Source organism: Vicia villosa, linkage group LG4 (genome assembly GCF_029867415.1).
Source record: "Vicia villosa cultivar HV-30 ecotype Madison, WI linkage group LG4, Vvil1.0, whole genome shotgun sequence".
NCBI classification, from domain to species: Eukaryota; Viridiplantae; Streptophyta; class Magnoliopsida; order Fabales; family Fabaceae; genus Vicia; species Vicia villosa.
Window position 1 is genome coordinate 3970745 of NC_081183.1, and position 72089 is coordinate 4042833.

Sequence of the window (72089 nt, forward strand, 5' to 3'; positions counted from 1 at the left end):
TTAGTACGAAAATGAAACTAAAAAATACTACTATTTATGGGTTTTTTATAAAAGAAAGATTTCTAATTAATCAAAAAGAATTAAAAAGGACCTAGCCTAAACTAATATTTTTATTGGTTTTATTGATCAAGTAATGTAAAAAATTACCTAACAAATCTAACAAATTTTAATGGTGATTAAATTCTAAAGTCTAACAAAAAGCGTGGGTTTTTTTACTATATTTTTATTAACTAAAGATGCTCGGAAAAAAAACTAGTTAAAAACGAAATCTAATGTCTAAAATCAAGCACACAGGGGGGTGAGAATTATAAGAAATGATGCAGGGAGTAGTGAGGGCGCAGGCCCACACGGTTGGCCCAAAGCAAATTTTTCCTGGCCCTTTTTTATGATTCATCAGAAATGACGGGCCTCGGGGTGTGTATTCAGAAATTCTCTTTGGCCCAAGCATTTGATGATCCACATCCAGATTTTGTTTTGAATTAAAAATTAAAAAAAAACTAAAAATAATAAAAATGAAAAGGGGATTAGGGTTGTTACACTATGGCGCATCAGCTTCTTTGAACTCGTTCCCTTTCTCTCGCGATGAAGCATACGACGGCGCCGGAGATCTTCCTCTCCAATTGCTGACTCCACCTCACTTTCTCGATCCCTTTCGGCTCAATCTCTCCCTCCCTCGTCTCTTTTCACTTTCCGATTGAATGATCGTCGTTGTTGATTGCGACACCGAAAGGATTGAAGAAACACAATAAAGCTTGTTGAAGATGAATCGTGCAATGAATACTGGACATTGAAGCCCACTAGCGTGGTGATTGAAGAGGATTATAGAGATCAAAATTGTTGTGTTGCAGAGCGTGCGCTTCAGAGAAGATGATGATTGAAGATCGATTGGAGGTTGGGATGACGATGATGATTGAAGAGAAGCTTGTTGAGATTTTCTTTTTCTTCTGTAATTGTTGAAGAATCTTCGAAGGAGGTTGAATGTTGATGAAGAACGATTGGAGAATTTATTGATGAAGATGAAGATGTTGCAGAGGCGTTTGTTGAGAGCTGAACAACGGCTCTGAGATGATGAAGATTGAGTGCAAATTGATGGAGAAAATTCAGAGAGTTTGTTGCATCTTTTCCGGTGAGTTTCTTTTCCAATTTTCTCTTTTGTTTTCTGTTCCGAGAATTCTTCCTCTCTTTTTGATTTTCTGCTTCTTTTCTGTTGTTAATGATGATGATGAGATTGAAGAGTGGTGATGAGGAAATGGAGATTATGGCGTGGAGAATGGTTCTGTGAATGGTGGAGAGAGTGAGAATTGGTGGTGGCTGATTGAAGGATGAAGATGAAGAAGTGTGAAGGTTGAAAGTTGCAGAGAGAGTTGAAGGGAGAAGATGAAGAAGATGGTGATGGATATGAGGTTATGAAGATGGTGAAGGTGAGAATGAGCGTGTGAACAATGGTGAGAGCCGGATCTGTTTTATAGCATTTGAAGATGAAGAGAAGCTCAGGTTCTAAGGTGAGTTTGTTATTGATTTCTCTTCTGAATTTTCTGTTAGATGGTTTGTAGAAGTTAGTTACAAGCTGTTGTAGGGTGGTTAATTCTGTTATCAGTGGAAAAGTTAGTTATGGGTGTTGTTATGCATTCTGAATCGGTTAGGGGTTAGGAATGTTAACTGCTAGTTGACGGTTTCTGTTAGGGAATTAGTTGAGAGTTTAGAAGTGAGGTTAGTTATAATTCAGAATTCTGTTATATGTTAGTTAGGAGGTGGTTTGGAATCTGTTATGTTAGTTGGTGAGTCAGTTAGAAATTGGTAGTTATAAAGGTGAGCTGTCTATTTTGAGTTAACAGCATCTAGTAATTGGTTTTTTATCTTGGAACAGGTCTGCACTTTTGTTTTTTGTTTTTTTTTTTATCAGGATTTTGACTTGGTGGCTCGACGAAAACTGGGGCGGATTGTGCCGATATTGACCAAAGAATGATCAGCTTTGCATTGGGCTATTGCTTCAAGGCAGTCTGAAGTGGTTACCGAGTACGGAACCATTCCGAAATTGTTTCTTTTTTTCCTTGAATTGTTATGCACTGATTGTTGGTTTGAATTGTATTTTTGGTTTGAGTTTTGTGTGGTGCTGTTTGAAATGAAGATAGTTGTGTGATATGGTTTGAATGTGTTGGTGCATAGGCTGAACTGGTTTTATTTAGTGAGATATGCAGGTAGTTTACTTTGGCAAGAGCAATTTGGCATAGCATGAAGGTGGTATTGAACTATTAGTTAGAGGTTTGTAATTGGTTTAGTTTGCAACTGTTAAATGCTGTTATAGGTTAGGATTGGTTTAAAGGAAGGAAAGTGAAGGTTAGTGAAGATTGGAAATTGTTAGGATTGTATGAGTTTAGAAATTCTGGTATGTGTGTATCTTTCCATGCTTGTGTTGATGGATGTATTTGCAGTGGCTGTACATGGATATAGATGTGAACATGTGTGCATTTGGTGTTATTTTGAAATAGCTTCTTTTCTTTGAACTTGCAGGGTATGGTGTGATTAAACAGGCTGTCTTTTTTGGGAAGTTACAGTTGGGGCAGCGATGCTTGGCGGCTTAATTGTGAACAAGGCTTTGATAACAACATGGGCACATGAGTTATGAATGTGAAGTTCCAATTTTGATTCTTGTATAGATGTAGGATTCTTCATAATATTGAATGTAATGGCCTTTGAGCTTGGAATTGTAAATGATGTGGACTTTTTGTAATAGATTCTTGTGATGTAAACTTATATGTGAATTGACATCTTTGAAATCAATGAAGAACATCACGTGTTTAGAACAATTTTCTCTTTAATTGCATTTCTTTTTCTCTTGGAGAATGATGATGAAATGATATAGCTTTGAATTGGAGTTTGATATTGAACGAAACTTGTAATGAAGCTTGTAATTCATATTGATCTTGAATTCCTAGTGATGTTTCTTCCTTTCTCAAATTTTGATGTAACTTTCACTTCCTCCAATTTGCATTCAATCCTCCAAAATTACTTGATCTAGTGTACGTCAGCCAATTGGGCAATCATGTATTCCAAGCATGGAGACCCATCATAGAGATCCAAGATATCACCCAGTGCTTGAGGAAACAAACCATAGGCCCAACAATTCATGTAGATAAGAACCATCTGATCAAATCCCCTTTCAAGGGACCTGAGCCAGTCACAACCATTTGAATAGGTGTCAAACGCCTTTTGTTCTTGATGAGGAGATAAATAAGCCTTTATGCCAAGATTTGTGAAACTCCGGCTTGCTTCATGACCTTTAATCCCATGCTTTCAGGTGTTTTATTTAATGAATGAATGCAAAGCCATGCAAATGCCCTAATGGAGGTATGCGGGTGAAATGGGAAGTATAAGTCAGTTAGAAGTAAAGGGGTAGGACAAATTTGGGGTATGACAGCTGCCCCTATTTAATCGTCTTAAACCTGAATGTGAGATTGGCGCTAGCCTTTCGAACATTCGAGGTAGAAGAAGATTAAATATCAAGACCAGAAATTTGTCCTGAAATGATGGTGTAAGTGTTATCTTTATTTTTTATTTTGATATCTGCTGGGGAAAGAGAATTTTTCCTGTTTCTGGTGGAAATATTTACAGTGAGTAATGGATTTGAATGGTGGTGATATGTAACATAGCCAAGGTGCCAATACAGGTTCTCAATGGAAATGATTGTTGTATGAAACTGTGATTGGAAAATACGGGTTTGATGGAAAGGTAGGACCTACGATCCATGACTCGAAACTAGGGTAAGGTCACCGGACCTACGACCCACAAGAATTGGAAAAGATGAGGATAAGGTCAACGGACCTACGATCCACAGGAATGAAAAAGATGAGGATAAGGTCAACGGACCTACGATCCACAAGAATTGGAAAAGATGAGGATAAGGTCAACGGACCTACGATCCACAAGAAATGAAAAAGATGAGGATAAGGTCAACGGACCTACGATCCACAAGAAAAGAAAAAGATGAGGATAAGGTCAACGGACCTACGATCCACAAGAAATGAAAAAGGTGAGGATAAGGTCAACGGACCTACGATCCATAATAATTGGAAAAGATGAGGATAAGGTCAACGGACCTACGATCCGCAAGAAATGAAAAAGATGAGGATAAGGTCAACGGACCTACGATCCACAGGAATGAAAAAGATGAGGATAAGGTCAACGGACCTACGATCCACAAGAATGAAAAAGATGAGGATAAGGTCAACGGACCTACGATCCACAAGAATTGGAAAAGATGAGGATAAGGTCAACGGACCTACGATCCACAGGAATGAAAAAGATGAGGATAAGGTCAACGGACCTACGATCCACAAGAACTGAAAAAGATGAGGATAAGGTCAACGGACCTACGATCCACATGAAATGAAAGAGATGAGGATAAGGTCAACGGACCTACGATCCACAAGAACTGAAAAATATGAGGATAAGGTCAACGGACCTACGATCCACAAGAAATGAAAGAGATGAGGATAAGGTCAACGGACCTACGATCCACAGGAATGAAAAAGATGAGGATAAGGTCAACGGACCTACGATCCACAAGAACTGAAAAAGATGAGGATAAGGTCAACGGACCTACGATCCACATGAAATGAAAGAGATGAGGATAAGGTCAACGGACCTACGATCCACAAGAACTGAAAAATATGAGGATAAGGTCAACGGACCTACGATCCACAAGAAATGAAAGAGATGAGGATAAGGTCAACGGACCTACGATCCACAAGAAAATTATTGAAAGCACTTAGACTGGGGATTGGGGATTGGTAAAACCAAGTATCGGCACCGTGGATGGAGGAGATTTGTAATGGAGTAGCAGATATCAATTGGAGTTTGTAAGGACATTTTATGTGGGGATGTATCATTGTCTTGATTGAGGGATGATTTGCATTATCTGGCTTATGCTTTGTATGCATGTTTGAATTTTTCTATGGCGTAATGATCCGCTTTGACGGATATGCTACGCTTTTGAGGATGCAATGTTATATGCAGTGAACGCTATATGCAGAATGCCAAATAAAGGCATTAATGAGGTAAACACCAAGGAGAATCCCCTTAGTGTTAAGGACCATGTGGAGGTGCCAATAGATATTGGACTTTGATTTGTAAGATGCACCTTCTTTGACTTGAAGAATACTTTCTGACTTCTCACCATGTGCCACTGCTCGGAGGATTTTCAAGTTGAGGAGATCCCCTCGATTCATCATGTCGGGGATGAGAAATCCAAGTAATGAGCCTTGGTTAGGGAAGTAGGACAACTCCTAGGAGAAATAAACTCCTATGCTTGAGGAATGGAACAAACTTTCGGGGGAAATAAACTCCGTACTTGGGGAGAGACCAAGGTTCTAGGAGAAATAAACTCCTATGATTAGGGAGAGGATACTAAAACTCAGAAGATCGTGCCCCAAGTTTCATGATCCATGAAGGAAATTGCCCCAGTGGATCCTTGGAGAGATTCGTCGAATCTCGACGTAACTGCCCCAGATTGGTTGAGCTCAAGAGAGAATCCTTGACATGATTGCCCCAGATTGATCAAAGCTTGAAGAGATTTATCGATACGATTGCCCCAGATATGCTGAATTTGAGAGGTCAGACCTCGATTTAATTGCCCCTGATTAGGTACATCTGACTAGAATCCTCAAGCTTTCCTTGTTTTGAAGTCAAACAAACGTGGAAACAACTTTACCACGCTCAACGGAGTCTTCAAACTCTTCCCCTCAAGGTAATCGAAGAAGGCATTAACTGTTCATGCCCAACGGAGTTTTTAGAGGATCTTCCCCTTGATGGTCAACATTTGAAATGATTGGCTTTTACTCCTCGGAGTTCTCAAGTCTCTGGTGCTTTGACATGATCAAGTTGCTCACAGATTCTCATCCTAAAATTTCTTTGATGTTTAAGCAGATGTTTGTATGCAAAAGAATGTTAATTCTAGGAATGATAATTCTAATGCAAAGTGTACGTTAGTCTTGAAGTTTAAAGAAACTTTTTTATTGAAATGAGGTTGTGACCTCTTGTGAATGGATCACTAGTTGACACAACCTCGATTTTTGCATGTGGAAGATAAAGCAAACATACAATACCAACATGGATATGAGTCTCGCTTCATTGGGAGTCAGTTAAACGCTATCTCTTGGGAGTGTGCTTTCGAAATAACCCTACTTCAATTAGGACTTTTGAGGGTTGTAACTTGGCCAGGTTCACGGTTTTTAAAAACAAAGGATTTTTAGGCTCAAAGTTATTTGTACCCACCCCCTTCATGATGTTCTCCAGTCCTATGTTCAGTTAACTCGACACGAGTGTTCATCTCTCACAAGGAATTTGGAATGGTTGAGGAATCAATGAGGTTTTTTGGACATGGCAGTCACTTCATCTTGCATTTTTGGTGTCTGATCACACGACTTTGTTCTTTTGATAAAGATTTTTATTTTGTAATCCTTATTTTTCGCTTCTGCTTTCCCTAACTTTTGCCTGGACAAATTCTCTTGAATTTTATTTTGGAGTCCAGCGGGATGCCCTAACTTTTGCCTAAGTCACTTATTTCAAGTTTTTGACTTAGCGGGCTTTCTTTTTTTTTTTATTCACTTTTGAACAAGTCGTGTGATCTTGCATTGCTCTCGATTTGTTTGAAATATTGTGACTGCCTCATTCTCTGATTGATGAGGGATAACCATTGTGGAATCGTCCTCTTTTAACCTCTTGATGGAATAAGGATAATCATTGCGGTTTTAACATTCCTCAGTCCTTTGAAGGATAACCATTGTTGTACCCTTGGATGCATATCCCTTTTGGTGAGTTTTGAACACTCGATCAAGTTAAATGAACACTACCCTGCCCCAAGGTTAGAATTAAGGGTTTTTTATGATTAGAAAAGAAACTCCTACTTCAAGGCTCAAAGGGGTTATCGAGGGTCTATCTCCCTTATAACTCCAGTGTTCGGGGATTTGAAACAATGCCTGTACATCCTCAGTAGGGTTTTATTCAAAAACACACGATTTGAGATTTTGCGTTTTTATTTTTCATCATTCTCCCTCAGCTTTTTGCCTAAACAAGCAATTAGTAAAGTTGGTATCGTATTGCCAAAAGCATTTTATGAGTGAAAACGAATGGATTACTTCAAGACAAACATACACAATGTATTATGATTTTCATTCAGAAATTAACAAGTTTTTACATGCTATTGATACTTAAACACACAAAGGAAGAATTACAATGAGAATGCAATAAGAAACTAAATGAATGCCATTGTTGAGGAGACTTGACTCCGTCTGGACTTATTGATCTTGAATACCGCTTGCAGTTTTGAGACCTCATAGGGACTTCAACTTATGCATGAACCTCTTGGAATGAACGACACACAATCCTCAGTTGAATGACTTTGTGCTCCAGCCGGGTAGTCAATTAGTATCATCATGTGTTCCTTCCAAACACTTCAGATTACTTAAGAGGAAAACTCCAACGAAGTCGCCCAAAAGTTGTCAATTTTGCCTTACTTTAGGGATTCGAGCAATGCGGGTGGCGCAATGCTCAAGATAAGAGTACGTCTTGCTTATCCCTCGTGCGGGAGCCCCAAGCATAGTTGCTAGAGTAGTTATCGCCATCCTAAATGGAAAGAATCTTGTATGATCATCAACTCAAGAGAGATACTTGTGGTGAAGAAAACCCAATATTGGAATCTTAACCGATTGTGATTCCAACAAACAAGGAAACGAATGAGTACAAGGCAATAGAATCACGTCAATTTGTTTCTCATATTCTTCTTGGCTCTGTTAACTAGCAAGGCCACTGAGAAGGAGATCCTGAGAAAAGGCAACTGATATATGAAGTAGAACCTTGAGAATGAGAAGCATTGTGAAGAACACTCTTGATTATCACACGGAAGAAGATTCTGACGAAGTCACCCAAGAATTTGTAATGCTTTAGGGATTCGAACAAGGCAAATGATGCAATGCTCAAGATAAGAGTGCGTCTTGCTTATCCCTCGTGCGGGAGCCCCAAGCAACTTCCACATATGTACAAGATATGATTACCATTTTAGCTTCAATATCCATCATTAGGAGTGAGAGTGGATGATCCTTGCATTTCTTGATATCAGGCATTAGGCACAAACCAACAACATTTGAATCGGTGGAGTCACGACCTTTTTTTTATGGCTTCCAAACTTATCTCCAAGAGGTGAAACCTTTTGTCAAATTCAATACTTGGAAACTTGAAGACTTCAATGATGTGAATTCTCTTTACCAAGAATAGGAATCTCAACATTATTTCAAACATTATGATACATAAGACCTTCTCATGGGTGAGATCAACATTTGCATTTGGCCTTTGAGGAATTTGTCTCAATTCTTCTTGTCAAAGAGAAAAGGCTTGAATAACCTCCACACACAGATTCATGTCAGCTCCCATTTTCGTTCTCATCTCATTCAAAACCTCACGGAGTTGTTCCATTGTTAATTTTCAAGCACATAACGGTGAGAAGTCAAATCTGTTGTTGATGTCAAAGTCTGAATAGGAAGGGCTCCATAAGCTTCTGATTGAACCATGAAATGCATGATAGTATGAATGCATGTTTCATTTATGAGAGATCCTAAAGTCTTTTCATACACTTTCATTTTTTCTTTTTTTGGAATCAAAGCTTCTCTTTTTTTGTATAGAATATCTTTTCTTTCTTTTTTTTTTATTTTTCTATTTCCTTTTTCTTTTTCTCTTTTTTGGAAATAGACTTTAGGATCCCCCATAAATGAAGTGGATAAAGAAATGATGTTATGATGCAACAGCATGGGGTCAATGGTCCACATAATCTTAGTAACCACTGTACAATCCTCTGAATAACTGGTATAGATCAGATGTCATGAGATCAAAGGTTCGGCCTTGTATCATGGAACCATAGGAACAATAGTCACCATCATAACAGAATAGTCACCAACGGTACCTGTCATGTATATCCCTCCCCACTCACAGGTGTAGTCTAGGTCAGGGTAGGTCAAAATGGCAACCAGCGTTATCAGTCCTCCTGAGGCACCAATGTTGTTGCATCTACATGCCAACAATGATACCCCATTTGGACCTCGACTGGGCGTGGGTCTCATGATCGCACTAGACAAGACCTGACATCTCATCGGCGTCATGACTATCCACTCTATCCTAGGTATCCTATGTGTCAACTCTGGCCTGGGTATTGGGCCTTTTACCTCATAGAAACAATCCCACCCAACCTGCAAACAGTAAAAATATGTGGCCTCCACGGAGACCCATAATATAGTCCAGATGCATGCGGAAAGTAAACATGATATGCAAGCAAGAAATAAACATGATATGCAAGCATATATACAAGATGTAAACATAAACAAACAAATAAACACCCAATAAACGAAACAAACAAAGGCTAGGATCGACTTGCTTAGGCTATCCCCAGCAGAGTCGCCAGCTGTCGCACGCTCGCGAAAAAATGAACAGAGTCGCCACCAATATATTTATCCCATAAGGGAAAGGAATATCAGGAAACCTAACAAAGGAAGGAACAGGGTCTTGCGACCAGAGAATCTAGGTACGGGAGTCGGTTACGCGAGGGGAAGGTACTAGCACCCCTCACGCCCATCGTACTCGATGGTATCCACCTATGTTTGTTTCTATCTAATGGGTGTCTAACTATGTCTATGTCTAAATGCGAAATGAATGCAGAATGTAGGGAAAATAAAGAAATGTACTCGCACGGGCCCTACCCCGCTGCCTACGTATCCTTTTCAGGAATCAGAGTTACCGTAGCTCGGCTCACGATTTTCTGTTTGTTTTTGTGTTTTTTAGGTGGGCGGCGTTAACGTTCGCGCTCTTGCATAAGGGATCGCCTACGATGCGTACGAGCGGAAATAACGGTGCCCTTAGGTGCCAACAAGGCAAAAGAAAAAGAAATGATTGGTTTGTGTCTTTTAGGGTAATTCCATGATGACGAGAACCTACTACAAGGTCTCGCATCACTTCCTTACTTTGTTTTAAATCTGAACATTTATTAGGTTTTTTGAAGTGTTTTTGGTTGGTGTTTTTTATGGGATTTAATTTGTGACTTAGATCATACCAAAAGGGTTTTGTTTTGTATATTTAGAGAAAGCACATCGAGGCCTACGCCACAATCGTTTCTCTAAATAGCGGTTAAGAAATACATCGAGGCCTCACACCTCAATCATTTCTTTTCCGCTAAGTAAAGGAAATACAAAAAAGGAGTTCTTTTGTGAATATTTAGAGAATGCACATCGAGGTCTACGCCACAATCGTTTCTCTAAATAGCGGTTAAGAAATACACTGAGGCCTCACGCCTCAATCATTTCTTCTCCGCTAAGTAGAAAAGAACATACATCGGGGCCTACGCCCCAATCATTTCTTTCCTACTATGAAATATAATAACGGTATGATCCTTCGTCGGTATTTATTAAGTACTTTAAAAGTTGAAAAAGAAAAGAGAATGCAAGAAGGGAACTAATTCTATGTTCTAATCTAAGTTGTCTATACAAGTCTAAATCCTAATGTTAACATGGGATAGATTCTAAAAGGAGCAATAAAATGGTACCAACAAAGTAGGCCTAAAATAAGGCCAAAAATACAAACAATAACATCATACAAGAGTCATACAAAAATAACATGGAAATAGCGCCGAAAAACAATTCAAGCATTAGTACGAAAATGAAACTAAAAAATACTACTATTTATGGGTTTTTTATAAAAGAAAGATTTCTAATTAATCAAAAAGAATTAAAAAGGACCTAGCCTAAACTAATATTTTTATTGGTTTTATTGATCAAGTAATGTAAAAAATTACCTAACAAATCTAACAAATTTTAATGGTGATTAAATTCTAAAGTCTAACAAAAAGCGTGGGTTTTTTTACTATATTTTTATTAACTAAAGATGCTCGGAAAAAAAACTAGTTAAAAACGAAATCTAATGTCTAAAATCAAGCACACAGGGGGGTGAGAATTATAAGAAATGATGCAGGGAGTAGTGAGGGCGCAGGCCCACACGGTTGGCCCAAAGCAAATTTTTCCTGGCCCTTTTTTATGATTCATCAGAAATGACGGGCCTCGGGGTGTGTATTCAGAAATTCTCTTTGGCCCAAGCATTTGATGATCCACATCCAGATTTTGTTTTGAATTAAAAATTAAAAAAAAACTAAAAATAATAAAAATGAAAAGGGGATTAGGGTTGTTACACTATGGCGCATCAGCTTCTTTGAACTCGTTCCCTTTCTCTCGCGATGAAGCATACGACGGCGCCGGAGATCTTCCTCTCCAATTGCTGACTCCACCTCACTTTCTCGATCCCTTTCGGCTCAATCTCTCCCTCCCTCGTCTCTTTTCACTTTCCGATTGAATGATCGTCGTTGTTGATTGCGACACCGAAAGGATTGAAGAAACACAATAAAGCTTGTTGAAGATGAATCGTGCAATGAATACTGGACATTGAAGCCCACTAGCGTGGTGATTGAAGAGGATTATAGAGATCAAAATTGTTGTGTTGCAGAGCGTGCGCTTCAGAGAAGATGATGATTGAAGATCGATTGGAGGTTGGGATGACGATGATGATTGAAGAGAAGCTTGTTGAGATTTTCTTTTTCTTCTGTAATTGTTGAAGAATCTTCGAAGGAGGTTGAATGTTGATGAAGAACGATTGGAGAATTTATTGATGAAGATGAAGATGTTGCAGAGGCGTTTGTTGAGAGCTGAACAACGGCTCTGAGATGATGAAGATTGAGTGCAAATTGATGGAGAAAATTCAGAGAGTTTGTTGCATCTTTTCCGGTGAGTTTCTTTTCCAATTTTCTCTTTTGTTTTCTGTTCCGAGAATTCTTCCTCTCTTTTTGATTTTCTGCTTCTTTTCTGTTGTTAATGATGATGATGAGATTGAAGAGTGGTGATGAGGAAATGGAGATTATGGCGTGGAGAATGGTTCTGTGAATGGTGGAGAGAGTGAGAATTGGTGGTGGCTGATTGAAGGATGAAGATGAAGAAGTGTGAAGGTTGAAAGTTGCAGAGAGAGTTGAAGGGAGAAGATGAAGAAGATGGTGATGGATATGAGGTTATGAAGATGGTGAAGGTGAGAATGAGCGTGTGAACAATGGTGAGAGCCGGATCTGTTTTATAGCATTTGAAGATGAAGAGAAGCTCAGGTTCTAAGGTGAGTTTGTTATTGATTTCTCTTCTGAATTTTCTGTTAGATGGTTTGTAGAAGTTAGTTACAAGCTGTTGTAGGGTGGTTAATTCTGTTATCAGTGGAAAAGTTAGTTATGGGTGTTGTTATGCATTCTGAATCGGTTAGGGGTTAGGAATGTTAACTGCTAGTTGACGGTTTCTGTTAGGGAATTAGTTGAGAGTTTAGAAGTGAGGTTAGTTATAATTCAGAATTCTGTTATATGTTAGTTAGGAGGTGGTTTGGAATCTGTTATGTTAGTTGGTGAGTCAGTTAGAAATTGGTAGTTATAAAGGTGAGCTGTCTATTTTGAGTTAACAGCATCTAGTAATTGGTTTTTTATCTTGGAACAGGTCTGCACTTTTGTTTTTTGTTTTTTTTTTTATCAGGATTTTGACTTGGTGGCTCGACGAAAACTGGGGCGGATTGTGCCGATATTGACCAAAGAATGATCAGCTTTGCATTGGGCTATTGCTTCAAGGCAGTCTGAAGTGGTTACCGAGTACGGAACCATTCCGAAATTGTTTCTTTTTTTCCTTGAATTGTTATGCACTGATTGTTGGTTTGAATTGTATTTTTGGTTTGAGTTTTGTGTGGTGCTGTTTGAAATGAAGATAGTTGTGTGATATGGTTTGAATGTGTTGGTGCATAGGCTGAACTGGTTTTATTTAGTGAGATATGCAGGTAGTTTACTTTGGCAAGAGCAATTTGGCATAGCATGAAGGTGGTATTGAACTATTAGTTAGAGGTTTGTAATTGGTTTAGTTTGCAACTGTTAAATGCTGTTATAGGTTAGGATTGGTTTAAAGGAAGGAAAGTGAAGGTTAGTGAAGATTGGAAATTGTTAGGATTGTATGAGTTTAGAAATTCTGGTATGTGTGTATCTTTCCATGCTTGTGTTGATGGATGTATTTGCAGTGGCTGTACATGGATATAGATGTGAACATGTGTGCATTTGGTGTTATTTTGAAATAGCTTCTTTTCTTTGAACTTGCAGGGTATGGTGTGATTAAACAGGCTGTCTTTTTTGGGAAGTTACAGTTGGGGCAGCGATGCTTGGCGGCTTAATTGTGAACAAGGCTTTGATAACAACATGGGCACATGAGTTATGAATGTGAAGTTCCAATTTTGATTCTTGTATAGATGTAGGATTCTTCATAATATTGAATGTAATGGCCTTTGAGCTTGGAATTGTAAATGATGTGGACTTTTTGTAATAGATTCTTGTGATGTAAACTTATATGTGAATTGACATCTTTGAAATCAATGAAGAACATCACGTGTTTAGAACAATTTTCTCTTTAATTGCATTTCTTTTTCTCTTGGAGAATGATGATGAAATGATATAGCTTTGAATTGGAGTTTGATATTGAACGAAACTTGTAATGAAGCTTGTAATTCATATTGATCTTGAATTCCTAGTGATGTTTCTTCCTTTCTCAAATTTTGATGTAACTTTCACTTCCTCCAATTTGCATTCAATCCTCCAAAATTACTTGATCTAGTGTACGTCAGCCAATTGGGCAATCATGTATTCCAAGCATGGAGACCCATCATAGAGATCCAAGATATCACCCAGTGCTTGAGGAAACAAACCATAGGCCCAACAATTCATGTAGATAAGAACCATCTGATCAAATCCCCTTTCAAGGGACCTGAGCCAGTCACAACCATTTGAATAGGTGTCAAACGCCTTTTGTTCTTGATGAGGAGATAAATAAGCCTTTATGCCAAGATTTGTGAAACTCCGGCTTGCTTCATGACCTTTAATCCCATGCTTTCAGGTGTTTTATTTAATGAATGAATGCAAAGCCATGCAAATGCCCTAATGGAGGTATGCGGGTGAAATGGGAAGTATAAGTCAGTTAGAAGTAAAGGGGTAGGACAAATTTGGGGTATGACAGCTGCCCCTATTTAATCGTCTTAAACCTGAATGTGAGATTGGCGCTAGCCTTTCGAACATTCGAGGTAGAAGAAGATTAAATATCAAGACCAGAAATTTGTCCTGAAATGATGGTGTAAGTGTTATCTTTATTTTTTATTTTGATATCTGCTGGGGAAAGAGAATTTTTCCTGTTTCTGGTGGAAATATTTACAGTGAGTAATGGATTTGAATGGTGGTGATATGTAACATAGCCAAGGTGCCAATACAGGTTCTCAATGGAAATGATTGTTGTATGAAACTGTGATTGGAAAATACGGGTTTGATGGAAAGGTAGGACCTACGATCCATGACTCGAAACTAGGGTAAGGTCACCGGACCTACGACCCACAAGAATTGGAAAAGATGAGGATAAGGTCAACGGACCTACGATCCACAGGAATGAAAAAGATGAGGATAAGGTCAACGGACCTACGATCCACAAGAATTGGAAAAGATGAGGATAAGGTCAACGGACCTACGATCCACAAGAAATGAAAAAGATGAGGATAAGGTCAACGGACCTACGATCCACAAGAAAAGAAAAAGATGAGGATAAGGTCAACGGACCTACGATCCACAAGAAATGAAAAAGGTGAGGATAAGGTCAACGGACCTACGATCCATAATAATTGGAAAAGATGAGGATAAGGTCAACGGACCTACGATCCGCAAGAAATGAAAAAGATGAGGATAAGGTCAACGGACCTACGATCCACAGGAATGAAAAAGATGAGGATAAGGTCAACGGACCTACGATCCACAAGAATGAAAAAGATGAGGATAAGGTCAACGGACCTACGATCCACAAGAATTGGAAAAGATGAGGATAAGGTCAACGGACCTACGATCCACAGGAATGAAAAAGATGAGGATAAGGTCAACGGACCTACGATCCACAAGAACTGAAAAAGATGAGGATAAGGTCAACGGACCTACGATCCACATGAAATGAAAGAGATGAGGATAAGGTCAACGGACCTACGATCCACAAGAACTGAAAAATATGAGGATAAGGTCAACGGACCTACGATCCACAAGAAATGAAAGAGATGAGGATAAGGTCAACGGACCTACGATCCACAGGAATGAAAAAGATGAGGATAAGGTCAACGGACCTACGATCCACAAGAACTGAAAAAGATGAGGATAAGGTCAACGGACCTACGATCCACATGAAATGAAAGAGATGAGGATAAGGTCAACGGACCTACGATCCACAAGAACTGAAAAATATGAGGATAAGGTCAACGGACCTACGATCCACAAGAAATGAAAGAGATGAGGATAAGGTCAACGGACCTACGATCCACAAGAAAATTATTGAAAGCACTTAGACTGGGGATTGGGGATTGGTAAAACCAAGTATCGGCACCGTGGATGGAGGAGATTTGTAATGGAGTAGCAGATATCAATTGGAGTTTGTAAGGACATTTTATGTGGGGATGTATCATTGTCTTGATTGAGGGATGATTTGCATTATCTGGCTTATGCTTTGTATGCATGTTTGAATTTTTCTATGGCGTAATGATCCGCTTTGACGGATATGCTACGCTTTTGAGGATGCAATGTTATATGCAGTGAACGCTATATGCAGAATGCCAAATAAAGGCATTAATGAGGTAAACACCAAGGAGAATCCCCTTAGTGTTAAGGACCATGTGGAGGTGCCAATAGATATTGGACTTTGATTTGTAAGATGCACCTTCTTTGACTTGAAGAATACTTTCTGACTTCTCACCATGTGCCACTGCTCGGAGGATTTTCAAGTTGAGGAGATCCCCTCGATTCATCATGTCGGGGATGAGAAATCCAAGTAATGAGCCTTGGTTAGGGAAGTAGGACAACTCCTAGGAGAAATAAACTCCTATGCTTGAGGAATGGAACAAACTTTCGGGGGAAATAAACTCCGTACTTGGGGAGAGACCAAGGTTCTAGGAGAAATAAACTCCTATGATTAGGGAGAGGATACTAAAACTCAGAAGATCGTGCCCCAAGTTTCATGATCCATGAAGGAAATTGCCCCAGTGGATCCTTGGAGAGATTCGTCGAATCTCGACGTAACTGCCCCAGATTGGTTGAGCTCAAGAGAGAATCCTTGACATGATTGCCCCAGATTGATCAAAGCTTGAAGAGATTTATCGATACGATTGCCCCAGATATGCTGAATTTGAGAGGTCAGACCTCGATTTAATTGCCCCTGATTAGGTACATCTGACTAGAATCCTCAAGCTTTCCTTGTTTTGAAGTCAAACAAACGTGGAAACAACTTTACCACGCTCAACGGAGTCTTCAAACTCTTCCCCTCAAGGTAATCGAAGAAGGCATTAACTGTTCATGCCCAACGGAGTTTTTAGAGGATCTTCCCCTTGATGGTCAACATTTGAAATGATTGGCTTTTACTCCTCGGAGTTCTCAAGTCTCTGGTGCTTTGACATGATCAAGTTGCTCACAGATTCTCATCCTAAAATTTCTTTGATGTTTAAGCAGATGTTTGTATGCAAAAGAATGTTAATTCTAGGAATGATAATTCTAATGCAAAGTGTACGTTAGTCTTGAAGTTTAAAGAAACTTTTTTATTGAAATGAGGTTGTGACCTCTTGTGAATGGATCACTAGTTGACACAACCTCGATTTTTGCATGTGGAAGATAAAGCAAACATACAATACCAACATGGATATGAGTCTCGCTTCATTGGGAGTCAGTTAAACGCTATCTCTTGGGAGTGTGCTTTCGAAATAACCCTACTTCAATTAGGACTTTTGAGGGTTGTAACTTGGCCAGGTTCACGGTTTTTAAAAACAAAGGATTTTTAGGCTCAAAGTTATTTGTACCCACCCCCTTCATGATGTTCTCCAGTCCTATGTTCAGTTAACTCGACACGAGTGTTCATCTCTCACAAGGAATTTGGAATGGTTGAGGAATCAATGAGGTTTTTTGGACATGGCAGTCACTTCATCTTGCATTTTTGGTGTCTGATCACACGACTTTGTTCTTTTGATAAAGATTTTTATTTTGTAATCCTTATTTTTCGCTTCTGCTTTCCCTAACTTTTGCCTGGACAAATTCTCTTGAATTTTATTTTGGAGTCCAGCGGGATGCCCTAACTTTTGCCTAAGTCACTTATTTCAAGTTTTTGACTTAGCGGGCTTTCTTTTTTTTTTTATTCACTTTTGAACAAGTCGTGTGATCTTGCATTGCTCTCGATTTGTTTGAAATATTGTGACTGCCTCATTCTCTGATTGATGAGGGATAACCATTGTGGAATCGTCCTCTTTTAACCTCTTGATGGAATAAGGATAATCATTGCGGTTTTAACATTCCTCAGTCCTTTGAAGGATAACCATTGTTGTACCCTTGGATGCATATCCCTTTTGGTGAGTTTTGAACACTCGATCAAGTTAAATGAACACTACCCTGCCCCAAGGTTAGAATTAAGGGTTTTTTATGATTAGAAAAGAAACTCCTACTTCAAGGCTCAAAGGGGTTATCGAGGGTCTATCTCCCTTATAACTCCAGTGTTCGGGGATTTGAAACAATGCCTGTACATCCTCAGTAGGGTTTTATTCAAAAACACACGATTTGAGATTTTGCGTTTTTATTTTTCATCATTCTCCCTCAGCTTTTTGCCTAAACAAGCAATTAGTAAAGTTGGTATCGTATTGCCAAAAGCATTTTATGAGTGAAAACGAATGGATTACTTCAAGACAAACATACACAATGTATTATGATTTTCATTCAGAAATTAACAAGTTTTTACATGCTATTGATACTTAAACACACAAAGGAAGAATTACAATGAGAATGCAATAAGAAACTAAATGAATGCCATTGTTGAGGAGACTTGACTCCGTCTGGACTTATTGATCTTGAATACCGCTTGCAGTTTTGAGATCTCATAGGGACTTCAACTTATGCATGAACCTCTTGGAATGAACGACACACAATCCTCAGTTGAATGACTTTGTGCTCCAGCCGGGTAGTCAATTAGTATCATCATGTGTTCCTTCCAAACACTTCAGATTACTTAAGAGGAAAACTCCAACGAAGTCGCCCAAAAGTTGTCAATTTTGCCTTACTTTAGGGATTCGAGCAATGCGGGTGGCGCAATGCTCAAGATAAGAGTACGTCTTGCTTATCCCTCGTGCGGGAGCCCCAAGCATAGTTGCTAGAGTAGTTATCGCCATCCTAAATGGAAAGAATCTTGTATGATCATCAACTCAAGAGAGATACTTGTGGTGAAGAAAACCCAATATTGGAATCTTAACCGATTGTGATTCCAACAAACAAGGAAACGAATGAGTACAAGGCAATAGAATCACGTCAATTTGTTTCTCATATTCTTCTTGGCTCTGTTAACTAGCAAGGCCACTGAGAAGGAGATCCTGAGAAAAGGCAACTGATATATGAAGTAGAACCTTGAGAATGAGAAGCATTGTGAAGAACACTCTTGATTATCACACGGAAGAAGATTCTGACGAAGTCACCCAAGAATTTGTAATGCTTTAGGGATTCGAACAAGGCAAATGATGCAATGCTCAAGATAAGAGTGCGTCTTGCTTATCCCTCGTGCGGGAGCCCCAAGCAACTTCCACATATGTACAAGATATGATTACCATTTTAGCTTCAATATCCATCATTAGGAGTGAGAGTGGATGATCCTTGCATTTCTTGATATCAGGCATTAGGCACAAACCAACAACATTTGAATCGGTGGAGTCACGACCTTTTTTTTATGGCTTCCAAACTTATCTCCAAGAGGTGAAACCTTTTGTCAAATTCAATACTTGGAAACTTGAAGACTTCAATGATGTGAATTCTCTTTACCAAGAATAGGAATCTCAACATTATTTCAAACATTATGATACATAAGACCTTCTCATGGGTGAGATCAACATTTGCATTTGGCCTTTGAGGAATTTGTCTCAATTCTTCTTGTCAAAGAGAAAAGGCTTGAATAACCTCCACACACAGATTCATGTCAGCTCCCATTTTCGTTCTCATCTCATTCAAAACCTCACGGAGTTGTTCCATTGTTAATTTTCAAGCACATAACGGTGAGAAGTCAAATCTGTTGTTGATGTCAAAGTCTGAATAGGAAGGGCTCCATAAGCTTCTGATTGAACCATGAAATGCATGATAGTATGAATGCATGTTTCATTTATGAGAGATCCTAAAGTCTTTTCATACACTTTCATTTTTTCTTTTTTTGGAATCAAAGCTTCTCTTTTTTTGTATAGAATATCTTTTCTTTCTTTTTTTTTTATTTTTCTATTTCCTTTTTCTTTTTCTCTTTTTTGGAAATAGACTTTAGGATCCCCCATAAATGAAGTGGATAAAGAAATGATGTTATGATGCAACAGCATGGGGTCAATGGTCCACATAATCTTAGTAACCACTGTACAATCCTCTGAATAACTGGTATAGATCAGATGTCATGAGATCAAAGGTTCGGCCTTGTATCATGGAACCATAGGAACAATAGTCACCATCATAACAGAATAGTCACCAACGGTACCTGTCATGTATATCCCTCCCCACTCACAGGTGTAGTCTAGGTCAGGGTAGGTCAAAATGGCAACCAGCGTTATCAGTCCTCCTGAGGCACCAATGTTGTTGCATCTACATGCCAACAATGATACCCCATTTGGACCTCGACTGGGCGTGGGTCTCATGATCGCACTAGACAAGACCTGACATCTCATCGGCGTCATGACTATCCACTCTATCCTAGGTATCCTATGTGTCAACTCTGGCCTGGGTATTGGGCCTTTTACCTCATAGAAACAATCCCACCCAACCTGCAAACAGTAAAAATATGTGGCCTCCACGGAGACCCATAATATAGTCCAGATGCATGCGGAAAGTAAACATGATATGCAAGCAAGAAATAAACATGATATGCAAGCATATATACAAGATGTAAACATAAACAAACAAATAAACACCCAATAAACGAAACAAACAAAGGCTAGGATCGACTTGCTTAGGCTATCCCCAGCAGAGTCGCCAGCTGTCGCACGCTCGCGAAAAAATGAACAGAGTCGCCACCAATATATTTATCCCATAAGGGAAAGGAATATCAGGAAACCTAACAAAGGAAGGAACAGGGTCTTGCGACCAGAGAATCTAGGTACGGGAGTCGGTTACGCGAGGGGAAGGTACTAGCACCCCTCACGCCCATCGTACTCGATGGTATCCACCTATGTTTGTTTCTATCTAATGGGTGTCTAACTATGTCTATGTCTAAATGCGAAATGAATGCAGAATGTAGGGAAAATAAAGAAATGTACTCGCACGGGCCCTACCCCGCTGCCTACGTATCCTTTTCAGGAATCAGAGTTACCGTAGCTCGGCTCACGATTTTCTGTTTGTTTTTGTGTTTTTTAGGTGGGCGGCGTTAACGTTCGCGCTCTTGCATAAGGGATCGCCTACGATGCGTACGAGCGGAAATAACGGTGCCCTTAGGTGCCAACAAGGCAAAAGAAAAAGAAATGATTGGTTTGTGTCTTTTAGGGTAATTCCATGATGACGAGAACCTACTACAAGGTCTCGCATCACTTCCTTACTTTGTTTTAAATCTGAACATTTATTAGGTTTTTTGAAGTGTTTTTGGTTGGTGTTTTTTATGGGATTTAATTTGTGACTTAGATCATACCAAAAGGGTTTTGTTTTGTATATTTAGAGAAAGCACATCGAGGCCTACGCCACAATCGTTTCTCTAAATAGCGGTTAAGAAATACATCGAGGCCTCACACCTCAATCATTTCTTTTCCGCTAAGTAAAGGAAATACAAAAAAGGAGTTCTTTTGTGAATATTTAGAGAATGCACATCGAGGCCTACGCCACAATCGTTTCTCTAAATAGCGGTTAAGAAATACACTGAGGCCTCACGCCTCAATCATTTCTTCTCCGCTAAGTAGAAAAGAACATACATCGGGGCCTACGCCCCAATCATTTCTTTCCTACTATGAAATATAATAACGGTATGATCCTTCGTCGGTATTTATTAAGTACTTTAAAAGTTGAAAAAGAAAAGAGAATGCAAGAAGGGAACTAATTCTATGTTCTAATCTAAGTTGTCTATACAAGTCTAAATCCTAATGTTAACATGGGATAGATTCTAAAAGGAGCAATAAAATGGTACCAACAAAGTAGGCCTAAAATAAGGCCAAAAATACAAACAATAACATCATACAAGAGTCATACAAAAATAACATGGAAATAGCGCCGAAAAACAATTCAAGCATTAGTACGAAAATGAAACTAAAAAATACTACTATTTATGGGTTTTTTATAAAAGAAAGATTTCTAATTAATCAAAAAGAATTAAAAAGGACCTAGCCTAAACTAATATTTTTATTGGTTTTATTGATCAAGTAATGTAAAAAATTACCTAACAAATCTAACAAATTTTAATGGTGATTAAATTCTAAAGTCTAACAAAAAGCGTGGGTTTTTTTACTATATTTTTATTAACTAAAGATGCTCGGAAAAAAAACTAGTTAAAAACGAAATCTAATGTCTAAAATCAAGCACACAGGGGGGTGAGAATTATAAGAAATGATGCAGGGAGTAGTGAGGGCGCAGGCCCACACGGTTGGCCCAAAGCAAATTTTTCCTGGCCCTTTTTTATGATTCATCAGAAATGACGGGCCTCGGGGTGTGTATTCAGAAATTCTCTTTGGCCCAAGCATTTGATGATCCACATCCAGATTTTGTTTTGAATTAAAAATTAAAAAAAAACTAAAAATAATAAAAATGAAAAGGGGATTAGGGTTGTTACACTATGGCGCATCAGCTTCTTTGAACTCGTTCCCTTTCTCTCGCGATGAAGCATACGACGGCGCCGGAGATCTTCCTCTCCAATTGCTGACTCCACCTCACTTTCTCGATCCCTTTCGGCTCAATCTCTCCCTCCCTCGTCTCTTTTCACTTTCCGATTGAATGATCGTCGTTGTTGATTGCGACACCGAAAGGATTGAAGAAACACAATAAAGCTTGTTGAAGATGAATCGTGCGATGAATACTGGACATTGAAGCCCACTAGCGTGGTGATTGAAGAGGATTATAGAGATCAAAATTGTTGTGTTGCAGAGCGTGCGCTTCAGAGAAGATGATGATTGAAGATCGATTGGAGGTTGGGATGACGATGATGATTGAAGAGAAGCTTGTTGAGATTTTCTTTTTCTTCTGTAATTGTTGAAGAATCTTCGAAGGAGGTTAAATGTTGATGAAGAACGATTGGAGAATTTATTGATGAAGATGAAGATGTTGCAGAGGCGTTTGTTGAGAGCTGAACAACGGCTCTGAGATGATGAAGATTGAGTGCAAATTGATGGAGAAAATTCAGAGAGTTTGTTGCATCTTTTCCGGTGAGTTTCTTTTCCAATTTTCTCTTTTGTTTTCTGTTCCGAGAATTCTTCCTCTCTTTTTGATTTTCTGCTTCTTTTCTGTTGTTAATGATGATGATGAGATTGAAGAGTGGTGATGAGGAAATGGAGATTATGGCGTGGAGAATGGTTCTGTGAATGGTGGAGAGAGTGAGAATTGGTGGTGGCTGATTGAAGGATGAAGATGAAGAAGTGTGAAGGTTGAAAGTTGCAGAGAGAGTTGAAGGGAGAAGATGAAGAAGATGGTGATGGATATGAGGTTATGAAGATGGTGAAGGTGAGAATGAGCGTGTGAACAATGGTGAGAGTCGGATCTGTTTTATAGCATTTGAAGATGAAGAGAAGCTCAGGTTCTAAGGTGAGTTTGTTATTGATTTCTCTTCTGAATTTTCTGTTAGATGGTTTGTAGAAGTTAGTTACAAGCTGTTGTAGGGTGGTTAATTCTGTTATCAGTGGAAAAGTTAGTTATGGGTGTTGTTATGCATTCTGAATCGGTTAGGGGTTAGGAATGTTAACTGCTAGTTGACGGTTTCTGTTAGGGAATTAGTTGAGAGTTTAGAAGTGAGGTTAGTTATAATTCAGAATTCTGTTATATGTTAGTTAGGAGGTGGTTTGGAATCTGTTATGTTAGTTGGTGAGTCAGTTAGAAATTGGTAGTTATAAAGGTGAGCTGTCTATTTTGAGTTAACAGCATCTAGTAATTGGTTTTTTATCTTGGAACAGGTCTGCACTTTTGTTTTTTGTTTTTTTTTTATCAGGATTTTGACTTGGTGGCTCGACGAGAACTGGGGCGGATTGTGCCGATATTGACCAAAGAATGATCAGCTTTGCATTGGGCTATTGCTTCAAGGCAGTCTGAAGTGGTTACCGAGTACGGAACCATTCCGAAATTGTTTCTTTTTTTCCTTGAATTGTTATGCACTGATTGTTGGTTTGAATTGTATTTTTGGTTTGAGTTTTGTGTGGTGCTGTTTGAAATGAAGATAGTTGTGTGATATGGTTTGAATGTGTTGGTGCATAGGCTGAACTGGTTTTATTTAGTGAGATATGCAGGTAGTTTACTTTGGCAAGAGCAATTTGGCATAGCATGAAGGTGGTATTGAACTATTAGTTAGAGGTTTGTAATTGGTTTAGTTTGCAACTGTTAAATGCTGTTATAGGTTAGGATTGGTTTAAAGGAAGGAAAGTGAAGGTTAGTGAAGATTGGAAATTGTTAGGATTGTATGAGTTTAGAAATTCTGGTATGTGTGTATCTTTCCATGCTTGTGTTGATGGATGTATTTGCAGTGGCTGTACATGGATATAGATGTGAACATGTGTGCATTTGGTGTTATTTTGAAATAGCTTCTTTTCTTTGAACTTGCAGGGTATGGTGTGAATAAACAGGCTGTCTTTTTTGGGAAGTTACAGTTGGGGCAGCGATGCTTGGCGGCTTAATTGTGAACAAGGCTTTGATAACAACATGGGCACATGAGTTATGAATGTGAAGTTCCAATTTTGATTCTTGTATAGATGTAGGATTCTTCATAATATTGAATGTAATGGCCTTTGAGCTTGGAATTGTAAATGATGTGGACTTTTTGTAATAGATTCTTGTGATGTAAACTTATATGTGAATTGACATCTTTGAAATCAATGAAGAACATCACGTGTTTAGAACAATTTTCTCTTTAATTGCATTTCTTTTTCTCTTGGAGAATGATGATGAAATGATATAGCTTTGAATTGGAGTTTGATATTGAACGAAACTTGTAATGAAGCTTGTAATTCATATTGATCTTGAATTCCTAGTGATGTTTCTTCCTTTCTCAAATTTTGATGTAACTTTCACTTCCTCCAATTTGCATTCAATCCTCCAAAATTACTTGATCTAGTGTACGTCAGCCAATTGGGCAATCATGTATTCCAAGCATGGAGACCCATCATAGAGATCCAAGATATCACCCAGTGCTTGAGGAAACAAACCATAGGCCCAACAATTCATGTAGATAAGAACCATCTGATCAAATCCCCTTTCAAGGGACCTGAGCCAGTCACAACCATTTGAATAGGTGTCAAACGCCTTTTGTTCTTGATGAGGAGATAAATAAGCCTTTATGCCAAGATTTGTGAAACTCCGGCTTGCTTCATGACCTTTAATCCCATGCTTTCAGGTGTTTTATTTAATGAATGAATGCAAAGCCATGCAAATGCCCTAATGGAGGTATGCGGGTGAAATGGGAAGTATAAGCCAGTTAGAAGTAAAGGGGTAGGACAAATTTGGGGTATGACAGTACAGAACACCAAAAAAACTCCTTAGTTTAAATTTTCCCCAGTAGAGTTATCATTTCAATAAGTTAATAAATCAATCAAAAAGCCTCAAGCTTGGGCCTCATGCAAGCCAGCTAAAGTCAAATCTTTTATACAATAGATAGACATAGCTTATCTCTATAGAGAGATATTTTTACTACTCTACCACATTCAAACAAACAAACATTTCAACATTTCAATTTCAATTTCAATTTTAATCAAGTCTCCCATTTAGGATTTTGAAAGGCATGTGGTAACTTTCCCTAATTTGGATGAGCATTTTCTTTCATTTAAGAGGCATTTGACTGGTATACTTGCACATACACAAGTAAGGTCCCCCTCTTGAATGAAATGAATTCAGTTATTCTGTCACTCTTTTAAATGTTTGTAGGTGAAATAGTATAAATACCTCTCTTTAAAGATGATTTCATGTCTCTTTATTGTAAACAGAGATTTAATTCAAGCTTCAACCTTGAGCTTCAAGCAAGGCACCAAAAATCAAGTAATTTCCCTAGTTAGTTCCCCGAACTACATTAAGCTCTGACTTCCACTAGGGATATGTAGGAGCAAGAAGGTCAGAATCTCCATTCTCAAGTGCTTGAAGAATGGCAGCAAGATTCCTAGGAGCAGTAGGAGCATCAACTTCTAGAGGATCAACAACTTCTGGAATGACCATATTGGGGGCCTTCGTAGAAGGAGTCTCCCTCAGAAAGTCAAACAGCCACTTGAAGTCTCTAGTCAGAACTGGGTACTTAGGTCTCCAAACCACAATCTCCCTACAAGGGTTATCTTCCATCTCCTCAGAGACTTGTGCTTCTGGAAGTTCATCAATGAATTCCTTTTCTTCAAAGCAATATCTCCCTCCTAGACGACTGAACCAGAAATCTTCATAGTGCCTCAGAATTCCACATGGTCGTGGAGCAAGTTCTACACAAATTTCCTGAAGTTCTTGAAAATAAGCATCTGCTTTTCTTCTGAAGATTCTCCAAAATTTTCGCATATCAACATCATTTAATCTAGCATGATGAACTATTTTGAGAGTATCAAAGACTCTTCTGACATTCCTCTTTACCATTTCATAAATTACACCAATAGGGTATGCTCGACGGGATTTTATTTTGGTTATGGTAGAATCTGGTTTCAGAACAAAATAGGGTTGAGGTTCTCTATCAAAACGGAAAGATGATTCTGCTTCATTCTCAGAATCTAACACTGCCAGCTCAGGTTCAAGACGAGGCTTGGGTGTGTAATTGCAGTCACGGAGCAATTGCTCATGTGATGCGGAATCTGGAAGGTCAGATACAGAAGGATTATTTTGTGAGGTGGAAGGAATGGATTCAAAGTTTGCATGAGGTGGAGGTTGAGAAGTGGATATATTTGTGTGAGGTGGAAAACGAGTTTGAAGGGGTTGGATATCAAGAACAAGGGTTTCAAGGGCCTGGTCAGAAGCAATGTTGGTTGTGGATGGAGAGGGAGGAATGGGAACGTTTATGATAGGTGAATGAGTAGGGGTAAGAGCATTGGTTAGAGGAGAAGAAGGAGGTGCGAGAACATGGATGTTTATAAGTGATTCTGATGGGGTTGTTTCTGGTCAATTTTCTGGTTCAGGGTGTCATACCCCAATTTTTGACCTAAGATACCACCTCATATCATAGCATATGCATCATTTGCATCTCTAACAAATTGCATAGCTTGTGTTTGCTACTTGTGACTCAGCAGGGTTTAAACAGGAAATCACTCATCATTACAAGTAACAATCAATTAGGGTTTTGTTCTCCCTTCATCTCAAAGGAACTATCTTCATCAACAATCAACATTTGATCCTCAAAGATTCATTTCAACCAGCTCAAAAGCTCTGAATCAACCAGATTAGGGTTTTGACTGAAGACAGCATACTCCTGACTTTTGCTCAGGATTTGACCTAATGACCTGGGACATGATCTCAAGACCCCAATTACATCATTTTGACCTAATCTTTTGGCTCAAGACATCTCCTACACAAGGATTGATCAACAATGAAATTTCAAATCATCAGACTAGGGTTTTGAACTATCAGGGACTGAAATCAGGGATCACATTTGGGATACCCTAAAAAGCTCCAGAGAATCATTCAAAGTTTTCAATCATCTCCAAATAATCCCTATGAAAATATCAAATGTAAATTATATCTCAATTCAAGATCAGCAGTCATCTTTTTCATCAGGTCGACAATTAGGGTTTTTGACCTAATTCACCTGAACAACTGACTTTTTAATCAGAACATGGTGCCATAACTTAAACCATGGTTAAAGTTCCTCCAATAACTCAATGTGATCCATTCATACCATTCATTTGGTGAGGATAGCTTGGTTCATTTGAAATCTCCAGAAACGCGATTCGTCTAAAAAAGTCAACTATACAAGATCACCATTGACTTTTTGGAAATTTTGATCAACCATGACTTTTGAAGTTTTAAATCATCAATATATGATATATGAAGTCATTTGATCAAGGAAAATCAATCAAGAATAAAAAATTCAAAAGTTTGACTTTCCATACTTAGAAATATTTCTAAGTGTGTTCAATGGTTTTTTCCAAACTTTAGAAGGGAATAACTCAAAATTTCACCTACAAACTGAAAAAAACTTCCAACATGAAAGTTGTATATTTTGATCCAATGAACAACTTTGTCACATAATTTTTTTTCCATAAGATCAACCATTTAAGAGATATGGAGCTTCAAAGTTGGTATCTTTTGAAAAATTCACTTAAAATCTTACTTTCTTCAAAGTTCATGGATCTTTTTCACCCATTTCCTTAAAGGTCTTGAAGAAATTTTCAACTAGGGTTTTGAAGTACATAACATGAGCTTTCCAAAATGTCCAAGAGTATGAAAAAATATGGAGCATAGATATGGTTTTGAATTTTGCCATTAGTGATCATTTCACTTGAAATTTCAAGCCATTTTTACCAAAGTTATGAACTATTCTACCAAATGATGCAAGCAATGATACACATATGCAATAATTGGAAGATATTTCTGGTTTGAGATCAGATTGGAAAGAGATAAGAAGCATTGGAAGATTAACCATGGTTAAGTCATTTTAACCATTTGCATTTAATGTGAAAGATTCCATTTTATCTCTTAAAGCCAAGTCACCAAAGAGAGATCAACTTGCAAAGCTTGGAGTTCAGAATCCTTGGCCTATAAATAGAGGTTCAAATCACTTTCAAAATCACACCAAAACCTCACAAATCATAGGTTTTCTCTTTCTTTCTTAGAATGCAAGTTTCTTAAGTTTCAAAGAGGTAGAATTTCCAACAACTCATAAACATCATATGGGATGTGTTTGGTCCCCTCATACAGCCCAAAAACATCTAAAACTCAGAATCACTTTTCAACCTCCATGTTAGCCTAAAATGAGCCTTATCATGCCAAAATCCACACCAAGCCATATCTGTCCAAACTATCACTTCTAACACCTTATACATATCACATATGAACTATCCAAACACTCACCAACAATCTGAAACACCTCCATCATCAAATTCGATCCTCACTCCAAGCAACTGCATATCGGGCTCCATGACTTTGCTCAAGTGAATTCAAATTGTTCCAAGCATCCAGACACCTTCCCTAAGGTCCATTGAAGCTATCCAGATCATCAAACAACATCTGTAACACCTATTTTGCAGAATTCAATTCTCAGTTTTGCCGTTTTTGAAGGTAAGTGCTATGAACTTCAAACTCTATCATACATGCATCATAAGTGAAAAACTGGTTTACCATCTTGTTTCTGCACATATGAGGATCATTAACCCTCAATCAATTACATCATAACTTGGACATACATCATTTCACGATCAAATTCAGTTTTAGGGTTCTTCATGTTCATGCGAAAATTGATCACCTTAGAGCAAAAATAAATGAATTATGAGGGTACCATCATGATCCTTGTGAAAAACCGAGTGAGATAGACCCTTCACTAGATCAAAATAATCCAGTTTCAAAGATTTTCAAAAATCAGTTAGGGTTGTGTTCTTGGCGCCAGATTTGGTTTGGAAAATTCAAATTCTTGATTTTAAATATAATTAATCCAACACGTGTATATTACAAGCCACAAGCGTGGCTCAGTTGGCTTTTGTTTTGAGTAGTGACCTCAAGGTCACGAGTTCAAGTCCCTTAGGGACCAAAACCTCTTTTTTACCACTTGTTTTCTTTGATTTTTTACACAACTTCTTCAATTATTTTAACCTATCAAATTAATTCATTTTCACTTCATTTTTTGTACACTCTTTATTTAATATATATATTTTATGAATTTAAAAAAAAAATCACAAAAATATTTATTATTTGGTATATTTTTATTAGGTTTAAAATGACTTGCTTTTAAGTGTTTTAATACTTTAAATATTATTTTTCATTTGATTTTTAACCTAATCACTTGTAAATATTTTTTGTGATCAAAACCTAATCATTTAGGTCTTAGTTAAATATAAGATTTGTCTTTGTTTAAATTAAGTTAATTTCTTTCAAGAAAATTCAAACTGTTTAAAACAAACGATCACAGTTTTTCAAAACAAATAAACCTTTTCTTTTTGGTTTTCTTTTCAAAGAAACTCTTGATCAAATATTTTTGGATTGATCAATTGATTTTCAAAACAATTGGGCCTCTTGAATATTAGAGAGTGTAAGTCCCAAAACCCTTTTTGTACATATTTTTTGTATAAAAATAGTTAATAAAAAAAATAAGTTTTTAAAACTATTTTCTTTGGTTTTCTTTTCAAACTTTTGATTAACTCTTTTCTTGATCAATAATCAACCATATTTTCAAAACAATTGGGCCTCTCCTTATGAGTTGTAAGTCCCATCCCTTTCTCTTTGTACAGTTTTTCTTTAAAAAGAAAACCTCTTTCAAAACTTTCAAACAGTTTTTCAAAACAACGAATCGCATCTTTTAACAATAAAACAATCAACCATGTTTTATAAAATAAAACATGGGCCTCCACATAGGTATAAGTCCCATTCCCTTACATAAAATTAGGTATTTCATTGTACATACACCTTTTTGTACATATCTCGATCAGTTTGATTTTTAACCTCGAATAACGAATCAAAAATGAAGGTTTTCTTTAAAGCTTCCCAAAAATACCATGGGCCTCCATGTAGGTATAAGTCCCAACCTCCCTTGTAAATACTTGTTTACATAGCTATGAATAGACTCAATGGGCCTCTCCCCGAGTATAAGTCCCGAGCCCCCGTGTATACAAACGGATCATCCTTACAAGTATATTTCCTTCATAAACTCCATTGTATACACACACTATATCATATATATGTGCTTGTGCATATACTTGTTCATGTTTGTTCATACTTGTTCATGTGTTTTTTTGTGTTATATATACTTGTTCAACTTAGTACCACACTAGGTCATAGCCTCCTATTGGGCTTCGTGCAAAGAATCTCCCTTAGTTTAGGTTAGGACATATAGTATGGTTTCCTGGTGAAATCGCTCTAAGAGCTCAAACCAACTATACCATGCCTCCTCTTGGGCTTTGTACAAACGACTTGTCCCTCCCATAGCCTCCTCTTGGGCTTACAATGCAAGGACCCTCGATTGTCCCTCCCATAGCCTCCTCTTGGGCTTACAATGCAAGGACCCTCGGATAGCCTCCTCTTGGGCTTCGTACAAGGACCCACGGGCTTCTTATAAGCATCCCCAATATCCAAATCAAATACCCTAGGAGATTAGACATTTATCATCTCTATGATAGGAGTATGTCATCTATATCATCACAATCAATCAATCAAACTTTTTTGCCACAAGGCTGGCTAATCAATCAAACCTTTTGCCACCAGGCTGGCTGATTAATCAAAGTTTTTGCCACAAGGCTGGCTTCGTCGAAACTTTTTCCACAAGGCTGGCTGATTAATCAAAACTTTTTGTCACAAGGCTGACTTATCAAAAGTTTTTGCCACAAGGCTGGCTAATCAAACTTGTTTTTGCCACAAGGCTGGCTAAACAAAAAAACATCTTTATCATTCTAAGAACCATAAGTGGCACAGCCCAGGTCTTATAATGAAAAGATTTTCAAACAAAAATCAAACAGATGTATGTGATGATATAGATTAGATACATCGAGCATTAAGATGACATTTGTCTCTTATCCTTTGCTTCCACTAGCATAAGTGGGAACTACGATTGCTCTGACTTTCTCAACATCCCTTTGAGAATACGTAGGCACAAGGTCGTATCCTTGGCAAGCAAAAATTCTCCCTCAAACCACTCAAACCTTAGCACCCGTAGACCCCGAGCTACAGATGCTGTGATTCCCTCCAAGGGATATGTATGCAGAGGATTGTGATGATCTTTGCGAGCATAATCAAAGAAACACCTTAGGTCCCACCTATCTCACAACAGAAAACCTCCACAATAACATATAATGAAATAAACATAATAAAGAAACCTATAGAGTACTATAGATACGTTGGGTGCTAATACCTTCCCTTCGTATAACCAACCCTCTTACCCGGAATCTCTCCCCCACTTTTGCATTGCTTTTAATTTTGTGTTATTTGCTTTGCATTCCTTTTAAGGTTATTGCAAATTTTTTCCTTTTCCTGTTTTGGAAACGATAAAAAGTTTGGTCGTGACAAAAAAGAAAAATCATTTCCTTGAGCATCGAGCCCAAAGAAGGCATCAGGTGTCTCATCCCGACGATCAATTTCCCCGCGACACAGGGGTTTGAGCAACATTTATTGGTGTAACTTCTGAACGTAAAGCAGGAACATAAACAGGTTCAGAAAGATGTATACCTTTAGACACATTCTGAATTGCTTCAAACACAGCCTTAAGTTTTCTCTGCTTCTTGTTCTTCTTCTCTTCCACAATCTTTGCCTTCCTAAGAGAAATTTCTCTTCTTCCGGCAGATTCCAGTCTCTCCTTCTCATTATCAACAGCCTTTTGACCTTCAACTTCTTGAGTTATTGGTTCTTGATAAATTTCTTCTTGCTGATTCACAGCTTCTGCTTGCTGATTCACAGCTTCTTGAACTTCTTCTTCATCCTCGGAGACTTCTATGATGAGTTTTCTTTTTCTTTTCTTCTTCTTTTCACTATCCTTTCCATCTTCCACATTCTTATTATTCATATTTCTCTTCTTCTTCTTCTTCTTCTTCTCAGCAGTCTCCTTTTCACTATTTTTATTTTCAACTAAAACTTCCTGAACTTCTTCACCAACAACTTCTTCCTCAACAGCTTTCTCAACAACAACAGTAGCAGCAGCTACACGTTGGACTTCCTTCATCCTGGTTAACAGAAGGATGATCAAATTTTCGCTTTGTCCTTCTTTCCTTCTTGACAATAGCTTCTGGTGCAGCTTCTGAAACATCTTCCGAAGCTGCAGGTCTGGAAGTAGAAGCTTTCTTGCAACCACCTTTTGCAGGAGCATCTTTGTCTTTTTCTTCCTTGAGAGAGTTCAGATATTTAGACCTGACTTCTGGCAGCTCACTTCTGAAGAAGGATTCAAAGTCAGCAAGAACAGGATCTCTTCTGTTTCTTGCTCCTGGGAGAGGTTGAGGAGTGTCTATAACCTCTTGAATGAGGTTCATCTTTCTCAAAGTGTGAGCATTCAAACAGCTTCCTGTGTCAGTGACAAGATCCTTGATGACTCCTTGAGTTTCCAAGTCTTCAACAATCTTGGTATGAATCAGAAGATTAGTAATTATTCTTCCAAAAGGAATAATATTACCCTTCTTTATTCTGAAGGCGTTTCTGGAATCCCTTACAGCATTCCACATATGATTGAATATTATGAAGATAATATCAACCTTCTTCTGAGTGGCGATGCAATACAGAATATACTTCTGCTCATTGTTGACAAAATCTACAAAATGGGTTGATTTCCTGTGATAGAAACACCCCAGAAGAATCTTGGTCCAGATTTTGTAGAGATCCTTCATGTCCTTGACACGCTTTGTTTTCTTCACGTTTGTATAAAGAGTAGCCAAAACCTCTTCCCAATCAGCCCTTTGATCAATTTCATGGACACCTTCAGGGTTTCTTAGGTCAAACATCATTCTCAGGATGTTCTCAGTAACAACAACAAATTTTCCATGAACAAACGACAGTATTGATTTAGGGGCAACCACAGCGTGCACCCAAAATTCCTTTACTAGTTCTGGGTAAACAGGTCCACAGAACTCAGAGAACAGAGAAGTCCATCCTTGAAATAAGATATCCTCTTTCAGATGAAACTCATGTTTTTCCAGACTATCAAAGTCCACCGTTAACTCACAGATAACTTCCAACTCCTTTTTGGGAATAGAGCAAGAGATAACAGGAACAATTTGTTGTTCTTCTTCTTGAAGATGAAGAGGAACAAAGGAACCGGCGTTAAGAGACGATGAAGCAGCCATTGAAACAGTACTGAGATTACTTGAAACTTTTCTGGGTTTGCGTTTAGGGTTTGCGAAAAGGCCAAAGAGGTTGCAAAAATGCATGCAAGAAGAGAGAGAATGGGAGCGAAAAAGATAAACGTTATGATTTGAAATATATTTATAGAGGAGGATTTGAAAAAGAATGCAATTAGTTTATGAGAGTGAACAGTTATATAATCAATTGAAATCAAATGCATTAAATGATGAGTGACGTTAGGTGAGAGAACTTGGTAATTGAAATGATTTAACACAGTTACCTAGGTCGGCGTCCCATCAGTTTCACTCACGCTTTTACCAACCGTGCAAACACGTGTTCACCATCAGAAAACACTTGATGACAACTTTGTTGCATTGTATTTGCTTCTATTAACGAGTAGAACCCTTCATCTTCAGATTCTGATCAATGATTTTTACAACCATTCTTTATAAATGATCTTGTTCTAATAGGATCATCTTTCTTTCCAAGAATCACATCTTCTGAGTGAGCTGAGGTGAGTCTAGAAGATCTTCTGACTGTTGGCTCTTCAGAAATTCTGAGATTCTCTAAAGATGCAGCAACTTGATCTTCTGATCCTTTGCTTCTGAGACTTTCAGCTTTTGAAACTTTGCTTCTTGGTTCTTCAGCTTCTGATATGTCAATATCTATATCTACAAAATTCTCAAACTGCTTTGGCTTTTCAAGACCAAGCTTATCATCAAATCTGATATTGATTGATTCTTCTACAACCAATGTTTCAGTATTGTATACTCTGTAGCCTTTAGAGCGTTCAGAATATCCAAGAAGGAAACATTTTTGTGCCTTAGAATCAAACTTACCAAGATGATTTTTAGTATTCAGAATAAAACAAACACATCCAAAAGGATGAAAATATGAAATGTTGGGCTTTCTGTTCTTCCACAATTCATAAGGAGTCTTATTTAGAATAGGTCTTATAGAGATTCTATTCTGAATATAACATGCAGTATTAATTGCTTCTGCCCAGAAGTGCCTAGCCATATTGGTTTCATTGATCATGGTTCTGGCCATTTCTAGTAGAGTCATATTCTTTCGCTCTACAACTCCATTTTGCTGTGGAGTTCTAGGGCAAGAGAAATCATGGGCAATACCATTTTCTTTGAAGAACTCCTCAAAGAATCTGTTCTCAAATTCACCACCATGATCACTTCTGACCTTTATGATTTTGCACTCCTTCTCAGATTGAATCTGAGTGCAGAATTCAAAGAACACTGAATGAGACTCATCCTTGTGTTTTAAGAACTTTACCCATGTCCAGCGGCTATAATCATCTATGATGACTAATCCATATTTCTTCCCTCTGACAGATGCTGTTTTGACTAGGCCAAACAGATCAATGTGCAGAAGTTCTAACGGCCTAGAGGAAGAGACAACATTCTTAGACTTGAATGCAGGTTTGGAGAACTTGCCCTTTTGACATGCTTCACAAAGAGCATCTGATTTGTATTTCAGATTTGGGAGTCCTCTGACCAGATTTAGTTTGTTAATCTGAGAAATCTTTCTCAAACTAGCATGTCCTTATATGTTGTGCCAGACCCATTGCTCTTCAGAAACAGACATAAGGCAAGTCACCTTCTGCTTCTCAAGATCAGAAAGATCAATCTTATAAATGTTGTTCTTTCTCTTGCCTGTAAATAGGATTGATCCATCCTTCTAACTTACAGCCTTGCAAGACTTTTGATTGAATATTATGTCATAACCATTGTCACTTAATTGATTTAGGGACAGTAAGTTATACGCTAATCCTTCTACAAGAAGTACATTAGTTATGGAAGGAGAGTTACCAATACTTATGGTTCCAGAGCCAATTATCTTGCCCTTCTGATCACCTCCAAACTTGACTTCTCCACCAGACTTAAGCACCAGGTCTTGGAACATAGATCTTCTTCCCGTCATATGTCGCGAGCACCCAGAGTCCAGGTACCATGACATTTTGTGCTTTGTCTTCTTTGCTGCCAAGGATATCTGCAACAGAAATTATCTTCTCCTTAGGTACCCACAATTTCTTGGGTCCTTTCTTGTTAGTTTTCCTCAAGTTCTGATTGAACTTGGGTTTAGCATAATAAAAAAAAGGAGGAACAACATGATATTCTTTAGGTTTGGCAGCATGATATTTTCTAGATTGTGTCACATGCTTCTTAGTGTGTGTAGCATGAAAGCTTTTGGCATGTGAAATGAGCCTAATATCATGTGAGTGGCCATATTTGAACTGCTCATACAATGGCTTGTATGTGATTTTCATATCATCTACAGGTTCAAATTTGTGTGGGGTATCACCCTCATAGCCAACACCAATCCTTTTGTTTCCAGAAACTCCATATATCATAGAAGCAAGATGACTTCTGCCAATACTTCTAGATAAAAACTTTCTGAAGCTCGAGTCATATTCTTTCAGAATATGATTGAGACTAGGAATGGATTTTTCTGATTCAGAAGGAGATCCAATATCTTTGGATAATTTTAAAACTTTTTCCTTCAGTTTAGAATTTTCCACTTCCAGCTTCTTAGTTTCAGATTTAAATAGCTTTTTCAGCTTTTTGTATTTGATGCTAAGATGAGCCTTGAGTTCCAGAAGTTCAGTTAAACTGGAAACTAACTCTTCTCTAGATAGTTCAGAAAACACCTCTTCAGAATCTGATTCTGATGTAGATTCTGATCCATCATCCACTGTGGCCATCAGTGCAAGGTTTGCCTGCTCACATTCAGAGTCTGATTCTGAATCATCCCATGTTGCCATAAGACCTTTCTTCTTATGAAACTTCTTCTTGGGATTCTCCTTCTGAAGTTTTGGACATTCATTCTTGAAGTGTCCAGGCTCATTGCACTCATAATAGATGACCTTCTTCTTGTCAGATCTTCTGCCTCTAGAAGATTCTCCTCTTTCGGGCTTCTTTGAACTTTTGAAGTTCTTGAACTTCCTTTGCTTGCTCTTCCAGAGTTGGTTTACCCTTCTGGAGATCATGGACATTTCATCTTCTTCTTCTGATTCTGATTCTTTAGAATCTTCTTCTTCAGCCTAAAAAGCGTTAGTGCATTTTTTATAATTAGATTTTAATGCAATAGACTTACCTTTCTTCTGAGGTTCATTTGCATCCAGTTCTATCTTATGGCTTCTTAAGGCACTGATTAGCTCTTCCAAAGAGACTTCATTCAGATTCTTTGCTATCTTGAATGCAGTCATCATTGGACCCCATCTTCTAGGCAAGCTTCTGATGATCTTCTTTACATGATCAGCCTTGGTGTAGCCTTTGTCCAGAACTCTTAAACCAGCAGTTAGCGTTTGAAATCTTGAGAACATCTTCTCAATATTTTCATCATCCTCCATTTTGAAGGCTTCATATTTCTGGATTAAGGCAAGAACTTTGGTATCCTTGACTTGAGCATTCCCTTCATGAGTCATTTTCAATGACTCATATATATCATAGGCATTTTCCATGTTAGATATCTTCTCATACTTAGCATGAGAGATAGCATTCAGCAAAATAGTCCTACATTTATGATGATTTTTGAATAGCTTCTTTTGATCATCATTCATCTTTTGTCTTGTGAGCTTTACACCACTAGCTTTCACTGGATGTTTGTAACCATCCATCAGAAGATCCCATAAGTCACCATCTAGACCAAGGAAGTAACTTTCAAGTTTATCTTTCTAGTATTCAAATTTTCACCATCAAATACTGGTGGTCTAGTATAACCATTGTTACCATTTCCTTTATGTTGCTCAGCAGAGCCAGATGTAGATGTATGAGTTGGATCTTCACCAGCCATCTTGATTTAAGCATTTTCCTCTTCCTGAATCTTTTCTAAACACGGTTAAGTGATTGCACCTTAGAACCGGCGCTCTGATGCCAATTGAAGGATAGAAAAACACTTAGAAAGGGGGGGTTTAAATAAGTGTAGCTTTAAAACTTTTAAGATAAAAACAATTTGCACAATGATTTTTATCCTGGTTCATTGTTAACTAAACTACTCCAGTCCACCCCCTTGGAGTGATTTCCCTCACCTGAGGATTTAATCCACTAATCACACAAGATTACAATGGTTTTCCACTTAGATAACTTCTAAGTCTTCTAGAGTATTATGATCACAACCTGATCACTCTAGGAACAAACTGCTTAGATACCCTCTAAAACTTTCTAGAGTATTTTGATCATAACTTGATCAATCCAGTTCTTACAAATTAATGTAAACAAATTCTTTTAAGAGTTACAATGCTTCTTAATAAGCTATTATCACAACTTTGATTTTCTCTTACGTTTAAGCTTAATCTCACTAAGATATTACAACAGCAATGTAGTAAGGTTGAAGATGAAGTTTGAGAGATTTTTGAATTTGACAGCGTTTCTGTAAGTTTGCGCAAAGTGTTGTATTCAGCTTCTCATCAGAACTTCTATTTATAGGCGTTTGAGAAGATAACCGTTGGGAGCATTTAATGAGTTGCGTGATCCATACAACATTGCATTTAATGTTTCACTCTTTTGTCAACTACCTCGAGCCTTGCTTTCGCTGTGTCTACTGACGTTGCCTTTAATAGCTTCTAACATTCCTTTTGTCAGTCAGCGTAGCCTGCCATCTTGTACTTGCTTCTGATCTGATGTTTGTGTAAACAACGTTTGAATATCATCAGAGTCAAACAGCTTGGTGTAGAGCATCTTCTTGTCTTCTGACCTTGAAGTGCTTCTTAGCCTGATACCATGAGAACTTCAGTGCTTCTGCTTCTGATCTTAAGTTCTTCTGATGCTTCCATAGACCATGTTCTGATTCTGCTTGACCATCTTCTGATGTCTTGCCAGAGCATGTTCTGATGTTGCATGCTGAACCTTCTGAGTCAGTGCTTCTTGCGTTGATTTTGTGCATACTCTTTATGTAATTCCTAAAATGGAAATTGCATAGTATTAGAGTACCACATTATCTCAAACAAAATTCATATACATTGTTATTATCAAAACTAAGAATATTGATCAGAACAAATCTTGTTCTAACACAATCTTCTTAAACCTGAAGATGTAGATTGGCTCGTCAACCTATCAGAATCTGAAGGTGGAAGAGGATTGAACACTAGAATACCTAGAAATTTGCCCTTGATGATGCAGGGACTTTTTCGGAGATGGGCTTAAAGATGTCATCCAAGAAAAGTATTGTCGGAGATGGGCTTGCAGATTCCATCAGTTGATGTATTGACGTGTGTCAAAATGATTCGCACGTTAGACTGTATCTGTGGTGTCAGAATTAAATTGTTGGCTCGATTTCCCTGAGCTTATGGATCATATAAGTGAATTGATTGTAGTGACTCTATTGTCATGACTCCATTGTCGTGAATTCATTGCCGTGACTCCATTTTCGTGACTCAATTGTCGAGACCCCATTATTGTGACTCTATTGTCATGATCGTTTTTGCACTGAATACCGGGATTGGATATGTGACTTCATTGTCGTGACTCCATTGTTGTGACTTTATTGTGATGACTTCATTGTCGTTACTCCATTGTCGTGACTTTATTGTCGTGACTCCATTGTCGTGACTCCATTATCGCGAATTCATTTTCGTGACTCCATAATCGTGACTCCCTTGTCGTGAATCCATTGTCCAGACTTCATTGTCGTGACTTCATTATCGTGACTTCATCGTCGTGACTCCATTGTCGTGACTCCATTGTCGTGACTTCATTGTCGTGACTTCATTGTGGTAACTCCCTTGTCGTGAACTTTTTTGTCGTGACTCCCTTGTCGTGACTTCGTTGTCGTGACTTCATTTTCATGAATCCATTGTCGTGACTCCCTTGTCGTGACTCCATTGTCGTGACTTCATTGTCGTGAATTCATTGCCGTGACTTCATTGTCGTAACTCCATTGTTGTGACTCCCTTTGCGTGATCTTTTCTGAATTGAGTGTCATGATTAAGTATGTCTCTTTCTTTGATCGTGTCAGCACTGTTCGTAGTGATATAATTAGATCTTTGAATGTTGATCGTGTCAGCACCGTTCGTAGTAACTGAATTAGACCTTGGAAGGATGATCGTGTCTACACCGTTCGTGATGATAGAATTAGATCTTTGAATGTTGATTGTGTGAGAACCATTCGTAGTAACTGAATTAGATCTTGGAAGGATGATCGTGTCTACACTGTTCGTAGTGATAGAATTAGATCTTTGAATGTTGATCGTGTCAGCACCGTTCGTAGTAACTGAATTAGACCTTGGAAGGATGATCGTGTCTACACCGTTCGTGATGATAGAATTAGATCTTTGAATGTTGATCGTGTGAGAACCATTCGTAGTAACTGAATTAGATCTTGGAAGGATGATTGTGTCTACACCGTTCGTGATAATAGAATTAGATCTTGGAATGTTGACCGTGTCAGCACCGTTCGTAGTAACTGAATTAGATCTTGGAATGATTGTCTCCACCATTTGTATTGATGAATTTAGATCTTGGATTATTGATCGTCTCGGCACCTTGTCGGGTAACCAATTTAGATCTTGTAATGTTGATCGTCCCAGTACTTGGTGTTGTAACTGATTTAGATCTTTGAATGATCGTCTCCACCGTTTGTATTGATGAATTTAGATCTTGGATTGTTGATCGTCTCGGAACTTGTGGGGTAACCAATTTAGATCTCTGAAAATTGGAGATATTGTTTATCTGCTTGTACCTGTATCCTAAAAAAGGTAAAGTTAGTTTTTATGCAATGTCATGATGCATGTATTTTGTGATGAGTCTCTCAAAATAAATGAGAAACTTGCATGTTGTGTATGAATTTGTATATGATATATGATGTATGAACATGATTTAGTGATTTTTTCTTGATTGAAAAAATAAATCTTCGTGTCATTGTGATTTTGTTGTTTGATCTTATTTTGAAGATGCTCAGCTGGGGATTTATGATTTCGGCTTGGGGATGAGAGCCATTTGAATGATTGATATTGATGTGCCCTGAATGGGGATAAGAGATATGAATAACCTTGTTTGGAGAACATAGAAGCATCGGCGAATCGGCAGTGTCGAAGATGTAAACTTTGTTGGGGAGCTGAGTTTCTGTTGGAAAGAGAACTTTTAGTGATTACTCTGTGGGGATATGATCCTGTGAAACCGACTTTGTGGGAAGGCATGGATGATTTGAACATTTCCCCCAGTGGTTATAGTAATTGCCATTCCTGTACTTGTATTGATTGGGACACACCAATGAGCATTGATCGAAGTGTCGAACATGCTTTGCATAGCTTTGCCCCAGCTAATAGGGAACTTGAAGAGAGTCGCCTCGTGAGGACCTTATGAGATGTGTACTACGGGTGACATGCCCTAGTAGCCATAAACTTAGTATGATGCCCCTGATTGACCGGGAAGTAGCTTCAGACCCGCTTAGGTGTATGCCCCTGATTGTTTGGCATTCTTGAGAGATTCTTTGAATCTTGACCTGATTGCCCCAGATTGATTGGACAAAGAGTATCACCCCCTTGTATTCATTGACTTCAAATTAAATGAGTCAAATGTTAGAGATATTGCTGTTGAAGCGGTTTCGTCCGTTAGGATAGCTTTTAGTCATTAGTCGTACCCTGTGCAGATTCTTCCTGATGCTAACATTTGAAATTATGTAGAAAAATATGTTTAATAATGAATCATGAGATGCAATGCATATGTCTGTCTTGAGTTTTTTAAAAACATTAAAATAGGAGATGTAAAAGCATGTTGTTTGTAAAAACGTGATGTTTGTAAAAACGAAATATCAACTCAACATTAGTGGTAAATATAAAGGGGTAAGAATACCTTTTTGGCGACAATATGCTTTCGAACTAACCATGCTTCATTTAGGACTTTCAAGGGTTGTAACGTGTCTTGGTTCACGATTTAAGAAACAAAGGATAATGGCTCAAAGTTTATTTGTACCCATCCCGATCTTCGTGATGTTCTTCGATCCTATGCTCAGTTAACCTTTTGTTTAAGTCCTAGCAGAGCTTAAAGTCGTAATATTGACATTTGACTATGGTTAAAGCACCGAAAGTTTATTTTGGATAGACAATCATCCCTTTTTTGTAATATTCATTTTTTGTCGAGGATTTATAACAACCTCTTTTGGTTTTTTTTATATCATCCCAAACGTTTGCCTGAACTGTTTATTTTGAGATTACAGTCAGCGGGATGTTTCAATTTTCGATAAGTCTCCTTCATAGGTTTTGACTTAACAGTTTTTTTCTTCTTTTTGATGGATATTGACTGCTTGACTTAATGGTCACAGAAACCCATCATTATTTGCGTAAACAACGACTAGTATAATTGAGTTTAGTAAGTAACTACCCTGCCCCGGGTTATGATTAAGGGTTTTAAATTGCATATGAAAGAAAACTTGTACTCCTTAGGCTCAAAAGGGTTTACGAGGGATTAACATCCTTATATCTCCACTGTTTAGGAATTGAAACAATGTCTGTACATCGTCAGCATAGTCCATTCAAAAGTATACTGTATGAGGTTGCGGTATCGTTTTCGTCATCCTCCTTCAAAAGGCTTATAACTTAGCAGGAGTTGAATATCACAAAACATATGCAAAGTAAAGACACAATTTTAAATGAGTGATAGCGAAATGATTTATTTTAGACTAACATATGCAATGCACTTGTAACACCCCTTGTTAACCCCGCGGCATTTTAAATAAATATTCAGAGTACATGAAATAAGGGTGTCACAATTCATAGAAAAATAAAACATTCATTCAGTCATGTCATGCATTCACTGAGGCAACTCTCATTAATTAAAACAATTCATGTAAACACAGCGGATTTAAATCAAACAGATTAAGTTTAACATCTTTCAAACTAATCCTTCAACCATCAAAACATGAGGAGAGTTATAAAACATAAACTCTTAACATCGCGTCCCCAGTGTTACAACTATCAGAGCATGACACCTGACGCTAACTAAAAACACTGACTCATGAGCTAATCCTCATCGAGTCGAACATCCGCTATCCTCAATCTGAAAACGACAACATGTAAGGGTGAGTCTCGTCATAATTAACAAATGTTATAAGGTTATAAAGCAATAACACGTCACAATTGCATCATTCACCCAATTGTTTCATAAACAGACATTCAAAACAAGTCAAACAACAATCAACGCATCATCAACATTTACAACACTGAATACATCCAATCATGTTATAAATTATGCATATGAATGAACTAACACTATGCATGTGGTACCAACATCATCCAATGGGAATAACCCATGACCGATCCAACATCATCCACATACGGCCCTGCCAGCACAGATTCCACACAATGGGAATCATGCCCTTTACTGATCCAACACACCCTTATGGATACAGTATCGTCAATGAATATGAATGAATGCAACATATATAACATACTTTTACCACCATCATCATCATCATCAATATCATCATCATCATCAAGTATGTTCATATATATTAACATCATTCAATCACAATTCTATCATCATCATATAGAAAACATACACGTATTTGCACCAATCATCATCATCAATAAGAAATAGCATACATGTATTCTCATCATTCTAAACCCAATCAATCATCATCATATAGATTATTCTATAAGGTTCGTTTAGCTCAAAAAGGCACATTAAACGGACCAACGGTTAAAAAGTTATGCATCTTTGAAGTTTTCAAATATCTCAAAACAATCAACAGCACGCGGCGCCATCTCAGATTGCGGCGTGAACTGAGCGTCCCAAAAATCCTTGGCTCTCTGCCAAGCTATTCGCGGCGCAAACATCTGCACGCGATGCGAAACGAGAAAAAGTGACGCCTTCGCAGCGCCAACACAGGTACCCGGCGCGACCTGTGCGTACCACAACATCCTGGCATTCTGCCCACCTGTTCGCGGCGCCAACCCTGTGCACGCGGCGCGAACCGGCGATTTCAGAAACCCCAACCTGCAGAAAATAGCATTCTACACATTCCAAACTCACCCAATTCATACCAGTACGAACCTAGGGAAAATAGAATGCACAAACAACATGAAAAACACCTCATAATACATCAATTACACATCAATTGAGATCATAACAACATAGATATCATGGATTCAAACATAGGGATCAAACATCATACAATTCGACTCAATCCCTAAATCTTTCATATGATTCAATTGACCCGAATGCTACATCTATTCAGAATTATCAACCCCTAACCCGATAATAGATGATAATCAGACAAGTCCCCCATTACCTTAGACAAATTTCTTGATTCTTGGTCTCTCCCTCTACCGTTCTCCTTCACGTTCCTCGTTCTCAAGGCTTCCGTTCTTTCACGTTCTTTCTTTGTTTTCCCCAAACCAAATGTTTTATGAAAACAATAATAAAATTAGTAAAAAGGATTATTAAATCACCCCCCTTCTTTTACTATTTCCTCATATGGCCCAAATGCCAAAACCATTATTTATTCATTATTTTCACAAAATCCTTAATAATTCTAATTATTAATTCAATATTCCGATTAAATTAATATTAAAATTATACGGGCGTTACAACTCTCCCCCACTAAAAGAGTTTTCTTCCTTGAAAACATACCTCAAGCAAAGAGTTCCGAATAAGAATCTTTCATCTGGCTTTCTAATTCCCAGGTGACGTTTCCATCAGCTGGTCCTCCCCAAGCTACTTTAACTAAAGCTATTTCTTTACCCCGCAATTGCTTTAGTCTTCTATCTTCAATCCTCACAGGCAACGTTTCAACTGTTAAGTTTTCTTTAACCTGTACATCATCCACTTGGATCACATGGGACGGATCTGAAATGTATTTCCTCAACTGAGACACATGAAACACATCGTGCAAGTTTGCAAGCATCGGTGGTAAAGCGACACGATATGCCACTTCTCCCACTTTTTCAGAAATTTGGAATGGTCCAATAAAACGCGGAGTCAACTTCTTTGACTTCAATGCCCGACCAATACCCGTCATAGGAGTAACCTTCATAAACACATGATCTCCCTCTTGGAACTCAAGTGTCTTCCTTCTTTTATCATAATAACTCTTCTGACGACTCTGAGAAGCTTTCATCTTCTCTTGGATCATCTTAATCTTCTCTGTAGTCTGTTGTACAATTTCTGGTCCAATTACAGCACTCTCACCAGCTTCGTACCATCACAATGGAGTTCTACATCTCCTACCATACAATGCCTCAAACGGAGCCATACCTATACTCGAATGAAAACTGTTGTTGTAGGTAAATTCAATCAAAGGCAGATAACTATCCCAAGTACCTCCTTTTTCTAGCACACAAGCTCTCAACAAATCCTCTAATGACTGAATCGTCCTCTCAGTCTGTCCATCAGTCTGCGGATGATAAGTAGAACTTAGTCTTAGCTTAGTACCTAAAGCCTTCTGCAAACCTTCCCAGAACTTAGACATAAACTTCGGATCTCTGTCTGACACGATACTTGAAGGAATACCATGTAGACTAACTATCTTCTCGATATACAACTGAGCTAGCTTCTCCATCGGATAATCCATACTCACCGGTATAAAATGTGCAGACTTCGTCAACCTATCTACCACGACCCAGATAGCTTCACAATTTCTGACCGTTCTCGGTAAACCCGACACAAAATCCATTGATATGCTATCCCACTTCCACTCAGGAATAAACATCGGTTGCATTAACCCAGACGGTTTCTGATGCTCAATCTTCGACTTCTGGCAAATCAAACAAGAGTACACAAACTCGGCAATTTCCTTCTTCATTCCCGGCCACCAAAACAACTTTTTCAAGTCATGATACATCTTGGTAGCACCAGGATGAATACTCAATCCACTACGATGTCCTTCCTCTAAAATACGTTTTCGGAGTTCAGCAATATCAGGGACACAAACTCGGTCACCAAACCTCAGCATACCATTCTCGTCAATTATGAATTCACCATTCTTGCCTTGATTAATCAAAGTCAATTTATCAATCAATCCAACATCGACTTTCTGACCTTCTCTGATTTCTTCAAGAATACCACTAGTCAGCTTCAGCATACCCAATTTAACACTAGTAGGAGTACCTTCACACACTAAACTCAAGTCTCTGAATTGTTCAATCAAATCCAATTCCTTCACCATCAACATAGACATATGCAAAGTCTTCCTACTCAATGCATCAGCAACTACGTTTGCTTTACCCGGATGGTAATTCAAACCAAAATCATAATCTTTCAAAAATTCTAACCACCTTCTCTGCCTCATACTCAACTCTTTCTGATCAAAGAGATACTTCAGGCTCTTATGATCACTGAATACCTCAAATCTTGAACCATACAAATAGTGCCGCCACAACTTCAAAACAAAAACTACAGCTGCCAACTCCAAATCATGAGTCGGATAATTCTTTTCATGTACTTTGAGTTGTCTCGACGCATAAGCGACTACTTATTGATTTTGCATCAATACGCCACCTAAACCCATCAGTGATGCATCACAATAAACCACAAATGATTCTGCCAGATTCGGCAAAATCAAGATAGGAGCACTAGTCAACCTCCTCTCCAGCTCTTGGAATCCTTCTTCACACCTTGCATCCCAAATAAAAGCTTGTCCCTTCCTGTTTAGTTTAGTTAACGACAATGCTAACTTTGAAAATCCTTCAATAAACTTTCTGTAGTAACCTGCAAGACCGAGAAAACTACGAATCTCTGACACTGACTTCGGAGCTTCCCACTGTGACACAGCTTCTATCTTTGTAGGATCAACAACAATACCATTCTTAGAAATCACATGCCCAAGAAAACTGACTTCCTCTAACCAGAATTCACACTTCGACAATTTGGCAAAAAGTTGCTTCTCTATTAACAGTTCCAATACCGTTCTGAGATGTTCAGCATGTTCTTCCTCATTCTTAGAGTATATTAGGATGTCATCTATAAACACCACCACGAACTTATCGAGGTAAGGATGAAAGATCCTGTTCATATACTCCATAAAAACACCAGGTGCATTAGTAACTCCAAACGGCATTACAAAATACTCATAATGTCCATACCTTATTCTAAAAGCCGTCTTCTGAATGTCATCATCTTTCACACGTATCTGATGATACCCAGACCTCAGATCAATTTTGCTAAACACATTCGCTCCAACCAACTGATCCATCAAATCATCAATCCTCGTCAAAGGATACCGATTCTTGATAGTAACCTTGCTCAATTGTCAGTAATCTACACACAGCCTCATCGAACCCTCTTTCTTCTTTACTAGTAACATAGGCGCACCCCACGGAGAAACACTAGGACGAATGAATTTCTTCTCAAGCAATTCTTCTAACTGCTTCTTCAGCTCAGCCAATTCAGACGGCGACATGCGATACGGTGCCATCGATACTGGACTAGTTCTCGGAACCAAATCAATAGTAAACTCTACTTCTCTTTCCGGTGGTAATTCATTCACATCTTCTGGAAAAACTTCTGGAAATTCACACACCACAGGTAATTCGCTACTCGCCACCTTCTCCTTCACATTCATCAATGCGAACAACATAAACACTGTTGTACCATCCCTAATAGCTTCATCCACTTGTCTAGCTGTCATTTCCAGATCACCTGTACTAACCTCTTCAGGAAAAATTACCGTCTTCGCAAAACAGTTGATATGAACACGGTTGAATTCCAACCAATTCATTCCCAGGATTACATTGAGTTGTTTCAACGGAAGGCACACTAAGTCCATCCCGAATTCTCTACCAAAAATGTTAACCGGACAATTTAAGCATGCAGACGAAGTAGTTACTGAACCCGACGCAGGAGTGTCAATAACCATACTTCCACTTATATCAGATATCTTTATATTCAACCTCATAGCACAATCCAAAGAAATAAAAGAGTGAGTTACTCCAGTATCAATAGTCGCAACTAAAGGTATGCCATGAATGAAACACGTACCTTTAATCAACCTGTCCCCTGGAGTAGTCTCTGACCCGGTCAAAGCAAAAACCTTTTCTCCCGGCTGGTTCTTCTTTGGCTTGGGACAATTAGGACTGATGTGACCCTCTTCACCACAGTTGTAACAAGTCACAACCCTCTTCTTGCAGTCAGCAGCAATATGGCCCACTTGGTCACACTTGTAACACTTCTTCTGATCAAGCTTACACTCGTTCCTACGATGTCCAATCTCTCCACAATTATAGCATCTGATACAAGCACTGGAATCTCCCCCACTGGGTTTCTTCCAATCAACAGGTTTACCTCTACCATATGATTTACCTTTATCCATAGGCTTCTTACCCTTTCTGTCAACCAACTCGCGAGAGTGAGATGACTTCATCTTGATGTTATCTTCCTAAAAAATTCTACTACAATCTACCAGGTCAACAAATCTCCGGATTCTCTGGTACCTGATACCATGTTTGATCTCATCACGAAGACCATTTTCAAATTTGACACATTTCGAGAACTCACTGGCTTCGTCGTTGTTGTAGTGCACATAGTACTTTGCAAGTTCCGCAAACTTGGCAGCATACTCTGGTACTGTCATGTTACCTTGCACCAGCTCTAGAAACTCAACTTCCTTTCTGCCCCTGACATCTTCAGGAAAATACCTCCTCAGAAATTCCCTTTTAAATATAGCCCAAGTAATTGCTATACCACCAGCGTCCAGTTCAGCTCTGGTTGCTAACCACCAGTCATCGGCTTCCTCAGATAACATGTGAGTGCTAAACCTCACCTTGAGATTCTCAGCACAGTCAATGACTCGGAAAATCCTCTCAATCTCCTTGAGCCATTTCTGAGCACCCTCAGGATCATGCGTGCCTTTGAACAATGGAGGATTGTTCCTCTGAAAATTCCCCAGTTGCCTATCAGCACCAATCCCTGCTCCTACAGTCCCTCCTCCAAGTACACAAGCAATCATGCCCAGAGCCTCCGCGAGAGCATCATCGTTTCTTCCTCCTCTTCCAGCCAATTGTTCTGCTTAATCACAACAATCCAGTCAGAACAAAAGTATCGACAAATAACTCGTATTAGTCGCATACACAGAAAGACTGTCACTAACACTAAGACTCTGGTCACAACGACCGACTATGCTCTGAAACCACTATTGTAACACCCCTTGTTAACCCCGCGACATTTTAAATAAATATTCAGAGTACATGAAATAAGGGTGTCACAATTCATAGAAAAATAAAACATTCATTCAATCATGTCATGCATTCACTGAGGCAACTCTTATTAATTAAAACAATTCATGTAAACACAGCGGATTTAAATCAAACAGATTAAGTTTAACATCTTTCAAACTAATCCGTCAACCATCAAAACATGAGGAGAGTTATAAAACATAAACTCTAAACATCACGTCCCCAGTGTTACAACTATCAGAGCATGACACCTGACGCTAACTAAAAACACTGACTTATGAGCTAATCCTCACCGAGTCGAACAACCGCTATCCTCAATCTGAAAATGACAACATGTAAGGGTGAGTCTCGTCTTAATTAACAAATTTTATAAGGTTATAAAGAAATAACATGTCAGAGTTGCATCATTCACCCAATTGTTTTATAAACAGACATTCAAAACAAGTCAAACAACAATCAACGCATCATCAACATTTACAACACTGAAATACATCCAATCATGTTATAAATTATGCATATGAATGAACTGACGCTATGCATGTGGTACCAACATCATCCAATGAGAATAACCCATGACCGATCCAACATCATCCAGATACGGCCCTGCCAGCATAGATTCCACATAATGGGAATCATGCCCTTTATTGATCCAACACACCCTTATGGATACAGTATCGTCAATGAATATGAATGAATGCAACATATATAACATACTTATACCATCATCATCATCATCATCATCATCATCATCATCATCAATATCATCATCATGAAGTATGTTCATATATATTAACATCATTCAATCACAATTCTATCATCATCATATAGAAAACATACACGTATTTGCACCAATCATCATCATCAATAATAAATAGCATACATGTATTCTCATCATTCTAAAACCAATCAATCATCATCATATAGATTATTCTATAAGGTTCGTTTAGCTCAAAACGGCACATTAAACGGACCAACGATTAAAAAGTTATGCATCTTTGAACTTTTCAAATATCTCAAAACAATCAACAGCACGCGGCGCCATCTCAGTTCGCGGCGCGAACTGAGCGTCCCAAAAATCCTTGGCTCTCTGCCAAGCTATTCGTGGCGCAAACATCTGCACGCGACGCGAAACGAGAAAAAGTTACGCCTTCGCGGCGCCAACACAGGTACGCGGCGCGACCTTTGCGTACCACAGCATCCTGGCATTCTGCCCACCTGTTCGCGGCGCCAACCCTGTGCACGCGGCGCGAACTGGCGATTTCAGAAACCCCAACCTGTAGAAAACAACATTCTACATATTCCAAACTCACCCAATTCATACCAGTACGAACCTAGGGAAAATAGAATGCACAAACAACACGAAAAACACCTCATAATACATCAATTACACATCAATTGAGATCATAACAACATAGATATCATGGATTCAAACATAGGGATCAAACATCATACAATTCGACTCAATCCCTAAATCTATCATATAATTCAATTGACCCGAATGCTACATCTATTCAGAATTATCAACCCCAAACCCGATAATAGATGATAATCAGACAAGTCCCCCCTTACCTTAGACAAATTTCTTGATTCTTGGTCTCTCCCTCTACCGTTCACCTTCACGTTCCTCGTTCTCAAGGCTTCCGTTCTTTCACGTTCTTTCTTTGTTTTCCCCAAACCAAATTGTTATACCCCAAAATTTGCCCGCATCTTTTTTCAAGAAAACTCTAATCTAAAAATTAGGAGTTTCATATAATCATGGATTTTTATTTCATAAATATCCTGACATATGAAATACTTAGTTTTTAGAATTTTTCTTATACGGTATTTTGGCTCGCTGTTGAATTTATTCTTACGCAAACGCCAGTTACTGTTTATTACTTCACACACGCTATTTATTTGATATTTATTTACAGATAAATAGTACTGACGCAATTGGTACAGAACTAAATCTTTTGCAGGCGCAGAGTCGAGGATTCAAACTGCACTGGTAAACAAGTAAATTATTACTAATTTTTGTTTCCCACTAACTTTTGTACTATATTCCATTATTTTCAAAATCTCTTCAAACCTCTTTTTTTTTTCAAAAATCAAATCCTAACTTTATTCTATACATCTCTTTTTCCCAACACTATCATACACTTTCTTTCAAATCTTACTTCCACTCAAATATTTTCTTTTGTACGAAATCACTTCATTCCCTAACGTCTCTATCCTTCTTTTCATTATATATGTGAGATATTGGATCGAACTCTAGTATGGCCGAAGGGTAGCTTCTTGGTTCGACAGGATTAAGCATGATGTCGAAGGTTGTTCACATGCTTGTGTCGAAGATGCTAGGGTTGTTAGCATGTTAAATTAGGTTTTAGTGTTTAAACCCTAATTTGTTAAGTTAGCTTGTTTATTAAGTTGGCTTGTGTAATGGGCCTTGTGGAAAAAGCCCATTAGTTAGTATGTTAGGTTTTATTATAAATAGCATACTAGTCTCTCATCATTGCTAAGCTGCAAATCCTAATTTAGGGTGAGAGAGGTTATTTGTTATTCTTGTAAACTTGTAATCTTGTTCTAAGAGAAAGTAAAAGAATAGCAGTTATAACCAATTCGTGTGTTCTTCTTCTTCCTTGTCCTTTATTCTTCTTTGGTTTATACTTTGTTCTTGGCATTGAATTCACAACAAATTGGTGCGGTGAGCATGGAGAAGATGCCGTCAACAAAGTATGAGATTGAAAAGTTCACCGGAGTGAATGATTTCGGTCTGTGGCGCTTGAAGATGAAAGCCCTACTGGTTCAGCAGGGTTGTTTGGAAGCATTGAAGGGAGAGGCAGCCATGAATGCTGCATTAACGGTGGCGGAGAAGACAAATATGATCGAGAAAGCACACAGCGCAATTTTGTTGAGCCTTGGTGATAAGGTTCTTCGGCAGGTATCAAAAGAGACAACGGCATCAGGGTTATGGGTGAAACTTGAAAGTTTGTATATGACCAAATCGCTGGTAAATCGACTCTACTTGAAGCAGGCTTTGTATTCATTCAAGATGGTTGAAGACAAAGTGTTGGCTGAGCAGTTGGATATGTTCAACAAGCTGATTCTTGATCTTGAAAATATCGATGTAAAGATTGATGATGAAGATCAAGCGCTGTTACTATTGTGCGCTTTGCCTCGATCACATGCTCACTTCAAAGAAACTCTCTTGTATGGAAGGGAGTCCCTGACGTTTGAAGAAGTTCAATCATCCTTGTACTCTAAGGACTTGAATGAACGTAAGGAGCATAAACCTTCGACTGTTGGCGAAGGTTTGGCCGTTAAAGGAAAACTATTACGAAAGGATGGTAAGTTCGACAAGAAGAAAGGCAAAAGCCAGTCGAAGTCTTACAGTGGCGAAGCATCTGGCATTCGATGCTACCATTGTAAGAAGGAGGGTCACACAAGAAAGGTGTGCCCTGAACGCCTGAAATATCATGGAGGGAAGGATAATGGCAATGCTTCCATTGTTCAAGATGATTTCGAATCATCTGATGTTCTTGTGGTTTCAAGCAGTGACTCTAAGAAGGAGTGGATTATGGATTCAGGTTGCACTTGGCACATGACTCCAAACAAAGACTTGTTCGAGGAATTATGTGATCAAGATGGTGGATCAGTATTGCTGGGAAACAATAAGGCTTGCAAGATTGCAGGTATTGGATCTGTTAGATTCAAGCTCCATGATGAGTCAATAAGGTTGTTGACTGAAGTCAGGTATGTTCCTGATTTGAAGAGAAATCTGCTTTCTCTTGGTGAATTCGACAAGAAAGGATATGTTTTCCAAGGAGAGAAAAGTATCCTAAGAGTCATGAAGGGTTCGAAGGAAGTCTTGAGAGGCGTGAAGAAACAAGGCTTGTATACCCTTGAGGCTGAAGTTGTAAGTGGTTTGACAAATGTTGCATCCACGAAACCTTTGTCGAAGACAGAAATTTGGCACATGAGATTGGGCCATGTCAGTGAAAGGGGTCTGGTCGAATTAGGGAAACAAAATCTGCTTGGTGGAGACAAAGTCGAAAAGCTAAAATTTTGTGAACCCTGTGTACTTGGAAAATCTTGTAGAGTGAAGTTCAACAAAGGCAAACATAGAACACATGGATCCCTTGATTACATCCATGCTGATCTTTGGGGGCCTGCAAGGTGTGCATCACATTCTGGGGCAAGGTATTTCCTATCCATAGTAGATGACTATTCCAAAAAATTATGGGTATTCATCCAGAAGACTAAGGATGAAACTTTTGAGAATTTCAAAAGCTGGAAGACTCTGGTTGAAAATCAGACTGGCAGAAAGGTCAAGAGGTTGAGAACCGGCAATGGCCTTGAACTTTGCAATGAGGCATTCGACAACTTTTGTGCTGCCTCTGGTATTGCAAGGCATAGAACTACTGCAGGTACTCCACAACAAAATGGTTTGGCTCAAAGGTTTAATCGAACTATTTTGGAGAGAGTCAGATGTATGTTGACTAATGCGGGGTTAAAGAAGGTGTTCTGGGCTGAGGCTGTTGCGACATCAACATATCTGATAAACAGATGTCCTTCGACAGCGTTAGATATGAAGAAACCTGAAGAAGTTTGGTCGGGACATCCACCAGATTTCGACAAACTGAGAGTATTTGGCTGCATAGCCTATGCTCACATTAGGCAAGACAAGGTCGAACCTAGAGCTCTGAAATGCATGTTCATGGGATACCCAGAAGGAGTCAAAGCTTATAGGCTATGGTGCCTAGAGCCAGGTCACAGGAGGTGTATCACCAGTCGAGATATTGTTTTAAATGAAGCTGAAATGGCTTTTAAGAAAACTGATGATGTTGGTCGAAGTACAGAAACATCTGACGAAGAGCTGGAACAGGTAGAGATTCCTGTTGAGGTGGAGCATGTTGATACTGAATTGCATATCCCTGATGAAGTCGAAGAAGAAGCAGAAGATGCTGAGGAAGTTGAGGAAACTGACGATGACTACCTATTGTCGAGAGATAGGTCGAGAAGAGTCATAAAACCACCTCAGAGACTTGGGTATGCAGATCTTATAGCTTATGCCTTAATCTCTGCAAGTGAGGTTCTAGACGAAGAACCTAGAGACTACAAGGAAGTTATGAGGAGTCAAAATAAGACTGAATGGCTGAAGGCCATGGATGATGAGATGAAATCTCTTCATGATAATAATACTTGGGAACTGATCAAGAAACCTGCTGGGGCAAGGTTAGTCAGCTGTAAATGGATTTTCAAAGTTAAAGAAGGAATTGAAGGAGTGACGTCGAAAAGATACAAGGCAAGGTTAGTTGCAAGGGGTTTCACTCAGAAAGAAGGTGTCGACTTCAATGATGTGTTCTCTCCTGTTGTGAAGCATAGGTCCATTCGAATGTTACTTGCCATGGTAGCACAGTTCGATCTTGAACTGGAACAGATGGATGTGAAGACTGCGTTCTTGTATGGCGACCTAGATGAAACGATCCTGATGAGACAACCTGAAGGGTATGTCGAAAAGGGGAAGGAAGATTATGTGTGCAAGTTAAAGAGATCTTTGTATGGGCTGAAACAATCTCCTCGACAGTGGAATAGGAGATTCGACAAGTTCATGGCACGCATAAGTTTCATTAGAAGTCAGTTCGACCACTGTGTTTACTTCAGATTTCGACCTGGTAATTCATTTGTTATTTTGTTGCTTTATGTGGATGATATTCTCATAGCAAGCAACAATGTTGAAGAAGTGACGAGGGTAAAGGCTGAACTCAATAAGGAGTTCGATATGAAGGATCTGGGAGCTGCTTCCAGGATTCTTGGAATTGACATTCGAAGAGATAGAAAGAAGTCGAAGTTATGCCTATCTCAAGAGGCATATCTACGGAAGATTCTTGAAAAGTTTGGTATGTCGAATTCGAAGCCAGTTGTGACTCCAACAAACCCTCAATTTAAGTTGAATATTGATCAGTGTCCCAATACTGATGTCGAAAGAGCCTATATGAATAGCATCCCATATGCTAATATAGTTGGTTCTTTGATGTATGCTATGGTCTGTACTAGACCCGACATAGCATATGCAGTAAGTCTTGTAAGCAGGTACATGGCGAATCCTGGAAAGGCTCACTGGCAAGCATTGAAGTGGATTTTAAGGTACATAAATGGGTCTCTGAATAGAGTCCTAATTTATGGTGGAGCCTTAGGTGAAGATAGTAAAGCAGTAATCGAAGGATATGTCGACTCTGATTATGCAGGTTGTATGGATTCCAGAAAATCTATTTATGGATATGTTTTCACTATGTTTGGCACAGCAATTAGTTGGAAAGCAACACTTCAGAAGGTTGTTGCTCTATCAACCACTGAAGAGGAGTATATTGCCTTAACTGAAGCTGTGAAAGAAGCATTGTGGCTTGAAGGTTTTGCGAAGGAGCTGAAACTTCAAGGTCGAGGTATCACTGTTAAATGTGATAGTCAAAGTGCAATACACCTGTCGAAGAATTCAGCCTATCATGAGCGAACTAAGCACATTGATGTGAGGCTGCATTTCGTCAGAGGAGTAATCGAGCGGGGAGAAGTCCAAGTGCCGAAGGTTTCGACTGAAGACAATGCTGCTGATATGATCACCAAGACATTGCCGAGTTGCAAGTTTTTCCACTGTATGCAGTTGATAAAGCTGCATGAAGAAAGCTAGTGTGTTCCCTTGATGTTGTAGAGTTAGATCCAAGGTGGAGATTTGTGAGATATTGGATCGAACTCTAGTATGGCCGAAGGGTAGCTTCTTGGTTCGACAGGGTTAAGCATGATGTCGAAGGTTGTTCACATGCTTGTGTCGAAGATGCTAGGGTTGTTAGCATGTTAAATTAGGTTTTAGTGTTTAAACCCTAATTTGTTAAGTTAGCTTGTTTATTAAGTTGGCTTGTGTAATGGGCCTTGTGGAAAAAGCCCATTAGTTAGTATGTTAGGTTTTATTATAAATAGCATACTAGTCTCTCATCATTGCTAAGCTGCAAATCCTAATTTAGGGTGAGAGAGGTTATTTGTTATTCTTGTAAACTTGTAATCTTGTTCTAAGAGAAAGTAAAAGAATAGCAGTTATAACCAATTCGCGTGTTCTTCTTCTTCCTTGTCCTTTATTCTTCTTTGGTTTATACTTTGTTCTTGGCATTGAATTCACAACAATATAAATACCTCTCATTTTTTCCATAAAATCTCACATCAAATTCTAACTCATCTCTCAAATTTCTACTTCATATTCATTCTTTCTTCTTCCCCGACAAAATGGCGAAGCGGATGGAAACGTGTTTTCTTATGGTCATCACCGTTGTGGTGGTAATCATGTCTTTCTTCTGTCTACATAGCCCTAAAAACTGTGGACCTGGGATGCTTGCATTCCCAATCATCTACATGTTATTGTCTGTAGCATGGGTTATTAATCGTCATTCTTAAAGTTTGCCGTATCTCTTATTTTCTTAAATGTACTGTTTATTCGTCGTACTGTTCATTATAGCATGTAATATTTGTACTGTCAGTATTAAATGTTGTACTATTTGTCATACTGCTGCTTAATTATTCAGATAATATTTTGTGTGTTTTCTGCCAGTCAAATATTTATTTTTCTGTGCATTAAATGATTTTCAGGGTTATTATCGGTAATTTTGCTCGCGTACAGTAAATATTAATTATTTGTTATGTCTGTGTTTTTTAATAAGTCATGTAAATAAACTCTCATCATTCACATAAAACAAAAACAACAAAAAGAAAATTAACTTTGACTGTTGATTTTTCACTCTAACTGCTACATTAATGCCTAAACAGTCAGTTGACAGTCAAACTGCTGACAGTACAATTTTCAGTGTTTTGTACCATCAGTCAAATCAATCTTTTGCAATTCAAAATTCCAAGATTTTTTTCCTAGAAGTCTTCTGAATATCACATGATTAGCAGAGACTCAGCACTGCACAAAAATCAGGTACGCTTAACTGTCTCCTACACACACAGTCTCTAATTAGGGTTTATTGTTTTTTCAGGAGAAACAAGTTTTTGAGACCTCAAATGGATTTCATGGACCTCCATACATCTCAAAGTACCATCATACAAATTTTCAAACTTCAATTCACTCAGACACACCGTCAGCATCTCAAACGGTCAACAGACGATCCGATTGACCAAAAAAGTCAACAGATAGTCAAAAATGAAATTTTCTGTCAACGTCCATATTTTGTCAAAGGATTCATTATTTGATCATTGGATGATCATAATTCATCAAGGAAAGATCAAAAATCAACAAAACCCTAAGATTCAAAATTAGGGTTTTCACCTGAAAAGTCAACTGAACTTTGACTGGTCATAACTCTCTCATCCTTCATCCAAAAAATTCAAAACAAAGCTAATTTTGAAGGAAATTCAATTATATTTCAAATGCAATTGGTCCCATGGTCATTAGACTCACCATTTGAAAAATATGGACAAAGACATTACAGGTCATTTTCAAAGTCAACAAAAAGACACTTTTTTCAAAAGGACACACAAGGAGCATCAAAAATCATTTTGACATGAGACCAAGTACATTGGTTAGAGGACTCTTTGAGGTTTCCAAAAAGTGCAAGATCTCCTTCATATGACAAAAATTGAGGGATTTACACCTTGTTGAAGTTGGCTAAATTTTGGGAAAATGCATAAAACCAACATTGATAAAAAATGTATTTTTTCCAAATGGGGCCAAGTTTTCATAGTTCAAACATGTTTACCATGATACATTGGGTCTCCCACGACCAAGACAAAGCCCACACCATTTTTTTTTCCATTTTTAGTTTAATTTTATCCCATTTAAGATTAAAATGAAAATGGAAAATGGAAGGATAATGGATGGCTTAATTTCTAAGCATGACTCATCAAGGGAATCAATCAAACTCTGCCGCAAGCCAAAGTACAGCAGAAGGAGGGTTGAAAGTCAAGCCATGGTGGCTTAAATGCAAAGCCATAAGTGTTGAAAAAGTCAAGTATTCAACAAAGCACTTAATGTTTTTTAGCTTAGTTCTTAAGCACTTCAATGCCTATATAAGAGCTATAACACTTCAGTAACAAAAGAGACACGAATTGGGAACCATTCTATGCTTGTAAACACACTTGTATCAATTTGAAATTTTGAAGGAAATTTAAAATTCGAATTTTAATTTCCAGCTCGTTTTAACACAAACTAAGTACTCAAACACATTCCCTGACCCTCACTAAACGTAACCAGATCAATTGCAAGCCTTGAAACTCACTGAATCAAGCACTACAGGTCACGATTTGTTCAAACAAAAATCAACTCGTATCTCATAATACATGCATGTTTAACAAGATGTAGACATATATTTGAGTTTAGTTTGATGTCCTGATCGTTTCTGGACATTTAATTAAGGTTTGGTTGAGTATTCACGAAGCTACCATTTTAGGGTTCATGATCTCAAAATTAGGGCTTTTTGAATTAGGCAAAATTGCAGGTTCTAAGTGGTACCATTGAATTCGTATGGACTAGACGAATCGAACCATGACCTCGCGCCAAATTTCTTTTGTGTCTAAACCCTATTCGTTATTTTCCAGGTTTAAGGTTCACCTATTACAGCGCTTTTCTTAAGAAAATGCTGTTAAAAGAGGTGGCGAGAGGTTGAAGACGAAGACGTGGCCTCTCCCTATTGGTCAGAACGCGCGCGCGTGTTTTTAAATTAATTTGTGATCCGGTGCTTTGCAGGTGTCACTTTTGCCATGTGTCTCAATATCTGAGCCATCTGATTTCATTAACTCTCAATCCAACGCATCAAAACACTCATCCTTACCATGGACTTTATTTAATTTCCATATCTGATTACTATCTTTTTATTTTCTATTTTATTTTAATTTCTTTTTTAAATTAATTAAAAATAGTTTTAAAAATCCAAAAAATACACAAAAAATATTTTTAAGTTTCTAAAATAATATTTTATTTTTTGATATAAAAATATTTTATTTTTCTTCATAATTTAAATATTTTGTATAATTAATTAGATAATATGCCTATATTCATCTTTTAGTTATTTTCAACCAATCAAAAATCATAAAAAAAATTGTTCTTTATATTAAATATTGTTTATATATTATAAACTAATTTTGTACATATTTAGAATAATTTTCTCTTTAAGTTTTAATTATTTGTGTAATTATTTGTATAATTATGTATTAATTAACTTAATAAATTTCAAATCAACTTCAAAAATTCCAAAAAAATTAGTTTTGTTTTAAAATTAATTGACAAACATTTTGAACATATTTTTTAGGTTTAAATTTTATTTCCATCTTTTTCCTCATTTTAATTTAATTAATCATGCATTAATTATAATTAAAATAAATCATCAAAAAATCCAAAAACATTTCTTTTATTTTCTTGCAATTTAAATTCCTAGATAAATGTATAGGTTGTCAAATTCATGTAAATAGCGTAGTTTACATTTCCTGTACAATCGATGTAATAGCGTAGATTTACTTTCCGCATTTTAAATTTCCGCATTTTAAATTCCAGCACATATAAACTGCGTGTATGCCAAAGATAAAATTGAATCGTTAGATCACTAACTTCAAAGATAAAATATCTGAATCTAAACACAATCACATTTGCACCTCTTAGGGTAATCCCTTTCTCATTCTTTTCAAAATCAAAGTCAAATTCTATTATTTCAAGTACAAAATCGAACCTTTGTTTATATCCAGTGAAAGGATAGATTTTTAAAGGAAATAGGATAAAGACCTTATAACTCAGGGTAGACCTCCTAATTTGCTTGCTCAAATCAAAACAAATAAATCTCTCATATATCATTGTTTTTCAAAATAAAACTTTCAAAAAGACAATACTTTGTATATATCCAAACAAGGATCATTACGAAGTTAACGTTCTTTTTTCAAAAACATCTTTTGAAAAATAAAAACACTTTGTATACATCCGCTCAAGGATCATTACAAAGTCAATTTACAAAGGTATTTGAAACCACATACGAGCATTTCAAAGCAATTGAAAAAAAGTGAGCTAAGCAAATTAAAGAGCCCATGGATAACCATGGATACAAAGGGTGCTAACACCTTCCCTTTGTATAACCTACCCCCTTACCCAGAATTTCTTAAAGGTCTTTTTTCTGTTTCTTTTATAAACCTTTCCTTAATTGGATAAAATAAAAGGTCGGTGGCGACTCTCTGATTTTCAAATACAAAAGCAGAAACAAAAAAGAGTCAGTTCGCGTATCTCTCCATGAGAGATATGGTAAAAAACCGAGGGCGACACAAATGTTTTATGAAAACAATAATAAAATTAGTAAAAAGGATTATTAAATCACCCCCCTTCTTTTACTATTTCCTCATATGGCCCAAATGCCAAAACCATTATTTATTCATTATTTTCACAAAATCCTTAATAATTCTAATTATTAATTCAATATTCCGATTAAATTAATATTAAAATTATACGGGCGTTACAACTCTCCCCCACTAAAAGAGTTTTCGTCCTTGAAAACATACCTCAAACAAAGAGTTCCAAATAGGAATCTTTCATCTGGATTTCTAACTCCCAGGTGACGTTTCCATGATGCTCGAGATCCATGATGCTGAAATAAACAGCGAGAAAGGATGAGAGACCTGTTGTAAGCAACCTGTTATGCGATGTTATGAATGCGAATGCAACCTTTCAAGGATCTTTAGGAAATTTAGTTCATGACATTTGGAAAATGATTGGTCACAACTTTGTCTGAAGAATCTTGGCTTTCGTCATCGAGCTCACCATATCGAGTGGGTCATCGCCTCTAATTCGGGATACTTGTACTTTTGAATTTGAAAGCATATGGCTAGAGGAAAATAAATCCTCTTTCCCCTTGATAGGTATTGTGTCTTTGGATTGGAAGACGTGTGGCTAGAGGAAAGTAAATCCTCTTGCCCCTAGATAAGAGTTCAGTCCTTGATAAGAGCACCTGAAATTGTGCGCCATAAATCCCTAAGATCCTTGAAAGGGTTAGTCAATGATGCCATGATGTCATGGTATTATGAAATGCATCGGGTATGTCGTAAGATAATAAGGACAAACAAACCCTAAAATCGAAACCTTCCAGGGAAAACAAAGGTTAGTAGCAAACACAAACAAGTCACATAAGTGTCCTTAGGTTTAGAGGCTTTCATGAAGTCCGTAGGTAAGTACCCTCCCCACTGAAGTTTAGTTGGTTCAACCTGTCCTAGATAAAGCTCGAAGGCACTTATTTCAGTTCAGCAATCGAATCACCGACCGAAAATGTCCTGAAAGTCCAATCCATATGAGTGTAGATTCGACTATCAACCAACTTCAGTCGAAACCAAAGCCAGCCATCTCGCTACTTTCTAATAGGCTAAAGTCAAGTTCAACTAGGGTTCTAGGGACAAATTAGTGCTTAATGACACCACGCAGCAGCTGTCATACCCCAATTTTTGACCCGCATCACTTACATTCATTTGCATCATTCTCAAAATATATCCATATCATCATTTTATTGCATCTTGTTCAATTTTGTGATTTATAGTATTTTTATTCATATTTCACTAACCATTGATGATTTACGATTTTTAATTGGAGTTCAATTTGAATTTCTACTAAAAATTAAAGATCAATTTTGTTGTCTTTATGTTATTATTATTTGTTTGTAGAGGGCAAATGGAAAAGATGCATTTTGATTCAAATTTGCTAAAGGCCCATTCAAAGAGAGTTTTTTTATTTTAGTTTGGTCCAAATGCTGCATAATATGTCCAAAAATTCTGCATCACCATGGCTCTTCACGTTTCCTACTTTGCTGCTCCACTCTGCACTTACAGACAAGCATATGCCTCCAAAACCTTGTTGTCTCTGCACCTCACTGTTGTCCATATACCACCAAAAATTGCACCAAAATGTCAACACAAAAACCTGCAAGAGAAAACCATAGGTCAGTATACCACAAATGTTCAAAAGTCTCACCAATTTTCCCCCCAAAAACCTATTCCAATCTAGCTATAAATTGAGACTCTCACAACAGCAAAAGGGGGAACCAACGATAACATACAAAACCTCTGCCAAAACTTCCCCTCAACACCAACAGAAAGACACTCCAAAACTCTGCTGAAAACACATCCCCTCAAACCAACTCAAAACCAGAATAACCTCATAACCATTAATCTTCATCACAAACAGCAATCACACATAAACCTCAACATAATAACCTCTCAACAATCTCACTAACCTTCAAACACTCACCTCCAAGTATAACCTCTCAACAATCTCACTAACCTTCAAACACTCACCTCCAAGTATAACCTCTCAACAATCTCACTAACCTTCAAACACTCACCTCCAAGTCTAACCTTATCACCATAAAGCCTCACTCAACCAGAATAACAACACTCACAGCAACAACAACAAAAAAACAGAAACACACAGCATATCGCAACAAGCACATAGCAAGTCCAGGAACCGAAAGGAAAAGAGATGAAGGGTTGAGTCGAATCGGAAGCATCAAGAGAGAAAGGGCATACCTGGAAATCTTCCCTCGGTAAAATCCGAGTCGGTATTTCGCGTTCTTTTTGCTTTCACTTAATGTTCACTTTTCAACTGAGTTTATTGGTTGTAAATGCTCGCGTTTCCCTTTCGTTGCTTTATTTTGCTCATGTTATTGTTCAGTTCATATAAGCAGAGATCGAGAGAGATTTTGTCGAGAGAGGAATCATTGAGAGAGGTTTAAGATCGGTTTCGAAGAGAGAACGTGAGGGATGTTTTTGTTCGATTGTTGTTGTAGCCATAGCGGAACGGGATTGAGAGAGATAACGAAAGAGAATCGCGAGAGAGAGACTGAGGAGCAGAGGACATTTCTGTTGTTTTCTTTCCTTGTTGAAACAGGGGATTCATGAGAATGTATACGTGAGAGTGGGTCGAGTTTGTTTCTTTAAGGGTTAATGTTTTCCTTTTCTTTGAACCAAGCGGGCCGTGGAGCCCCATTCTGATCCACCAAATCTTTTTTTTTATTATTATTCTTACAATAGAACTTTCCTGTTAAAAACCATGGGCCTCATAACTTTCACTTAAGCCCAATCCGGTTTTAAACATCACCACACGATTTCCTTATAGCACCCCTTGTTTTGTTGTCTTTCTTTTAGTCCATTGTTTGTCTTTTGTTTAGTTTTATTAATTGTTTATAAATATAGTATAAAAAAATACAAAAAGATATCTTTCAAAATTTAGATTTTTATTTTCTTATTAAAAATACAAAACAAATGTGTCTTAATTAGACTTTTATTTTCTCTTTATTATTAAAATACCAAAAATATTTAATCTCTCACTCCAAATAAATAAATCTTGGTCCAACGCCAAGATGATTCAAATAATTTCTCGATCCAACGTCGAGTTTCTTCTTTTAAAACTCTCTTTGAAGCATGCCGAAAGATCGAGTGACAAGAAGTGTACACCTCTTGAATACCTCGATTCTTTTGGATCAAAACTTTTTCTTTTCTTAATCAAAACGATCAAGTGACAAGAAGTGAACACCTCTTGAATACCTTGATCTTTTGAATCAAAACACATTAATCAAATCAAAGTGATCAAGTGACAAGAGGTGCACACCTCTTGAATACCTTGATCCTTTGAATCAAAACACATTAATCAAATCAAAGTGATCAAGTGACAAGAGGTGCACACCTCTTGAATACCTTGATCCTTTGAATCAAAACACTTTAATCAAATCAAAGTGATCAAGTGACAAGAAGTGCACACCTCTTGAATACCTTGATCCTTTGAACCAAAAACAATTAATTAAACTTGGACAACAAGTGACAATGGGACTCGCTCCTGTTGAATACCTTGGATAAAGGACGCGCTAGGTGAACACCTTGCTCAAATACTTTACTAAACGTCCGCAAACATCCATCCTAAGATTAACCAACAAACTCGTAGTTTTTTACCCCGAACTACGATCGCTCTGACTTTCTCATTGCACGAGGGGATACGTAGGCACAAGACACAAACGTCTTGGCGAGCACAATAATAAAAAATAAAAATCTTTTTTTTCTTTTCTCTTTTATCGATTAATAAACTAAAGAACGCAAACATTACGCAAACACTCATTCATAAAACTAGCTAAATGGGTCCCATCGAGTACGATGGAGGTGAGGGGTGCTAATACCTTCCCCTTGCTTAACCGACTCCCGAACCCTAATTTGGTTGCGACGACCATCTTATCCGTTTATTTTTATTCTTGGGTTTTATTCGACATTTTCCCTTTCCTCTTTGGAATAAATAAAGATCGGTGGCGACTCTGTTCTATTTTGAGTTTATAAACACCTCGAGTATTTTTTAGCGCTACAGAATTGGCGACTCTGCTGGGGACTATCCTAAGAGAGTCAACCCTAGTTTAGTTTGTTTTATGTTTAAGTGTTTGCTTTTGTTTGTTCATTCTTGTGTTCTTTATGCTTATTCTTATGTTCTTTATGTTTACTCCTGTGCTATTTATGTTTCTTTACTCTTGCTTTATCGCTTTTATTTTATTTCTGTATTTAATCAATTGTGGGTATGGGAATGATATTTGAGTGAAGCTCTCAACCCGAGCTTTGAAAAACAAGAGAAAAACATAAGTTAGGAGGTGGTTGTGTAGTTCTAGTCCCCAAGGTGAACACCTTGAATGGCTAATACGAAAACCCCACTTGGAGGAGACTTATTCATGAGATTTGTCATAAGATGGTTCACCCGTCGCATGGCGAAAATCTGATTTCGTCGTTAACTCCAAGGACCTTTAGAACCCGTTCCATCTGAAGAAGTTATGTATCGATCCCAAGGTGCACTCCTTGTATGATTGGTACAATAACCTCGCCTGGAGGATGCGTATTCATGAATTTGTCATAAGTTGGCTCGCCTGTCGCATGGTGATATTCTGATTATGCTTGGATGCCTCTAGGAATCGTTATATCCAAAAACTCTAGAGCTAACCTTGTGAGGGGATTTTTGGGTAAAGAACTTAGAACTATCCTAACTTAATGAGCCTTCCGATAGGCAGTTCTGTTACCTTGCTTTGCATTCAACATTGCATGACATACCATTTGCATCATGCATACATCCATGTTGTCCTTGTACCTCATTCCAACTGTCTCTTTCATTCAGTTATCTGTCAACTGTCAAACTGGTTCCTCCACACGAGTACGAGAATAGAAACATGTATCCGAAGACTATGGAAGAATTTCAACAAGACCAAAAGTTGTTGAGAGTGGAAGTTAGCCAGTTGAGGGAGCAGATGAATCATATCATGGGAATTCTGGAAGTCTTACTGAAAGGTGGAAAAATCTCTCCACCGATCATTGCACCAGAAGTGCATGCTCCTATAGCCCAAAGGTTGTATCATCCAGTGGTTGCTCAAGTGGAAGCCTATGGCCCGTCTCCTATGGATCTTCCTCAACCCTCCTTCTCAAAAATTCCTGATCAACAATCTTTGTCTATCCCTCGACAAAGCCAAGGATATCAGTGGCAAGGCAAGAAGCTGAATAAAACATTGAGGAAACAACAAAAGAGGCCTCGCCGCTTTGATACTATTCCTATGACTTATACAGAGTTGTATCCTGTGTTGATTCAGAACTCATTGGTGGCTCCCAGACCAACCCGACCTGCAAAGTTTCCATTTCCCAAGGAATACGATCCAAACGTCAAGTGTGATTTTCATAGTGGGATATCAGGTCACTCCATTGAAGATTGCAATGTCCTGAAGGAAATAATCCAAGATCTGGTTGACAATGAGATACTCTCATTCAAGGATATTGGTCCTATGCCATAATCAATGCTGAGACACCAATAACATCCCTAAAGCCAATGGATCAAAGCAGATCATTGAGCCACTTTTATCATTTGCATTTGAGTTTTTCTTTTGTTTGTTAAGTGTTTATTTGCTTATAAAAATGTTGTTAAACTTAATGGTAATATTAATGAAATGAATGCAAGTTTTGAATTAATCCATTTGTTTCACTCTATATTTTTTTTTTCTTTTCTTTTCTTTTTTTTTCTTTACAAAAAAAAAAGTTTTTGTTTCTCCCATTTTCTTTTTCTTTATCGTATTTTTGTTAAGGCAAGCATTGGAGGGAGAATGATGAAAACAAAATACCCCAATTGAAATAGTATGCTTTCGAATAAAACTTTGCTGACGATGTACACGCATTGTTTCAAATCCCTAAACACTGGAGTTATAAGGAAGATAATCCCTCGTTAACCCCTTTGAGCCTAGGAGTTGGAGTTTATTTCTACAAGAAATTAAAAACCTTAATCTTAAACCTGGGGATGGTTAGTTTTCAGTTTATTCATCTGTGCATTCAGATACAAGAGATTCATTCAAGATATTTTTTATAAAGTCGTAATCTCAAGTTTCCCTTAGCACACATCAAAGAAGTGTTGAAGACATCCTTAAAAATGACGATGATGGTTCTCCGTAATCATTAAGCCAGGAAGTCACTATCTTTCCAAAGCAAAAATAAGAAACTCAAGAAAAGCCCGCTAAGTCAAAACCTACGAAGGAGACTTAGGCAAAAAAATTGGGGCATCCCGCTGGCTTTAAATCTCACAGTTCAGGCAAAAGTTAGGGATAATGAAGGAGAAATTAATCTTCAAAGGAAAAAGAGTTGAAAGAAGTCCTCAACAAAAACAACAAAAATGTTGTAAGATAAAGGTGACCGCAATCGCAAAGTAAATTCCTTGGCTTCTGAATCATCATTGTTATACAAGTGTTACAAATCCAAAACTTCTTGGAACCATAATGCATTAGGTTGATCTAACTGAACGTAGGACGGAAGTACATCACGAAGAATGGGTGGGTTAAAATTAAAATTTGAGCCTATATCCTTTGTTTCATAAACCGTGAACCTGACCACATTACAACCCTTAAAAGACCTAATTGAAGCAAGGTTTCTTTTGAAAGCATACTACTGATGGGTTGTGTTAACCTGACTCCTAATTTATTTGCTAATCATTTGTGTTGACATCATGCTGTCACGTTATCTTTCACAAATTGAATTTCAAAAAATTTCCTCATAAGGATTCACCTTTTGTTATACTTTTATCATCCAATAAATGATTTGTTTTCAAAATTTCCATATACGTTGCATTAAAATTACCATTTTGAATAAACTGTTTTATTTGCAAGTCAGCACTTAGCATTAAAGGAATTGCAGATGTGTGAAATTAGTTATTGGCAAGTAATTCAATCAGGGGCACATTCTTCCCAAGAACAATCAGCTTGGGGAAAATTAATTCAAGATCCAGTTGATCTGGGGCAGTTACCTCGAGACAAAGTCTCTCAAAGGCTCACACTGGGGCATGTTACATTACTAAATACTGAAGTCAGTCACTTAAAGGGCTCATCATTCAGGGGCAATCTTCTTCCAAGTGCCAAGCATATGGGCATAAAATCTCAGATCCTTATTTACAACAGTGCATAAGATTCCTCAATGATTTGTGAATCATGATTTGTTTAGTTGATGGTGGTTCTCCTCCGGATGGTTCATTTGTTGCAGTATTGAGATTGTTTGAAACCTTAAGAGTTTTTGGGGTTTTCCAGTTGATCTCTAATTTCTCCAATAGATTTCGCTTTGGGTTACCCCAATAGGCGTGGTTCCGCTGCTAGTAAGTTTCTCCGACAAGTGTGGTATCCCTCTAGGGTTTATTTCCCCAATGGGTGTTATTCCCCGAAAAATTTCTTTCATTTCTCCTAGAGGATGTTACAAAAGATAGGCTCTACGTAGAAGTCTCCATCTAGTCGAGATTAGTCGAGTATCCCGCTGTACTATGACGTTTTCAAGATCTCCTGTTTATCTGTTTTGTTCGTTTTGTTAGCATATGCATGACATTCATACATTCATACTTACACCATTCATGCACATTTGCATTTCCTAATGATCCTAAATCAATTTGGGTTCTGTTTATCACCAAGTAGTGTATTCCCTCTCTCCAATAGTGTGTCAGCCCTAAGCAGAAAAGTGTGTATCCTTTCTAAATTCCCCACTGAGTTTATCCCTCATGGGAGTGTTTGCTTTAGCTTTCCTTTCCATTTTGGATAGGATAAATCCTTACATGAGCTTATTCCTCGGTAGGGAAGAGTCCTTGTTGACCGTTTCTCTCCAGCTCATTCATGTATTGATTTTTGTCTCTAATCATTTAGACCTTTCAAATCAATGAAATTCAGATCAAGAGTGTATTTATTTTACACCTTTGATAAAGAGATTCCTGCATCTTCAAGTAAAAAGTCGATGTCCAGATGAAGATTCCTGTACCTTCTGTGAAAGTTGGTATTCAGATGACAAGATTCCTGCATCTTCAAGTAAAAAGTCGATGTCCAGATGAAGATTCCTGTACCTTCTGTGAAAGTTGGTATCCAGATGACAAGATTCCTGCATCTTCAAGTAAAAAGTCGATGTCCAGATGAAGATTCCTGTACCTTCTGTGAAAGTTGGTATTCAGATGACAAGATTCCTGCATCTTCAAGTAAAAAGTCGATGTCCAGATGAAGATTCCTGTACCTTCTGTGAAAGTTGGTATCCAGATGACAAGATTCCTGCATCTTCAAGTAAAAAGTCGATGTCCAGATGAAGATTCCTGTACCTTCTGTGAAAGTTGGTATTCAGATGACAAGATTCCTGCATCTTCAAGTAAAAAGTCGATGTCCAGATGAAGATTCCTGTACCTTCAGTAAAAGTTGGTATTCAGATGACCAGATTCCTGCATCTTCAAGTAAAAAGTCGATGTCCAGATGAAGATTCCTGTACCTTCTGTGAAAGTTGGTATTCAGATGACAAGATTCCTGCATCTTCAAGTAAAAAGTCGATGTCCAGATGAAGATTCCTGTACCTTCTGTGAAAGTTGGTATTCAGATGACCAGATTCCTGCATCTTCAAGTAAAAAGTCGATGCCCAGATGAAGATTCCTGTACCTTCAGAAAAAGTTGGTATTCAGATGACCAGATTCCTGCATCTTCAAGTAAAAAGTCGATGTCCAGATGAAGATTCCTGTGCCTTCAGTAAAAGTTGGTATTCAGATGACCAGATTCCTGCATCTTCAAGTAAAAAGTCGATGTCCAGATGAAGATTCCTGTACCTTCTGTGAAAGTTGGTATTCAGATGACAAGATTCCTGCATCTTCAAGTAAAATGTCGATGTCCAGATGAAGATTCCTGTACCTTCAGTAAAAGTTGGTATTCAGATGACCAGATTCCTGCATCTTCAAGTAAAAAGTCGATGTCCAGATGAAGATTCCTGTGCCTTCAGTAAAAGTTGGTATTCAGATGACCAGATTCCTGCATCTTCAAGTAAAAAGTCGATGTCCAGATGAAGATTCCTGTACCTTCAGTAAAAGTTGGTATTCAGATGACCAGATTCCTGCATCTTCAAGTAAAAAGTCGATGTCCAGATGAAGATTCCTGTACCTTCTGTGAAAGTTGGTATTCAGATGACAAGATTCCTGCATCTTCAAGTAAAATGTCGATGTCCAGATGAAGATTCCTGTACCTTCAGTAAAAGTTGGTATTCAGATGACCAGATTCCTGCATCTTCAAGTAAAAAGTCGATGTCCAGATGAAGATTCCTGTGCCTTCAGTAAAAGTTGGTATTCAGATGACCAGATTCCTGCATCTTCAAGTAAAAAGTCGATGTCCAGATGAAGATTCCTGTGCCTTCAGTAAAAGTTGGTATTCAGATGACCAGATTCCTGCATCTTCAAGTAAAAAGTCGATGTCCAGATGAAGATTCCTGTACCTTCTGTGAAAGTTGGTATTCAGATGACAAGATTCCTGCATCTTCAAGTAAAATGTCGATGTCCAGATGAAGATTCCTGTACCTTCAGTAAAAGTTGGTATTCAGATGACCAGATTCCTGCATCTTCAAGTAAAAAGTCGATGTCCAGATGAAGATTCCTGTGCCTTCAGTAAAAGTTGGTATTCAGATGACCAGATTCCTGCATCTTCAAGTAAAAAGTCGATGTCCAGATGAAGATTCCTGTGCCTTCAGTAAAAGTTGGTATTCAGATGACCAGATTCCTGCACTTTCCAGTAAAAAGTCGATGTCCAGATGACAAGATCCCTGCATCCTCAAACGAAAGTCGATGTCCAGATGAAGATTCTTGTGCCTTCAGTGAAAGTTGGTGTTCAGATGAAAGCACCCATGCATTTTCAAATTTTTTTACCATCAGTAAAAGTTGGTAGTTCGCCTTCAATGAACGTTGGTGTATCCTTCGTTTCCCTATCAGTGTGCTATTTTTTTCACCTTTGGATTTGTAATCTCTTCTCCAACAGAGTCAGGTTCCATTCCCTAGCAGGCTTGGACGTCCCTTTGTTACAGTCTTTTCTCCAATTGGATTGTTTGGTCAATATTCCCTCTTGGAATTCCTTTGTCCTTTACTTGGTTTCCCAGGTAGTAGTTTGTCTCTTGTGACATCTTATTCCATTAGTTTTCATCATGCATATCATATCATGTACACCTTTGCAGGGTCCAAAATTGTGTATTCTTATATTTAAGTCCCTTCAATCACGACGAGACGAAGATTTCAATCATCATATCTCCGGCTTGAAGACACTTAAATAGGGGCATCTGTCATACCCCAATTTTTGACCCGCATCACTTACATTCATTTGCATCATTCTCAAAATATATCCATATCATCATTTTATTGCATCTTGTTCAATTTTGTGATTTATAGTATTTTTATTCATATTTCACTAACCATTGATGATTTACGATTTTTAATTGGAGTTCAATTTGAATTTCTACTAAAAATTAAAGATCAATTTTGTTGTCTTTATGTTATTATTATTTGTTTGTAGAGGGCAAATGGAAAAGATGCATTTTGATTCAAATTTGCTAAAGGCCCATTCAAAGAGAGTTTTTTTTATTTTAGTTTGGTCCAAATGCTGCATAATATGTCCAAAAATTCTGCATCACCATGGCTCTTCACGTTTCCTACTTTGCTGCTCCACTCTGCACTTACAGACAAGCATATGCCTCCAAAACCTTGTTGTCTCTGCACCTCACTGTTGTCCATATACCACCAAAAATTGCACCAAAATGTCAACACAAAAACCTGCAAGAGAAAACCATAGGTCAGTATACCACAAATGTTCAAAAGTCTCACCAATTTTCCCCCCAAAAACCTATTCCAATCCAGCTATAAATTGAGACTCTCACAACAGCAAAAGGGGGAACCAACGATAACATACAAAACCTCTGCCAAAACTTCCCCTCAACACCAACAAAAAGACACTCCAAAACTCTGCTGAAAACACATCCCCTCAAACCAACTCAAAACCAGAATAACCTCATAACCATTAATCTTCATCACAAACAGCAATCACACATAAACCTCAACATAATAACCTCTCAACAATCTCACTAACCTTCAAACACTCACCTCCAAGTATAACCTCTCAACAATCTCACTAACCTTCAAACACTCACCTCCAAGTATAACCTCTCAACAATCTCACTAACCTTCAAACACTCACCTCCAAGTCTAACCTTATCACCATAAAGCCTCACTCAACCAGAATAACAACACTCACAGCAACAACAAAAAAAAAACAGAAACACACAGCATATCGCAACAAGCACATAGCAAGTCCAGGAACCGAAAGGAAAAGAGATGAAGGGTTGAGTCGAATCGGAAGCATCAAGAGAGAAAGGGCATACCTGGAAATCTTCCCTCGGTAAAATCCGAGTCGGTATTTCGCGTTCTTTTTGCTTTCACTTAATGTTCACTTTTCAACTGAGTTTATTGGTTGTAAATGCTCGCGTTTCCCTTTCGTTGCTTTATTTTGCTCATGTTATTGTTCAGTTCATATAAGCAGAGATCGAGAGAGATTTTGTCGAGAGAGGAATCATTGAGAGAGGTTTAAGATCGGTTTCGAAGAGAGAACGTGAGGGATGTTTTTGTTCGATTGTTGTTGTAGCCATAGCGGAACGGGATTGAGAGAGATAACGAAAGAGAATCGCGAGAGAGAGACTGAGGAGCAGAGGACATTTCTGTTGTTTTCTTTCCTTGTTGAAACAGGGGATTCATGAGAATGTATACGTGAGAGTGGGTCGAGTTTGTTTCTTTAAGGGTTAATGTTTTCCTTTTCTTTGAACCAAGCGGGCCGTGGAGCCCCATTCTGATCCACCAAATCTTTTTTTTATTATTATTCTTACAATAGAACTTTCCTGATAAAAACCATGGGCCTCATAACTTTCACTTAAGCCCAATCCGGTTTTAAACATCACCACACGATTTCCTTATAGCACCCCTTGTTTTGTTGTCTTTCTTTTAGTCCATTGTTTGTCTTTTGTTTAGTTTTATTAATTGTTTATAAATATAGTATAAAAAATACAAAAAGATATCTTTCAAAATTTAGATTTTTATTTTCTTATTAAAAATACAAAACAAATGTGTCTTAATTAGACTTTTATTTTCTCTTTATTATTAAAATACCAAAAATATTTAATCTCTCACTCCAAATAAATAAATCTTGGTCCAACGCCAAGATGATTCAAATAATTTCTCGATCCAACGTCGAGTTTCTTCTTTTAAAACTCTCTTTGAAGCATGCCGAAAGATCGAGTGACAAGAAGTGTACACCTCTTGAATACCTCGATTCTTTTGGATCAAAACTTTTTCTTTTCTTAATCAAAACGATCAAGTGACAAGAAGTGAACACCTCTTGAATACCTTGATCTTTTGAATCAAAACACATTAATCAAATCAAAGTGATCAAGTGACAAGAGGTGCACACCTCTTGAATACCTTGATCCTTTGAATCAAAA